Source organism: Crinia signifera, chromosome 7 (genome assembly GCF_055691185.1).
Source record: "Crinia signifera chromosome 7, ASM5569118v1, whole genome shotgun sequence".
Taxonomy (NCBI): domain Eukaryota; kingdom Metazoa; phylum Chordata; class Amphibia; order Anura; family Myobatrachidae; genus Crinia; species Crinia signifera.
The window spans coordinates 1675692-1747780 of NC_139223.1; the positions used below are offsets into that span (position 1 = coordinate 1675692).

The 72089-nt window shown below is 53.5% G+C and overlaps 2 protein-coding genes across 2 annotated transcripts in view; both read left to right on the forward strand.

Annotated features, from left to right (window-relative positions):
* Positions 1-8332: 8332 nt before the first annotated feature.
* On the forward strand, positions 8333-36965 carry TMEM265 (transmembrane protein 265). The gene is made up of 3 exons (XM_083155126.1): positions 8333-8548; positions 27474-27713; positions 36521-36965. Exons 1-3 carry the CDS (start codon positions 8525-8527, stop codon positions 36671-36673), a joined length of 417 nt encoding a protein of 138 aa, XP_083011252.1. The 5' UTR covers positions 8333-8524; the 3' UTR covers positions 36674-36965.
* A 27737-nt stretch (positions 36966-64702) lies between these two features.
* PHKG2 (phosphorylase kinase catalytic subunit gamma 2) overlaps positions 64703-72089 on the forward strand; it is an 18618-nt gene continuing 11231 nt past the window's right edge. Inside the window, 4 exon segments of the mRNA XM_083153702.1 lie at positions 64703-65032; positions 67307-67482; positions 68349-68403; positions 70586-70690. Coding sequence (XP_083009828.1) covers positions 64938-65032; positions 67307-67482; positions 68349-68403; positions 70586-70690 — 431 coding nt within the window. The 5' untranslated portion in view covers positions 64703-64937.

Sequence of the window (72089 nt, forward strand, 5' to 3'; positions counted from 1 at the left end):
AGGTCCTCTCTGTCTATCGACGCGTTTCACCCGCAGCGCGGGCTTCGTCAGGATGTGCAGAGTAGGTTGGTCTGTCCCCTGTTTCTTCTTTTATTCAGGTACGGCGGTACGTCATATCCACCCGTCTCATTTCCTCCCGGGTGACCGATAGTCAGTATGGGCTGTTGTGGCGGTTCATCATATCCGCCTGCGTCACTTCCGCCCAGCCTGATCGGCGTTGTATGTATGTTATTGCACCCTTACTTCAGTCGGCGCGTCACTTCCGCCCATAGTCTTACGGCGTGGGTACATTTTCTCAATCATGGTTTTGGACTTCCGCCCACACTCAAATTGGCATCATTATTGTCTCTATGCCCATAAGTAGTTGAGTTTACAGTAAAATACGTCAGAAGAACGTGCATGTGTCTGTTGGCATTCCTTTCCGAGTTCTCTTTAAACTCCTCACCACCACCTACAAGGCTCTCTCCTCCTCCACCGCTCCTTACCTCTCTTCACTGATCTCTATCCACACTCCCTCCCGTCCTCTTCGCTCCATCGCTGACCGCCGACTGACCTCTCACCTCCTCCCACTCCCGTGTCCAAGACTTCTCTCGCGCTGCCCCCCTGTACTGGAACAACCTCCCGCCACCCATCAGGCTTTCTGATTCCCTTACCTCCTTCAAGCGCTCCCTCAAAACCCACTTCTTCCCATTAGCCTATCTCTCCTCCTAACCTCTTTTGATCCTCCTATCCTGCCTCCGTTCCCCTCCGTTCCTACTTATCCTATTGTATTTCGTTCGTCCACCCACCTATTTTTAGTATGTTAACTCTTATGAGCAGGGCCCTCCTTCCTCACGTACTCACCCTACCTCTTTACCTCACCTGTGCTCCTGTCCTGTTCTTCCCTTCCTCTACTTCATCTTCAGTCTCCTCGACAATTTTGACACCTACTTCTGAACTGATGCTGATTTTAGTTCTACCAGCTATACCCCTATTCATACTGTATTTTATCAACACACCCTGTACGTTACCCTGTCATTTGTTTTTTGTTTGCTATGTACGGCGCTGCGGACACTTTGCGGCGCCTTATAAATAAACGTACTACTACTATTTAAAGATTTCTGAATATAAGACATATAACGCACAACATAAAAGACATGTGACTATAACGCTATGGGAATGGATCTATATATAATAAAAATAGAGGGTGTAGAGTGGATTGATAAAAAATGTATCAATAGTAAAAAGGGGATAAATGGGATTAGCTCATGCTATAAAGTACGGGGTGTCTTTACACATATTGAGCAAATGCACCTATGCACATAAAGACATATGTAAAAAAAATATATATAAAAAGAATATATAAATTCATACGTATAAAAAGTACATATATATATAAAAAGGGGGTATATATATATATATATATATACGTATCACTGGTGAAGTCACAGAGTATGAGTCTGCCCAACCACAGAGAGGACCAGCACTCCCAGCAAATAGTCAATCAAGCACTCTCGTGCATAGTTTATTCAGCATGTTAGAAGATAAAGGCTATACTCATCGTTGAGGGAGTACAGCGGGGCAATTGTGGATTATTGTACCCACCGCTGTCTTCAGCCCCGCTGTACTCCCTCAACGATGAGTATAGCCTTTATCTTCTAACATGCTGAATAAACTATGCACGAGAGTGCTTGATTGACTATTTGCTGGGAGTGCTGGTCCTCTCTGTGGTTGGGCAGGCTCATACTCTGTGACTTCACCAGTGATACGTATAATTATTGCTGACCTTGCACCCATCTAACTCATTGAAGAGTGTGCGTTCCCCACTGATCTATATACATATATATATATATATATATATATATGAATACAGAATACAAATGTACACATTGGCAGGTCGGTATGGAGAAGACCAGGGTTTTTATTCATGCAGGAACGGTGTAATCTCAAAGTCAATATTAAGGCCTTTGGGGGAAAGAGTACCCATTTTGTATATCGTCTTGGTCTCTTCTTTGGTCAGCAATGTGTCGAAGTCTCCTCCTCTCCAGGACGTCTGGACTTTTTTTAGACCTATAAATGTTAGATCTCTTGGGTTACTGGCATGTTTCTGTGTAAAATGTATGGGCACACTGTGATTTTCTTTATTGTTACTGATGTTGCATAAATGTTCTTGAATCCTTGAATCCTTCCTCTTCGTCTTACCGATCTACTGGAGTCCGCAAGTGCATTGTAGTAGGTACACTACCCCGCATGAGTTGCAGCTAATACTTTCCTTGATCTTGTATGTAAGTTTATGTGCAGTTGATATGACTTTTTTGATAATCTTGGTGTTTCCATAGTTTGTTTTCCTGCAGGCTGTGCACATACCACATCTTGAGAAACCTGTTGTTCGATTAGTGTCTATCTCTTTCTTTTTGTTTTTAGCGTAGCAGCTCTCCTGTAGACCACTCTGGGTTTCGTAGGTAAAATGTTTTTCAGTCCATCGTCTGTGTGTAGTATGTGCCAGTATTGTCTCAAGCTTTTTTCTAATTGTCTGCTTTGGGTGGAGAAATCGGTCAGGAATATCATTTCTTTCCCAATGTTCCCTTCTCTCTCTTTCTGGGGGTATAGTAGCATGTCTATCTAGTCCTTCCACCTTCTCCCTTTCTTCTTCTAAGAACGTGCTGTTATAGTTCTTCTCGACAAAGTTATTCATCATTTCTCTTGATTGTGTCTGGTAATCGGACAGTTTCGAGCAGTTGCGTCGTACTCTCCTGAATTGCCCGCCTGGTATATTTTTTATCCATGTTCTATGGTGGTTACTCTTAGAGTCTAGATAGCTGTTGCAGTCTGTGGGTTTTGAGAATGTTCTTGTTTCAATCCCTTCTCCTTCGGTAAAGACGTTCAGGTCTAGGAAATTGATGGTGCTTTTGTTGATGTCGCTGGTAAATTCTAGATTCAGGTCATTGTCATTGATGTATGCAATGAATTTGATAAGATCTTCCTGTGTGCTCTCGGATATGATCTGTCAGCCGGACGAGGGTTTCCTCATTTCGATTTGTGCATGGGTCAGAGGCTATCTGTATAGACCACACCCCGATGGCCTTGTTGACCCAGCACCCTACCTGTGCAGGACGCTGGATAACCCCTGCAGCCACTTATATGGACTTCAGTGTACTTTCTAACTTCCTGTCCGAGTGGTCCCTGACAGAAGAATCACGCGGGACCGGTAGTACCGTCTTTTTTGAAAGACGTGACACTGAAGAATCCACTGTAGGAGGAGTGCCGTAGTAGATAAAAAATACCTAGAAATCTGAAATTTTTTATCAGGATGACACCAAGCTGTTTGTAAGTGGTCATCTAATTCCTCAGACTGCATGTTTTTGGCACTTCCCATACATAGAGGGCCGAGAAGGAGCGGCATCGCCGTCCTCCACTTTGAGAGCCTGGTGAACCATAATAATAAGGTCTTCCAAACCCTGTTTTCTATTTTGTTGTTGGTTACAGCGCTCTAGTTAGGTGTGCGGCGGGAGCTGCTTAACTGAGTTGGTCAGACTCAAAGTAGATTGGTTTAGGATTGTAGTTAAGCGCTAACCTTGTACCTATGGTGTGTGTGTCGCATGTGTAAAGAAAGTGACACACTGCTGATATATGTACCATATATATATATATATGTAACATGTTTATTGAATCATAAACAATATACAATTTACAAGATATGAGCGATGCTGTAGTGGGGGTACAATAAACAATAATGGTGTTGGGGGTGTGGAGGTAACTGGAGTGGGCCCCGTGGGGGATCAGGATGCCAACAGGCCCCTTTATACCATAGGCCTGTGAGGGCCTATGTCCCATGCAGGTGTGGATGTGGGGGACAGCGTACCTCAATGTGGGCTGGGGGGTATGGGGGTGTGAGCAGACTCCTGGCACCCAACACCCGTTGGAGATGGTTGTGTCCCCGGGGGGGGGGGGGGGTTGTTGAAAGCCGTGCTCCAGGGGAGGGTGAGGGGTTAAAGTTCCGTTGCTGCTGTTGGTGGGAAAAGTCAATTGATGCTGTGGGTGGAAAAGGATGAGTAGCGGCGTCCCGCTGACTCACCTCTTAACCTGTTGCGTCGTGCAGCAGCTGGCGAAGCAGTGTTGTGATCCAAGGCGTCCGGTCCGTGTGCGGTGTAGGACGTGGGTTGGGAGCCCGGATGGGTGATGTTGATGTGCCGCTCCGTGTCTGTGGACGCCGGCTCCCACAGTGCCTTGTTCCCGGAAGTCGCTTCCGGGTTGCGGGGTGATGTCATCGGGGGGGTCTGTGTGCTCGTCTCTCAGTGAGGAGACTGGTAGCCGGAAAGTCTGTGGTGGTGAGCTGGGGTGGGTGTTCCAATGCGTTTCAGCCCTTCAGGGCCTTTGTCAAGGATGGGAACAAGGCACTGTGGGAGCCGGCGTCCACAGACACGGAGCTTCAGAGTCATTGCTTTACCGTAGAAAGATGTTTAATGGATTATGCTCATTAAGGCCGAATGGGGCCACAGTATTTAGTCGGTGGATCCATTTGGACTCACATTTTTTTAGGATGTGGGCTCTGTCACCGCCCCGGGGTGGGGGTGGGACCCAGTCGATGATCCTGCATTTGATTGATGCTACCTGATGTTTATGTAGCAAACAATGTTGTGCAACTGGTTTATCGGAGCTACCCTTGGTGAGTGCCTTGTTGATGGCACTCCTGTGGTTCGCCATCCTTTCGCGAAAGGAGCAGGTGGTAAGACCCACATAGGTCAGTCCGCATGGACAGTGGAGCAAATAGATGATATGATCCATTAAGCAGTGTAATTTATATTGGATCTTTATGGGAATCCCGCTGTGTTGGTGTGGGAAGCTGGCTCCTGGGATCATAGAGTTACACGTAGTGCACCCGGCACACTTGAAACATCCCGGTTTGCGGGTGTGTAACCAGGTTGTGTCGCCGGTGCTGGTTTGTCCCTTGTGTTTAAGTAACTGGTTTAGATTTCTGCCCCTGCGATATGCCACAGTAGGTCTGTCGGGTATTGCCTTATGTAAGATCGGATCGGTGGCTACAACTGGCCAGTGTTGACGGATGGCTCTAGAAATGGTTGTAGATTTGTTATCGAATCATTCGGCCTTAATGAGCATAATCCATTAAACATCTTTCTACGGTAAAGCAATGACTCTGAAGCTTGTTTCCATCTGATATCTAGTTTACAAGATCCAGCGACATGATTGGACATTGGCTACAGCAATATCAATAATAATTTTTTTTTTTGTGAACTATACCCAAGTCACTTATTTAGTGACCTCGACTATAGCATCTGTTTTTTCAGCTTTTTTCACATTTTTTGATTAAACATGTCCCATATGGTGGTGCTCTGGACTGTACAGTTCACTTTAAACCTCTTTTTTTCCTTTTTCATTTTTATTTATATTTTTTTCTTTTTAAGCGTACATTGGTATGCATATTCAGATATGCCTTTTTTGGCATGACCTAATTGTATATAGCGATTTATTTGTGTTTTATGTATTGTCCATATTTTGTCTGTGCATTTATGTCCCCCTGTGTTGCTGTCAACACAGCGCTTATATCATCAGTTCTATCACACCTTGTACTACTGATCACTAGGAACCCAGTTTCAATGTGCTTGTTTCCACCCGGACCGCATTATGTACATTAAGGTCCCAGGTCTGTCATACAATGACGTCCCTTCCGCTTCCGGTTTTTACTGAGCGCTATCCATAGACGCATTTGCTTGGCATCTGCCGTTTGCTCACGCATCTAGCACCATACTGTGGGCCGACGTTACTTCAATACAGCTATGCACATATTCCTTTTATGCCTATTTCTGCCCATTTTTCGTATAGTTACTAAACTGGAAGTGACGTCATATGCGGTTCACCGCGACACGCGGAAGTAACCCTCCTATGTTTTCTGATTGAATTTTTGGCGCCCTTTTGACACACACAGGGGGTATATAAATCACAGGACCAACAGTGGCTCCTTGCTGTAGGAACCTGCTGTGTGGTCCACGCTGTGCTTCACCCTAAATGGATGCCCTTGATGTCTAACTCCTGAAGACGGTCCTGATTGGACTGAAACGCTAACGTTGAATACCCAATTTATATTGCTGCTTATGTGAATACAAATACACAGCTTTTTTATTTGCATGAAAATTGTCTGGAGAGTGAGTCTTTCTTTTCTATATATATATATATATATATATCTATCTATCTATATATATATATATATATATATATATATCTATCTATCTATCTATATATATATCTATCTATCTATCTATCTATCTATCTATCTATCTATCTATCTATCTATCTATCTATCTATCTATCTATCTATCTATCTATCTATCTATCTATCTATCTATCTATCTATCTATCTATCTATCTATCTATCTATCTATCTATCTATCTATCTATCTATATATATATATATATATATATATATATATATATATATCTTACCCCCCTTCCTTTGCAGGTGAGGATGGAACCGGCACACGAATTTGAAGGTGAAGAAATAAGTAGTTTAATGTACAGTACAAGCATAATTTGCACAGACAGTCAGCTGTAACCTAACAGCTGTTTCAACCACTTCCTAGTGGTTTTCATCAGAGGTGAAGTGACATTACATGGAGCCGTTTAAATAACAAAGAATTGCGCCCAAATTTGCACCAGAGAGAGGCCAGTCAGACCTCCTATGACGTCTACAGGCGTCACTTACAGTGAGTGACAGCGGGGCTGGATGCTGGGGGTGCGGCTCAGTGGTGAGTCACCAGGGTTCTCCCGGCACGTCAGCGCTAGGCTGGCTCCGGGATTTCCCTGTGTAATGTGTTTTACTTCGCGGCAGAAGACTGCGGGGCTACAGCTGCGATGCTGTTACAGTCTGGCGCCAGTATCAGGGATCTATGCAAGTAGGCGGTCAGTTACGTGGCTAGAGTGTAGGAGAAGGAGGTGATGGGCATAGGGAGCTGGGTGATTGGTCCTAACTTCAAGATGCAGTGTCAGGGGGGTTACGTGGTGCATATTAGGAGGTCTGAATGCCCATACATAAACAAAATGACAGATACAGAAATTGTGTCGTTAATCAAATCAACCTGTTGGGATGTCAACATTGAAAATGGTTGCACTGGCCGGGTAAATCACAGCAGCATGTATCATAAATGACACAAGCATAGTCAATAAATCAACATGCGGAGCCCAGTCGACACATATACGTGTCGATCCCAAGCCATTCTGTATCTGTCATTTTGTTTATGTATGGGCATCGCAGCTGTACCCCCGCAGTCTTCTGCCGCGAAGTAAAACACATTACACAGGGAAGCCTAGCGCTGACGTGCCGGGAGAACCCTGGTGACTCACCACTGAGCCGCACCCCCAGCATCCAGCCCCGCTGTCACTCACTGTAAGTGACGCCTGTAGACGTCACAGGAGGTCTGACTGGCCTCTCTCTGGTGCAAATTTGGGCACAATTCTTTGTTATTTAAACGGCTCCATGTAATGTCACTTCACCTCTGATGAAAACCACTAGGAAGTGGTTGAAACAGCTGTTAGGTTACAGCTGACTGTCTGTGCAAATTATGCTTGTACATTAAACTACTTATTTCTTCACCTTCAAATTCGTGTGCCGGTTCCATCCTCACCTGCAAAGGAAGGGGGTAAGTGCTCTCTATTGCCTATTTAAGTTCCTGGCACCGAAGACTTGTTACATTCATGCTGAGTGCCATCCTGTTAAACAACTTTAATATATATATATATATATATATATATATATATATATATATATATATATATATATATATATATATATATATATATAGCGTGGTGTAAGCGGCGGCACTCCCAGACTGGGAAATAAAGTACAACAAATGCCCAGCTTTAGATCAACGTTTCAGGGTCCGTGCACTTTTATCAAGATCAGCAGAATGAATGAATCTTGATAAAAGTGCACGGACACTGAAACGTTGATCTAAAGCTGGGCATTTGTTGTACTTTATTTCCCAGTCTGGGATTGCCGCCGCTTACACCACGCTATATACTCCCCACCTCACCAGAGGGGAAATTTCGGAAGGCACCGGGCAAGCAACCTATGACAGCAACTAGTGTGCCGGCCAGTACCAACAATGTATGTATATATATATACACACACACACACACACACACACACACACAATGTGATATATGGACGCGTCCTCCCCGTAAGTCTCCTCGTGGCGCAGTCCCCTGGTTACATGATCTCCGCCATCATGCGCAGGGAAGTTTCCCACACTCTGCCATCATTCACCAAGTGCCTGGGTAATAATAACACGCTAATGGACACGTGACATTCCACAGCACACATACTAAGTGTCTGCTCCTGGCCAGAGGGATGGGCCAGGCCTGGAATTCAGCTTCATTCCAATCCCAGCAAGTCAGAGGGAAAGCACACCCTGCTGCGGGTATGTCATACCTGGCTGAGTCACTGAGTCTGCCCCCTCCACACCTACACTGATACCTGAGTGTCTGCACCCGCAGCTCATACACTGCAGGATGTCCGCAGCCCAGAGACACCATGCCTGAGACACAGGAGCTACAGGTGAGCCGGGGAGTACAGGTGATGGTGGCATTAGATCAGTACAGGTGATGTGGGCAGGTAGAGGATAAGGTGGTGCTTGGTCAGTACAGGTGATGTGGGCAGGGGGAGGATAGGGTGCTGGAGGGTCAGGAAAGGTGATGGCGGGCAGGGGAAGCTGGCGCTGGCAATGCTGATATGTTAGGGGGGGATTACAGGCACTGCTGGTATAATGTTAGGGAAACAGTCACTGCCAGTATAATTTTAGGGGGGGGGGGGGGGGTGCACAGACACTGCCGGTATAAAGGTAGGGGGGTACAGGCACTGCTGGAATAACGTTTGGGGGAAACAGACACTGGCAATTTAATGTTAGTGGGTTACACAGGAACTTCCTGTTTAATGTTAGTAAGGGACACAGGCATGCCAGTATAATGTTACAGGGGTACAGACACTGTGGGTGTAATGTTAGAACGATACCAATATTGTCGGTATATTAGGGATGGACATACGCATTGCTAGTATAATGTTGGGGGGCAGACACACAGGCAGTGCTGGTATAATATTAGTGTGATACAGGCAGTGCTGGTATAATGTTATGGGGGGTACAGGCACTGGTGGTATAATGTTAGGGGGTACAGGAACTGCCGGTATAATGTTAGGGGGTACAGGAACTGAAGGTATAATGTTAGGGGGTACAGGAACTGCCGGTATAATGTTTAGGGGGGAACAGGAACTGCCGGTATAATGTTAGGGGTGTACAGGAACTGACGGTATAATGTTAGGGGGTACAGGAACTGACGGTATAATGTTTGGGGGTACAGGAACTGCTTGTATAATGTTAGTGTGGTACAGACACTGCTGATATAATGGGGGGGGTACAGGCACTGGCGGTATAATGTTAGGGGGTACAGGAAATGACGGTATAATGTTAGGGGTGACAGGCAGTGTCAGTATAATGTTAGGGGGGTAAAGCAACTGTCTGTATAATGTTAGGGGTGACACTGGGAGTGCCTGTATAATGTTAGGGAGGTACCGATGCAGAGGCCAGTGGGGACCAGCCAACGGCAGTCGGGGAAGGGGGGTGTGTCAGCATGGTGTCGATGCATACACCTCAGCAGGTAGTACTCATGTGCCGGCGCTGGACCTGCGCAGGTATCCGTGTTTCCAGACACCACTGTATAATTAAAGGGGGTACAGGCACTGCTGGTGTAATGTTAGGGGGGTACAGCAGTGCCGGTGTAATGTAAGGGGGTACAAGAACTGCCGGTGTAATGTTAGGACTGTACAGGCATTACCCGGATAATTATAGGGGGGTACTGGCACTGGTGGTATAATTTCAGGGGGGTACAGGCACTGGATGGTATAATGTTAGGAGGGTACAGGCAGTGCCGGTATAATGTTAGGGGGGGACAGGCAGTGCCGGTATAATGTTAGGGGGGGACAGGCAGTGCCGGTATAATGTTAGGGGGGGTACAGGAACTGCCGGTATAATGTTAGGGGGGGTACAGGAACTGCCGGTATAATGTTAGGGGGGTACAGGAACTGCCGGTATAATGTTAGGGGGGGTACAGGAACTGCCGGTATAATGTTAGGGAGGGTACAGGAACTGCCGGTATAATGTTAGGGGGGGGTACAGGAACTGCCGGTATAATGTTAGGGGGGGGAACAGGCAGTGCCGGTATAATGTTAGGGGTGCCACAGGCAGTGCCGGTATAAATTTAAGGGGGTACAGGAGCTGCCGGTATAATGTTAGGGGGGGGGGGGGGGACAGGCAGTGCCGGTATAATGTTAGGGGGGGACAGGCAGTGCCGGTATAATGTTAGGGGGGAGGGACAGGCAGTGCCGGTATAATGTTAGGGAGGGTACAGGAACTGCCGGTATAATGTTAGGGGGGAGACAGGCAGTGCCGGTATAATGTTAGGGGGGAGGGACAGGCAGTGCCGGTATAATGTTAGGGAGGGTACAGGAACTGCCGGTATAATGTTAGGGTGGAGACAGGCAGTGCCGGTATAATGTTAGGGAGGGTACAGGCAGTGCCGGTATAATGTTAGGATGGAGACAGGCAGTGCCAGTATAATGTTAGGGGGGGACAGGCAGTGCCGGTATAATGTTAGGGAGGGTACAGGCAGTGCCGGTATAATGTTAGGATGGAGACAGGCAGTGCCGGTATAATGTTAGGGAGGGTACAGGCAGTGCCGGTATAATGTTAGGGAGGGTACAGGCAGTGCCGGTATAATGTTAGGATGGAGACAGGCAGTGCCAGTATAATGTTAGGGGGGGACAGACAGTGCCGGTATAATGTTAGGGGGGGACAGGCAGTGCCGGTATAATGTTAGGGGGGAGGGACAGGCAGTGCCGGTATAATGTTAGGGAGGGTACAGGAACTGCCGGTATAATGTTAGGATGGAGACAGGCAGTGCCGGTATAATGTTAGGATGGAGACAGGCAGTGCCAGTATCATGTTAGGGGTGACATAGGCAGTGCTGGTATAAATTTAAGGGGGTACAGGAGCTGCCGGTATAATGTTAGGGGGGGGGGGGAGGATAGGCAGTGCGGTATAATGTTAGGGGGGACAGGCAGTGCCGGTATAATGTTAGGGAGGGTACAGGAACTGCCGGTATAATGTTAGGGAGGGTACAGGAACTGCCGGTATAATGTTAGGGGGGAGGGACAGGCAGTGCCGGTATCATGTTAGGGGGGAGGGACAGGCAGTGCCGGTATAATGTTAGGGAGGGTACAGGAACTGCCGGTATAATGTTAGGGGGGAGGGACAGGCAGTGCCGGTATCATGTTAGGATGGAGACAGGCAGTGCCGGTATAATGTTAGGATGGAGACAGGCAGTGCCAGTATCATGTTAGGGGTGACACAGGCAGTGCTGGTATAATTGTGAGATGGGCTGGTAGCACTGGGTCAGTCACTGGGGGAGGGACCTCCATACTGTGTCACACACATGACACCCAATGAATATAGTATCTGTAATGTGCTTCCAGAAATATTTGGACAATGTGCCTAACTCAGCATGGGTTGCGGCGACTACCAATGACCACAAATGTGTACTGTACGCATCGCACATGCACTGACAATGTGTTTGGGTCGTAAACATAATGTAGCCGCACTTTGAATGGACCCGGCGTTTGGGGGTGGTACTAGGATGTTTTCTGGGAGTGGCTAGAGAAACGCAGGCTTGCCCAGGCATTTAGGAGGAGGGTCTGTGATGTCAGCGATGATTGCGCGCACCCTGTCTCAGCCTCGGACCTACTGTTAATTGCACAGATGGTTTGGGAATTGCACATGGAGTGGATCCATAGGCTATTCTCATGGCGCCCTTTGTACACGTTCGCACTGGGTGGTAGCGTTCTGCACGCAATCCACTGCAAATTCTCTGATTCGCAATCCATGCTGAATAAGGCCCAATGTCAGAATACATTCATAGACCATAAGGTGACAGGCAATAACAAAACCCCAACAGAATCCAGAGAGAAGGACAGCTACATACTATAGTCTACACGCTATGTACACGCTATGTACACGGACAGCTACATACTATAGTCTACACGCTATGTACACGCTATGTACACGGACAGCTACATACTATAGTCTACATGCTATGTACACGCTATGTACACGGACAGCTACATACTATAGTCTACATGCTATGTACACGCTATGTACACGGACAGCTACATACTATAGTCTACACGCTATGTACACGGACAGCTACATACTATAGTCTACATGCTATGCACACGCTATGTACACGGACAGCTACATACTATAGTCTACATGCTATGTACACGCTATGTACACGGACAGCTACATACTATAGTCTACACGCTATGTACACGGACAGCTACATACTATAGTCTACATGCTATGTACACGGACAGCTACATACTATAGTCTACATGCTATGTACACGGACAGCTACATACTATAGTCTACATGCTATGTGCACAGACACAGGGCCGGTGCAAGACACCGGAGTGCCCCAGGCGAGTCGGGGTGGGAGCGCCCCGGTGTTGGAGGGGGGGGGGGGGGGTGGTACCTGTGGAAAAAACTTGCGTCCCTGCAGTGCTGCTGGAGCGGTCAGGGGTGTCCGTGCCGTCATGTGTATAAAGCTGGCTGCGGCCGGCGGGGTCCCTGAAGTGAATAGAAAATAACTAGCGCTTCCCGCGCCGCCGCGCGCATAGCGCTAGTTATTTTCTATTCACTACAGGGACCCCGCCGGCCGCAGCCAGCTTTATACACATGACGGCGCCGCAGGTTCCCCTGCGGCACGGACACCCCTGACCGTTCCAGCAGCACTGCAGGGACGCAAGTTTTTTACACAGTTCGCTGGGGGTGAGGGGCAAACTGCCGCCCTCCAGCTGCCTAGTGGTGGCGCCGGCCCTGCACAGACAGCTATATACTATAGTCTACATGCTATGTACACGCTATGTACACGGACAGCTACATACTATAGTCTACACGCTATGTACACGGACAGCTACATACTATGGTCTACACGCTCTGTACACGGACAGCTATATACTATGGTCTACACGCTATGTACACGAACAGCTACATACTATACTCTACACGCCATGTACATGGACAGCTATATACTATGGTCTACACGCTCTGTACATGGACAGCTATATACTATGGTCTACACTCTCTGTACACGGACAGCTATATACTCTGGTCTACACGCTCTGTACACGCTATGTACACGGACAGCTACATACTATAGTCTACACGCTCTGTACACGGACAGATATATACTATCATCTATGCGCTCTGTACACGGACGGCTATATACTATGGTCTACACTCTCTGTACACGGACAGCTACATACTATAGTCTACATGCTCTGTACACGGACAGATATATACTATGGTCTACACGCTCTGTACACGGACAACTATATACTATGGTCTACACGCTCTGTACACGGACAGCTACATACTATAGTCTACACGCTCTGAACACGGACAGATATATACTATGGTCTACACGCTCTGTACACGGACAACTATATACTATGGTCTACACGCTCTGTACACGGACAGCTACATACTATAGTCTACACGCTCTGAACACGGACAGCTACATACTATAGTCTACACGCTCTGTACACGGACAGCTACATACTATAGTCTACACGCTCTGTACATGGACAGCTACATACTATAGTCTACACGCTCTGAACACGGACAGCTACATACTATAGTCTACACGCTCTGTACACGGACAGCTACATACTATAGTCTACACGCTCTGTACATGGACAGCTACATACTATAGTCTACACGTTCTGTACATGAACAGCTACACACTATGGTCTACACGCTCTGTACACGGACAGCTATATACTATGTTCTACACTCTCTGTACACGGACAGCTGCATACTATAGTCTACATGCTCTGTACACGGACAGCTATATACTATGGTCTACACGCTCTGTACATGGACAGCTACATACTATAGTCTACATGCTCTGTACACGGACAGATATATACTATGGTCTACACGCTCTGTACACGGACAGCTATATACTATGGTCTACACGCTTTATACACGGACAGCTATATACTATAGTCTACACGCTCTGTACACGGACAGCTACATACTATAGTCTACACGCTCTGTACACGGACAGCTACATACTATAGTCTACACGCTCTGTACACGGACAGCTATATACTATGGTCTACACACTATGCACACGGACAGCTACATACTATGGTCTACACGCTCTGTACACGGACAGCTATATACTATGTTCTACACTCTCTGTACACGGACAGCTGCATACTATAGTCTACATGCTCTGTACACGGACAGCTATATACTATGGTCTACACGCTCTGTACATGGACAGCTACATACTATAGTCTACACGCTCTGTACACGGACAGATATATACTATGGTCTACACGCTCTGTACACGGACAGCTATATACTATGGTCTACACGCTTTATACACGGACAGCTATATACTATAGTCTACACGCTCTGTACACGGACAGCTACATACTATAGTCTACACGCTCTGTACACGGACAGCTACATACTATAGTCTACACGCTCTGTACACGGACAGCTATATACTATGGTCTACACACTATGCACACGGACAGCTACATACTATGGTCTACACGCTCTGTACAAGGACAGATATATACTATGGTCTACACGCTTTATACATGGACAGCTACATACAATAGTCTACACGCTATGTACATGGACAGCTACATACTATAGTCTACACGCTCTGAACACGGACAGCTACATACTATAGTCTACATGCTCTGTACACGGACAGCTACATACTATAGTCTACACGCTCTGTACACGGACAGCTACATACTATAGTCTACACGCTCTGTACATGAACAGCTATATACTATGGTCTACACGCTCTGTACACGGACAGCTACATACTATGGTCTACACGCTATGTACATGGACAGCTATATACTATAGTCTACACGCTCTGTACACGGACAGCTACATACTATAGTTTACACGCTCTGTACATGGACAGCTATATACTATGGTTTATGTGCTCTGTACACCGGCGGCTATATACTATGGTCTACACGCTCTGTACACGGACAGCTATATACTATGGTCTACGTGCTCTGTACACGGACGGCTATATACTCTGGTCTACACGCTCAGTACACGGACGGCTATATATCATGGTCTACACGCTATGTACACGGACAGCTATATACTATGGTCTACACGCTATGTACACGGACAGCTATATACTATAGTCTACACGCTCTGTACACAGACAGCTACATACTATAGTTTACACGCTCTGTACATGGACAGCTATATACTATGGTCTACACGCTCAGTACACGGACGGCTATATACTATGGTCTACACGCTCAGTACACGGACAGCTATATACTATAGTCTACACGCTATGTACACGGACAGCTATATACTATGGTCTATGCTCTCTGTACACGGACAGCTATATACTATGGTCTACGCGCGCTGTACACGGAAGGCTATATACTATGGTCTACACGCTCTGTACGCGGACAGCTATATACTATGGTCTACACGCTCTGTACATGGACAGCTATATACTATGGTCTACACGCTCTGTACATGGACAGCTATATACTATAGTCTACACGCTCTGTACACGGACAGCTACATACTATAGTTTACACGCTCTGTACATGGACAGCTATATACTATGGTTTATGTGCTCTGTACACCAGCGGCTATATACTATGGTCTACACGCTCTGTACACGGACAGCTATATACTATGGTCTACACGCTATGTACACGGACGGCTATATACTCTGGTCTACACGCTCAGTACACGGACGGCTATATATCATGGTCTACACGCTATGTACACGGACAGCTACATACTATAGTTTACACGCTCTGTACATGGACAGCTATATACTATGGTCTACACGCTTTGTACACGGACAGCTACATACTATAGTTTACACGCTCTGTACATGGACAGCTATATACTATGGTCTACACGTTCAGTACACGGACGGCTATATACTATGGTCTACACGCTCAGTACACGGACAGCTATATACTATAGTCTACACGCTATGTACACGGACAGCTATATACTATGGTCTATGCGCTCTGTACACGGACAGCTATATACTATGGTCTACACGCTCTGTACACGGACAGCTATATACTATGGTCTACACGCTCTGTACACGGACAGCTATATACTATGGTCTACACGCTCTGTACATGGACAGCTATATACTATGGTCTACACGCTCTGTACATGGACAGCTATATACTATAGTCTACACGCTCTGTACACGGACAGCTACATACTAAAGTTTACACGCTCTGTACATGGACAGCTATATACTATGGTTTACGTGCTCTGTACACCGGCGGCTATATACTATGGTCTACACGCTCAGTACACGGACGGCTATATACTATGGTCTACACGCTCAGTACACGGACAGCTATATACTATAGTCTACACGCTATGTACACGGACAGCTATATACTATGGTCTATGCGCTCTGTACACGGACAGCTATATACTATAGTCTACACGCTATGTACACGGACAGCTATATACTATGGTCTATGCTCTCTGTACATGGACAGCTATATACTATGGTCTATACACTCTCTGTACACGGACAGCTATATACTCTGGTCTACACGCTCTGTACACGGACAGCTATATACTATAGTTTACACACTCTGTACACGGACAGCTACATACTATAGTCTACATGCTCTGTACACAGACAGCTATATACTATGGTCTACACGCTTTGTACACGGACAGCTATATACTATGGTCTACACGCTCTGTACACGGACAGCTATATACTATAGTTTACACACTCTGTACACGGACAGCTATATACTATGGTTTACATGCTCTGTACACGGACAGCTATATACTATGGTCTACACGCTCTGTACACGGACAGCTATATACTATGGTCTACACGCTCTGTACACAGACAGCTATATACTATGGTCTACACGCTTTGTACACGGACAGCTATATACTATGGTCTACACGCTATGTACACGGACAGCTATATACTATAGTCTACACGCTCTGTACACGGACAGCTATATACTATGGTCTACACGCTCTGTACATGGACAGCTATATACTATGGTCTACACGCTATGTACACGGACAGCTATATACTATGGTCTACACGCTATGTACACGGACAGCTATATACTATGGTCTACACGCTATGTACACGGACAGCTGTATACTATGGTCTACACGCTCTGTACACGGACAACTACATACTATAGTCTACATGCTCTGTACACGGACAGCTATATACTATGGTCTACACCAGGGGCTGACTGGCAAATTTTAGCCTGGGGGGCAAGTCCAGAGCACTGGCCCATAAGTAGCGCATAAGTAGCCCATAAGTAGCGCATTGGTCTGGACACCACAGGCTGATCTCCTGCATAAACAAAAAACAGGACACCACAGGCTGTTCTCCTGCATAAATAAAGAACAGGACACCGCAGGCTGCTCTCCTGCATAAATAAAGAACAGGACACCACAGGCTGCTCTCCTGCATAAATAAAGATCAGGGCACCACAGGCTGCTCTCCTGCATAAATAAAGAACAGGACACCACAGGCTGCTCTCCTGCATAAAGAACACAGCACCACAGGCTGCACCCTTGCGTAAAAGACAGGACACCACAGGCTGCTCCCCCTGTATAATAATCATGCCGTGACATTACAGGCCGCTCTCCTTGTATAATATAAAAGTAATGCAATGACACCACAGGCTGCTCCCTCTGTATAATAATAATGCCATGACACCACAGGCTGCTCTCCCTGTATAATATAATAATAGTAATGCCATGACACCAAAGGCTGCTCCCTCTGTATAATAATTTGTGTCATGGCATTACTATTATTATATTATACAGGGGGAGCAGCCTGTGGTGTCATGGCATTATTATTATACAGAGGGAGCAGCCTGTGGTGTTATGGCATTATTATTATACAGGGGGAGCAGCCTGTGGTGTCATGGCATTATTATTATACAGGGGTAGCAGCCTGTGGTGTCATGGCATTATTATTATACAGGGGGAGCAGCCTGTGGTGTCATGGCATTATTATTATACAGGGGGAGCAGCCTGTGGTGTCATGGCATTATTATTATACAGGGGTAGCAGCCTGTGGTGTCATGGCATTATTATTATACAGGGGGAGCAGCCTGTGGTGTCATGGCATTATTATTATACAGGGGGAGCAGCCTGTGGTGTCATGGCATTATTATTATACAGGGGGAGCAGCCTGTGGTGTCATGGCATTATTATTATTATTAATAATGCCATGACACCACAGGCTGCTCCCCCTGTATAATAATAATGCCATGACACCACAGGCTGCTCCCCCTGTATAATAATAATAATGCCATGACACCACAGGCTGCTCCCTCTGTATGATAAAAGTAATGCCATGACACCACAGGCTGCTCCCCCTGTATAATAATAATGCCATGACACTACAGGCTGCTCCCCCTGTATAATATAATAAAAGTAATGCCATAACACCACAGGCTGCTACCCCTGTATAATATAATAAAAGTAATGCCATGACACATACATTATTATACAGGAGGAGCAGCCTGTAGTGTCATGGCATTATTATTATTATACAGGGGCGGGGGACACCTCAGAAAACAGAAGAAATATTATTTTTATTTGTAAGTTTGATAGTCACTTACTGAGGTCTTCCAGGTTTTGTACAATGCTTGCTTCTGCCAAACAGTGCCCGTCTGCCCGATGCCCCGTCCAGCCTGCCTGCTCCAGCGCCTCCTCCTAGGCTCCTACACTACAGTACTACTACTTCCGTTCTCTTCAGACGCATGGGCGGGCGGCGTCATCGTCATGACGTCCACCCACCCAGCGTCTGTCACTGCAGTGCCGGGCAACACATGGAACAGACGGCCGGGCCCTCCTCCACATAGCAGTGGAGGCCGGCGGCCATGTTCCTGTAGCCGCAGGCATATTTTAAAAGCCTACAGGAACATGGCCGCCGACAGTGGAGAAATACTGTACGCAAGGCGGACGCAGACAAGGCCCGCAGCACTCATGTTAGAGCGGCCTAGGGGGCACATGGCACCCTGCCCCCCGGCCCAGCCCGCCTCTGGTCTACACGCTCTGTACATGGACAGCTATATACTATGGTCTACCCGCTCTGTACACGGACAGCTATATACTATGGTCTACATGCTCTGTACACGGACAGCTATATACTATGGTCTACACACTCTGTACATGGACAGCTACATACTATGGTCTACACGCTCTGTACACGGACAGCTACATACTATGGTCTACCCGCTCTGTACACGGACAGCTATATACTATAGTCTACCCGCTCTGTACACGGACAGCTATACACTATGGTCTACACGCTCTGTACACGGACAGCTATATACTATGGTCTACCCGCTCTGTACACGGACAGCTATATACTATGGTCTACACGCTCTGTACACGGACAGCTATATACTATGGTCTACCCGCTCTGTACACGGACAGCTACATACTATGGTCTACACGCTCTGTACACGGACAGCTATATACTATGGTCTACATGCTCTGTACACGGACAGCTATATACTATGGTCTACATACTCTGTACACGGACAGCTATATACTATGGTCTACACGCTCTGTACACGGACAGCTATATACTATAGTCTACCCGCTCTGTACACGGACAGCTATACACTATGGTCTACCCGCTCTGTACACGGACAGCTATATACTATAGTCTACCCGCTCTGTACACGGACAGCTATACACTATGGTCTACCCGCTCTGTACACGGACAGCTATATACTATGGTCTACACGCTCTGTACACGGACAGCTATATACTATGGTCTACCCGCTCTGTACACGGACAGCTATATACTATGGTCTACACGCTCTGTACACGGACAGCTATATACTATGGTCTACCCGCTCTGTACACGGACAGCTACATACTATGGTCTACACGCTCTGTACACGGACAGCTATATACTATGGTCTACATGCTCTGTACACGGACAGCTATATACTATGGTCTACACGCTCTGTACACGGACAGCTATATACTATGGTCTACACGCTCTGTACACGGACAGCTATATACTATGGTCTACACGCTCTGTACACGGACAGCTATATACTATGGTCTACACGCTCTGTACACGGACAGCTATACACTATGGTCTACATGCTCTGTACATGGAAGAAAGAAGAAGGAACGACTCTCTTTTTTGTTGGGGCACTCTTAGTAAATAGTTTAATCTAGTAGCCTCTACAATTGGGGTTACTAGGCTGTGTGGGTTGAAAGTATGAATGGGGTTGAAGGTACTAGCTCAAAGATGGGGAATGTGTAAATGAGTACTAGTTGTACACAATACTGTAGGGTAGGCTGTTCCACCCCTCGGTGAGTTCTGGGCCTTTTTATTAAAAATTAACTTTTATTAGATATAGAATAAAATAATTTCTAGACAGACATACACAAACATTTAACACAAAATGTTGAGACAAAGATGAGGTAACCACCTCGAAATCTGAGCCCTTAGGGCACTGGATCCTCCTGTGAGACCTCCACTGAGGTCGAATTGAAACAGGTCTGAGGTAGAGTTGGAAACCCCTTTCTGATATGGGTAACGTAATGGGGTGTCTATTGGTTGCCAACGTTGGCTGAATCTCTCTTGGAGAGGTCCCTCGTTTCCCGGGGGGACTAGATAATGGTGGCGGGGTCACGGATTATATGGGTGCATTCAAATAGCTAAACAAAGATTTTAAGCAAAAGTCTATGAACATGCTTTATGTCAGAAGAATGAGATCACAGATTGCCAACATGTGCCATGAATTTTAAGTCTCCCCGTTTTGCTCAAAAAACCACCCTATTTAGTTTACCCTGGGAGAGAGATACAGTGCATATATTGTACCAAGTTAGGTCACAGTGTTATGTTTCTTTTACTTAATAGCAACAGATAATAATACAACTGTTCTAAACGAAATTTGACCTCTGTGCAGGAATTATCCACAATGTATGCATTTATTTACTGTTTGCTAATTGCAACAATATAAGACAGAGAGAATTTCTGTTGACTCTATACGTCAGACAAATGCTTTGGATAAGTTACGTTACTTATACTAGGGGATAAGAAATTACTGGCCTACTGTGGCCTGGTTACCTACATATCCAATAACATATCCTTTGAAGGGTGAATATTAGGTTATTTAGTCTCCCCAGCCGATACACAGTTAATCTCACTAACTCACGTGAGACCCACACAGAGAGTAGACTCAAAAGGTAACAGTTGAATGAGTCTACATGTGAACTATATACAAGAATTAAGTACTTTCAAGTTTGGAGGACAACATGTCTAAATGGCATGAAAAAGGTAGCAGTATAAATTACTTTGATAATTCTCCCGCACAGAGAAAGGAATGGGGTGATAAGAAGGGGAAGAGGGGGTAGATACTGAGAAAGAAGCAGCAGGGATGAGAGTGGGGTAAGAAATATAGTAAGAGTCCCGTTGGCCCAACAGATATGGGTGGTCCCACCGACTTTATATACCCATAACAGAAGGGAGAGTCTGGTTCAGTGTGGGAAAGTCTCCTTTTCCCCTCTAGCAGGTGATCTGCTCCAACTGTCAGCTGCCACTTGGTTAAAGTGGGCTTTTTTGGGTATTGTGGGGGATATTGCCACCCTCGTGGGGTATCGGGTCAAGGGTGATAAATGAAAGGTGCTCCAGGTGATCCTCTTTCGTAAGCGGCTGCTGCCCGGCCTCATTTACCTATGGGCCCGGAGTGGAATACTGTGCCGTGGGAGAGGTCCCCCTTCTCTCACAGAACCTTCATACGCCCCGGGCCGGTTGCCGTCAGTTTATCGGCGGACCTCAGAGGTATGGCGGGTGAGCGGGCTTACTATAGGCGCAACAGGAGGAGTATATCACCAGAGCAGTCGAAATGGGGAGACTGCTGTCCGGGCTGACCCCCAGATTCCCCTGCCTGGATAGTTTCCAATGCAGGGTGAGTCGTGGGTACTATGCCTGAATGAGTTTTTCCCACGAGAGGTAGTTTTAAGTCAAGTGAGCAGCAAGTTAGTAATAGTGGAGGGAAGGAAGGAAAGAGGGGAGAATGAACAGGGGCACAGAGAGGGGTAATGCAGATGGGTGGTGGTTAAACGGGTAATGCGGGAGAGAATGGTACCTGCCTGTGTACAGCGTACACACTAGTGATACTAGGGTTGTCCTCTATGCGAGTTGGAGGCTGCGTGAGGTAGCGTCCTGTGTCCTCACTTGTACAGTGAGGTAGCTGTGCGGGCTGCGTTCGTGGGAGGCTGGAGGGTACCGGGGAGCCCCTCGTGAGCGTGACTTTAGACTGTTCTCTACCCGGTGCTGCCAGATATTCTAGTAGGCTTGGGTGGCTGCTGCGGGGGACAAGCGGTATCAGTGCCGCTTCCCCAAGCTGTCAGGCGGTCAAATCCACGGGCGGTGTAGCCAGCGTCAGTGCGGCTGCTGCTGCGGGGGACACGATATCAGTGCCGCTTCCCCAAGCTGTCAGGCGGTCAAGTCCACGGGCGGTGTGGCCAGCGTCAGTGCGGCTGCTGCTGCGGGGGACACGGTATCAGTGCCGCTTACCCAAGGTGTCAGGTGGTCAAATCCACAGGCGGTGTTGTCAGCGTCAGTGCGGCTGCTGCTGCGGGGGACACGGTATCAGTGCCGCTTACCCAAGGTGTCAGGTGGTCAAATCCACAGGCGGTGTTGTCAGCGTCAGTGCGGCTGCTGCTGCGGGGGACACGCGGTATCAGTGCCGCTTCCCCAAGGCTGTCAGGCGGTCAGGTCCCCGGGCGGTATCGCGTGGCCAGCGTCAGTGCGGCTGCTGTGGGAAGCGCTGTGTGTGAGCGTCTATCCCTCTCTCACTCGCGTCGATGCGGCTGCTAGGGGAGGCGCTTGGTAGTAGCGTCACTCCCTCAGATCTACCAACGATCGTTTCACCAGTAGGCTTCGCCTACTGGTGAAACGATCGTTGGTAGATCTGAGGGAGTGACGCTACTACCAAGCGCCTCCCCTAGCAGCCGCATCGACGCGAGTGAGAGAGGGATAGACGCTCACACACAGCGCTTCCCACAGCAGCCGCACTGACGCTGGCCACGCGATACCGCCCGGGGACCTGACCGCCTGACAGCCTTGGGGAAGCGGCACTGATACCGCGTGTCCCCCGCAGCAGCAGCCGCACTGACGCTGACAACACCGCCTGTGGATTTGACCACCTGACACCTTGGGTAAGCGGCACTGATACCGTGTCCCCCGCAGCAGCAGCCGCACTGACGCTGACAACACCGCCTGTGGATTTGACCACCTGACACCTTGGGTAAGCGGCACTGATACCGTGTCCCCCGCAGCAGCAGCCGCACTGACGCTGGCCACACCGCCCGTGGACTTGACCGCCTGACAGCTTGGGGAAGCGGCACTGATATCGTGTCCCCCGCAGCAGCAGCCGCACTGACGCTGGCTACACCGCCCGTGGATTTGACCGCCTGACAGCTTGGGGAAGCGGCACTGATACCGCTTGTCCCCCGCAGCAGCCACCCAAGCCTACTAGAATATCTGGCAGCACCGGGTAGAGAACAGTCTAAAGTCACGCTCACGAGGGGCTCCCCGGTACCCTCCAGCCTCCCACGAACGCAGCCCGCACAGCTACCTCACTGTACAAGTGAGGACACAGGACGCTACCTCACGCAGCCTCCAACTCGCATAGAGGACAACCCTAGTATCACTAGTGTGTACGCTGTACACAGGCAGGTACCATTCTCTCCCGCATTACCCGTTTAACCACCACCCATCTGCATTACCCCTCTCTGTGCCCCTGTTCATTCTCCCCTCTTTCCTTCCTTCCCTCCACTATTACTAACTTGCTGCTCACTTGACTTAAAACTACCTCTCGTGGGAAAAACTCATTCAGGCATAGTACCCACGACTCACCCTGCATTGGAAACTATCCAGGCAGGGGAATCTGGGGGTCAGCCCGGACAGCAGTCTCCCCATTTCGACTGCTCTGGTGATATACTCCTCCTGTTGCGCCTATAGTAAGCCCGCTCACCCGCCATACCTCTGAGGTCCGCCGATAAACTGACGGCAACCGGCCCGGGGCGTATGAAGGTTCTGTGAGAGAAGGGGGACCTCTCCCACGGCACAGTATTCCACTCCGGGCCCATAGGTAAATGAGGCCGGGCAGCAGCCGCTTACGAAAGAGGATCACCTGGAGCACCTTTCATTTATCACCCTTGACCCGATACCCCACGAGGGTGGCAATATCCCCCACAATACCCAAAAAAGCCCACTTTAACCAAGTGGCAGCTGACAGTTGGAGCAGATCACCTGCTAGAGGGGAAAAGGAGACTTTCCTACACTGAACCAGACTCTCCCTTCTGTTATGGGTATATAAAGTCGGTGGGACCACCCATATCTGTTGGGCCAACGGGACTCTTACTATATTTCTTACCCCACTCTCATCCCTGCTGCTTCTTTCTCAGTATCTACCCCCTCTTCCCCTTCTTATCACCCCATTCCTTTCTCTGTGCGGGAGAATTATCAAAGTAATTTATACTGCTACCTTTTTCATGCCATTTAGACATGTTGTCCTCCAAACTTGAAAGTACTTAATTCTTGTATATAGTTCACATGTAGACTCATTCAACTGTTACCTTTTGAGTCTACTCTCTGTGTGGGTCTCACGTGAGTTAGTGAGATTAACTGTGTATCGGCTGGGGAGACTAAATAACCTAATATTCACCCTTCAAAGGATATGTTATTGGATATGTAGGTAACCAGGCCACAGTAGGCCAGTAATTTCTTATCCCCTAGTATAAGTAACGTAACTTATCCAAAGCATTTGTCTGACGTATAGAGTCAACAGAAATTCTCTCTGTCTTATATTGTTGCAATTAGCAAACAGTAAATAAATGCATACATTGTGGATAATTCCTGCACAGAGGTCAAATTTCGTTTAGAACAGTTGTATTATTATCTGTTGCTATTAAGTAAAAGAAACATAACACTGTGACCTAACTTGGTACAATATATGCACTGTATCTCTCTCCCAGGGTAAACTAAATAGGGTGGTTTTTTGAGCAAAACGGGGAGACTTAAAATTCATGGCACATGTTGGCAATCTGTGATCTCATTCTTCTGACATAAAGCATGTTCATAGACTTTTGCTTAAAATCTTTGTTTAGCTATTTGAATGCACCCATATAATCCGTGACCCCGCCACCATTATCTAGTCCCCCCGGGAAACGAGGGACCTCTCCAAGAGAGATTCAGCCAACGTTGGCAACCAATAGACACCCCATTACGTTACCCATATCAGAAAGGGGTTTCCAACTCTACCTCAGACCTGTTTCAATTCGACCTCAGTGGAGGTCTCACAGGAGGATCCAGTGCCCTAAGGGCTCAGATTTCGAGGTGGTTACCTCATCTTTGTCTCAACATTTTGTGTTAAATGTTTGTGTATGTCTGTCTAGAAATTATTTTATTCTATATCTAATAAAAGTTAATTTTTAATAAAAAGGCCCAGAACTCACCGAGGGGTGGAACAGCCTACCCTACAGTATTGTGTACAACTAGTACTCATTTACACATTCCCCATCTTTGAGCTAGTACCTTCAACCCCATTCATACTTTCAACCCACACAGCCTAGTAACCCCAATTGTAGAGGCTACTAGATTAAACTATTTACTAAGAGTGCCCCAACAAAAAAGAGAGTCGTTCCTTCTTCTTTCTTCCATTTACTTTTACTCTCTAGGGTGCACCTCCACACTTGCGATTTTCTGGGGAACCTCCTGTTCTCTGAACTTATTTGTATTGTGGATAGCTAGAATTATTTGCTTACATATCGATTCATTATTTCTTAACTTGTGCACTGGTCCATCTCCCTCTCCCCCTTTCCCCCAAACTTCACTGATGCTCTGTACATGGACAGCTATATACTATGGTCTACCCGCTCTGTCCACAGACAGCTATATGCTATGGTCTACACGCTCTGTACACGGACAGCTATATACTATGGTCTACACGCTCTGTACACGGACAGCTATATACTATGGTCTACACGCTCTGTACACGGACAGCTATATACTATGGTCTACACGCTCTGTACACGGACAGCTATATACTATGGTCTACACGCTCTGTACACGGACAGCTATATACTATGGTCTACATCAGGGGTGGCCAACCCGAGGCTCTTGAGCCGCATGCGGCTCTCCCCCTGTTAAAGTGTGGCTCCTGCTCCCACTCAGCTGCCTGCCACCCACCGTCCATCCCAGTCCCCCATCCCTCCATTACCCGCTGCTGGTTCCCTTCTCCCTCTGAGGGGAGGAAAGCGAGCATTGCTTATCTCTCCTACCCCACACTGTGCATCCTTGTGACTGGGCCGTCCGCCAATCAGAGCTCGCGGGCCGGCAGCCAATCAGGAGCCAGCCTGCGAGCTTTGATTGGCGGACGGCCCTGTCACAGGGAAGTGAGGGGGGAAGGAGACCTGCGGTGTGCTGTGCTCTCCTCCCCTCAGCGACATTATAGGACTGCAGGGAGATGCCAGACTGTCCTCTCCCCGCCCGGCGGCAGCAGCAACAACAACAACGGTGAGTGCTGCTGGGAAATTAGCACTGTGGGGGCATAGCAGTTTGTGAAACTGTGGGGGCATAGCAGTTTGTGGCACTGTGGGCGCATAGCAGTTTGTGGCACTGTGGGCACATAGCAGTTTGTGGCACTGTGGGCGCATAGCAGTTTGTGGCACTGTGGGCGCATAGCAGTTTGTGGCACTGTGGGCGCATAGCAGTTTGTGGCACTGTGGGCGCATAGCAGTTTGTGGCACTGTGGGCGCATAGCAGTTTGTGGCACTGTGGGCGCATAGTAGTTTGTGGCACTGTGGGGGCATAGTAGTTTGTGGCACTGTGGGGGCATACCAGCTTTTTGGCACTGTGGGGGCATACCAGCTTTCTGGCATCGTGGGAGCATATGTGTATCTGGCACTATTGGGGGCATATGTATATATGGCACTGCACTATTGGAGGATATGTGTATCACACCAACCCAAGGGGTCCAAATAGACCATGCCCCTTTTTTTGGCATGCGTGCCTTCACCGCGCGCATGTTGTTGGCTCTTTAGCTTGACTACAGATATTTTTTGGCTCTTTACCTCTGACCGGTTGGCCACCCCTGGTCTACATGCTCTGTACACGGACAGCTATATACTATGGTCTACATGCTCTGTACACGGACAGCTATATACTATGGTCTACATGCTCTGTACACGGACAGCTATATACTATGGTCTACATGCTCTGTACACGGACAGCGCTCTTCTCTACTTCTGCTCCTAAACTACCCCGTCCCGTCTTCTATCTAGGTACTGCCAGCTGGCGGGGAGCAGACACTTCTGAATGGATCAGTAGCGGAGACCTTGGTGTTAATGGACAAACATGATTCCTCCCAGCAGCCTTTAGGACTTCATCCGCAAAGTCCATCAACCTCAAGAGAGAAACATTGTCGGCATTATCCCTCCTGCAGCCTCCGCAAACTGGCTATAATGAGTATTGTGTGTGGATGCTCGTGTATCGGGATTAAAGCATTAATTCTTGCTATGCGAGTAAGTACCACTCGGTCATCCTGGTGCCCTCAGCTGGCATAACCATCTGCCCTATCTGTCTCTTGGGTATAGGACACAACTGTCTGCCCTCACACCTGTGATCCTCATCAAACACCCTACCCTCTGTTCCCACCATCTCCCTGACCTACATCTCTCCCCAATTTCCTCATCTGCCCCAACCCTAACCTCTTTTCTCACCATCTCCCTGACCCACATCTCTCCCTCATTCCCTGACCTGCCCCAACCCTACCCTCTGCTCTCACCATCTCCCTGACCCACATATCTCCCCAATTCCCTCATCTGCCCCAACCCTACCCTCTGTTCTCACCATCTCCCTGACCCACATATCTCCCCAATTCCCTCATCTGCCCCAACCCTACCCTCTGCTCTCACCATCTCCCTGACCCACATATCTCCCCAATTCCCTCATCTGCCCCAACCCTACCCTCTGCTCTCACCATCTCCCTGACCCACATCTCTCCCCAATTCCCTGACCTGCCCCAACCCTACCCTCTGCTCTCACCATCTCCCTGACCCACATCTCTCCCCAATTCCCTCATCTGCCCCAACCATACCCTCTGTTCTCACCATCTCCCTGACCCACATATCTCCCCAATTCCCTCATCTGCCCCAACCCTACCCTCTGTTCTCACCATCTCCATGACCCACATCTCTCCCCAATTCCCTCATCTGCCCCAACCCTACCCTCTGTTCTCACCCTCTCCATGACCCACATATCTCCCCAATTCCCTCATCTGCCCCAACCCTACCCTCTGCTCTCACCATCTCCCTGACCCACATCTCTCCCTCATTCCCTGACCTGCCCCAAACCTACCCTTTGCTCTCACCATCTCCCTGACCCACATCTCTCCCCAATTCCCTCATCTGCCCCAACCCTACCCTCTGCTCTCACCATCTCCCTGACCCACATATCTCCCCAATTCCCTCATCTGCCCCAACCCTACCCTCTGTTCTCACCATCTCCCTGACCCACATATCTCCCCAATTCCCTCATCTGCCCCAACCCTACCCTCTGCTCTCACCATCTCCCTGACCCACATCTCTCCCCAATTCCCTCATCTGCCCCAACCCTACCCTCTGTTCTCACAATCTCCCTGACCCACATCTCTCCCCAATTCCCTCATCTGCCCCAACCCTACCCTCTGCTCTCACCATCTCCCTGACCCACATCTCTCCCCAATTCCCTCATCTGCCCCAACCCTACCCTCTGCTCTCACCATCTCCCTGACCCACATATCTCCCCAATTCCCTCATCTGCCCCAACCCTACCCTCTGCTCTCACCATCTCCCTGACCCACATCTCTCCCCAATTCCCTGACCTGCCCCAACCCTACCCTCTGCTCTCACCATCTCCCTGACCCACATCTCTCCCCAATTCCCTCATCTGCCCCAACCATACCCTCTGTTCTCACCATCTCCCTGACCCACATATCTCCCCAATTCCCTCATCTGCCCCAACCCTACCCTCTGTTCTCACCATCTCCCTGACCCACATCTCTCCCCAATTCCCTCATCTGCCCCAACCCTACCCTCTGTTCTCACCCTCTCCATGACCCACATATCTCCCCAATTCCCTCATCTGCCCCAACCCTACCCTCTGCTCTCACCATCTCCCTGACCCACATCTCTCCCTCATTCCCTGACCTGCCCCAAACCTACCCTTTGCTCTCACCATCTCCCTGACCCACATCTCTCCCCAATTCCCTCATCTGCCCCAACCCTACCCTCTGCTCTCACCATCTCCCTGACCCACATATCTCCCCAATTCCCTCATCTGCCCCAACCCTACCCTCTGTTCTCACCATCTCCCTGACCCACATATCTCCCCAATTCCCTCATCTGCCCCAACCCTACCCTCTGCTCTCACCATCTCCCTGACCCACATCTCTCCCCAATTCCCTCATCTGCCCCAACCCTACCCTCTGTTCTCACAATCTCCCTGACCCACATCTCTCCCCAATTCCCTCATCTGCCCCAACCATACCCTCTGTTCTCACCATCTCCCTGACCCACATATCTCCCCAATTCCCTCATCTGCCCCAACCCTACCCTCTGTTCTCACCATCTCCATGACCCACATCTCTCCCCAATTCCCTCATCTGCCCCAACCCTACCCTCTGTTCTCACCATCTCCATGACCCACATCTCTCCCCAATTCCCTCATCTGCCCCAACCCTACCCTCTGCTCTCACCATCTCCCTGACCCACATATCTCCCCAATTCCCTCATCTGCCCCAACCCTACCCTCTGCTCTCACCATCTCCCTGACCCACATCTCTCCCTCATTCCCTGACCTGCCCCAAACCTACCCTTTGCTCTCACCATCTCCCTGACCCACATCTCTCCCCAATTCCCTCATCTGCCCCAACCCTACCCTCTGCTCTCACCATCTCCCTGACCTACATATCTCCCCAATTCCCTCATCTGCCCCAACCCTACCCTCTGTTCTCACCATCTCCCTGACCCACATATCTCCCCAATTCCCTCATCTGCCCCAACCCTACCCTCTGCTCTCACCATCTCCCTGACCCACATCTCTCCCCAATTCCCTCATCTGCCCCAACCCTACCCTCTGCTCTCATCATCTCCCTGACCCACATCTCTCCCAAATTCCCTCATCTGCCCCAACCATACCCTCTGTTCTCACCATCTCCCTGACCCACATATCTCCCCAATTCCCTCATCTGCCCCAACCCTACCCTCTGTTCTCACCATCTCCATGACCCACATCTCTCCCCAATTCCCTCATCTGCCCCAAACCTACCCTCTGTTCTCACCATCTCCATGACCCACATCTCTCCCCAATTCCCTCATCTGCCCCAACCCTACCCTCTGCTCTCACCATCTCCCTGACCCACATATCTCCCCAATTCCCTCATCTGCCCCAACCCTACCCTCTGCTCTCACCATCTCCCTGACCCACATCTCTCCCTCATTCCCTGACCTGCCCCAAACCTACCCTTTGCTCTCACCATCTCCCTGACCCACATCTCTCCCCAATTCCCTCATCTGCCCCAACCCTACCCTCTGCTCTCACCATCTCCCTGACCCACATATCTCCCCAATTCCCTCATCTGCCCCAACCCTACCCTCTGTTCTCACCATCTCCCTGACCCACATATCTCCCCAATTCCCTCATCTGCCCCAACCCTACCCTCTGCTCTCACCATCTCCCTGACCCACATCTCTCCCCAATTCCCTCATCTGCCCCAACCCTACCCTCTGTTCTCACAATCTCCCTGACCCACATCTCTCCCCAATTCCCTCATCTGCCCCAACCATACCCTCTGTTCTCACCATCTCCCTGACCCACATATCTCCCCAATTCCCTCATCTGCCCCAACCCTACCCTCTGCTCTCACCATCTCCCTGACCCACATCTCTCCCCAATTCCCTCATCTGCCCCAACCCTACCCTCTGCTCTCACCATCTCCCTGACCCACATCTCTCCCCAATTCCCTCATCTGCCCCAACCCTACCCTCTGCTCTCATCATCTCCCTGACCCACATCTCTCCCAAATTCCCTCATCTGCCCCAACCATACCCTCTGTTCTCACCATCTCCCTGACCCACATATCTCCCCAATTCCCTCATCTGCCCCAACCCTACCCTCTGTTCTCACCATCTCCATGACCCACATCTCTCCCCAATTCCCTCATCTGCCCCAAACCTACCCTCTGTTCTCACCATCTCCATGACCCACATCTCTCCCCAATTCCCTCATCTGCCCCAACCCTACCCTCTGCTCTCACCATCTCCCTGACCCACATCTCTCCCCAATTCCCTCATCTGCCCCAACCCTACCCTCTGCTCTCACCATCTCCCTGACCCACATATCTCCCCAATTCCCTCATCTGCCCCAACCCTACCCTCTGTTCTCACCATCTCCCTGACCCACATATCTCCCCAATTCCCTCATCTGCCCCAACCCTACCCTCTGCTCTCACCATCTCCCTGACCCACATCTCTCCCCAATTCCCTCATCTGCCCCAACCCTACCCTCTGTTCTCACAATCTCCCTGACCCACATCTCTCCCCAATTCCCTCATCTGCCCCAACCATACCCTCTGTTCTCACCATCTCCCTGACCCACATATCTCCCCAATTCCCTCATCTGCCCCAACCCTACCCTCTGTTCTCACCATCTCCATGACCCACATCTCTCCCCAATTCCCTCATCTGCCCCAACCCTACCCTCTGTTCTCACCATCTCCATGACCCACATCTCTCCCCAATTCCCTCATCTGCCCCAACCCTACCCTCTGCTCTCACCATCTCCCTGACCCACATATCTCCCCAATTCCCTCATCTGCCCCAACCCTACCCTCTGCTCTCACCATCTCCCTGACCCACATCTCTCCCTCATTCCCTGACCTGCCCCAAACCTACCCTTTGCTCTCACCATCTCCCTGACCCACATCTCTCCCCAATTCCCTCATCTGCCCCAACCCTACCCTCTGCTCTCACCATCTCCCTGACCCACATATCTCCCCAATTCCCTCATCTGCCCCAACCCTACCCTCTGTTCTCACCATCTCCCTGACCCACATATCTCCCCAATTCCCTCATCTGCCCCAACCCTACCCTCTGCTCTCACCATCTCCCTGACCCACATCTCTCCCCAATTCCCTCATCTGCCCCAACCCTACCCTCTGCTCTCATCATCTCCCTGACCCACATCTCTCCCAAATTCCCTCATCTGCCCCAACCATACCCTCTGTTCTCACCATCTCCCTGACCCACATATCTCCCCAATTCCCTCATCTGCCCCAACCCTACCCTCTGTTCTCACCATCTCCATGACCCACATCTCTCCCCAATTCCCTCATCTGCCCCAAACCTACCCTCTGTTCTCACCATCTCCATGACCCACATCTCTCCCCAATTCCCTCATCTGCCCCAACCCTACCCTCTGCTCTCACCATCTCCCTGACCCACATATCTCCCCAATTCCCTCATCTGCCCCAACCCTACCCTCTGCTCTCACCATCTCCCTGACCCACATCTCTCCCTCATTCCCTGACCTGCCCCAAACCTACCCTTTGCTCTCACCATCTCCCTGACCCACATCTCTCCCCAATTCCCTCATCTGCCCCAACCCTACCCTCTGCTCTCACCATCTCCCTGACCCACATATCTCCCCAATTCCCTCATCTGCCCCAACCCTACCCTCTGTTCTCACCATCTCCCTGACCCACATATCTCCCCAATTCCCTCATCTGCCCCAACCCTACCCTCTGCTCTCACCATCTCCCTGACCCACATCTCTCCCCAATTCCCTCATCTGCCCCAACCCTACCCTCTGTTCTCACAATCTCCCTGACCCACATCTCTCCCCAATTCCCTCATCTGCCCCAACCATACCCTCTGTTCTCACCATCTCCCTGACCCACATATCTCCCCAATTCCCTCATCTGCCCCAACCCTACCCTCTGTTCTCACCATCTCCCTGACCCACATCTCTCCCCAATTCCCTCATCTGCCCCAACCCTACCCTCTGTTCTCACCATCTCCCTGACCCACATATCTCCCCAATTCCCTCATCTGCCCCAACCCTACCCTCTGCTCTCACCATCTCCCTGACCCATATCTCTCCCCAATTCCCTCATCTGCCCCAACCCTACCCTCTGCTCTCACCATCTCCCTGACCCACATCTCTCCCCAATTCCCTCATCTGCCCCAACCCTACCCTCTGTTCTCACCATCTCCCTGACCCACATATCTCCCCAATTCCCTCATCTGCCCCAACCCTACCCTCTGCTCTCACCATCTCCCTGACCCACATCTCTCCCCAATTCCCTCATCTGCCCCAACCCTACCCTCTGCTCTCATCATCTCCCTGACCCACATCTCTCCCAAATTCCCTCATCTGCCCCAACCATACCCTCTGTTCTCACCATCTCCCTGACCCACATATCTCCCCAATTCCCTCATCTGCCCCAACCCTACCCTCTGTTCTCACCATCTCCATGACCCACATCTCTCCCCAATTCCCTCATCTGCCCCAAACCTACCCTCTGTTCTCACCATCTCCATGACCCACATCTCTCCCCAATTCCCTCATCTGCCCCAACCCTACCCTCTGCTCTCACCATCTCCCTGACCCACATATCTCCCCAATTCCCTCATCTGCCCCAACCCTACCCTCTGCTCTCACCATCTCCCTGACCCACATCTCTCCCTCATTCCCTGACCTGCCCCAAACCTACCCTTTGCTCTCACCATCTCCCTGACCCACATCTCTCCCCAATTCCCTCATCTGCCCCAACCCTACCCTCTGCTCTCACCATCTCCCTGACCCACATATCTCCCCAATTCCCTCATCTGCCCCAACCCTACCCTCTGTTCTCACCATCTCCCTGACCCACATATCTCCCCAATTCCCTCATCTGCCCCAACCCTACCCTCTGCTCTCACCATCTCCCTGACCCACATCTCTCCCCAATTCCCTCATCTGCCCCAACCCTACCCTCTGTTCTCACAATCTCCCTGACCCACATCTCTCCCCAATTCCCTCATCTGCCCCAACCATACCCTCTGTTCTCACCATCTCCCTGACCCACATATCTCCCCAATTCCCTCATCTGCCCCAACCCTACCCTCTGTTCTCACCATCTCCCTGACCCACATCTCTCCCCAATTCCCTCATCTGCCCCAACCCTACCCTCTGTTCTCACCATCTCCCTGACCCACATATCTCCCCAATTCCCTCATCTGCCCCAACCCTACCCTCTGCTCTCACCATCTCCCTGACCCATATCTCTCCCCAATTCCCTCATCTGCCCCAACCCTACCCTCTGCTCTCACCATCTCCCTGACCCACATCTCTCCCCAATTCCCTCATCTGCCCCAACCCTACCCTCTGTTCTCACCATCTCCCTGACCCACATATCTCCCCAATTCCCTCATCTGCCCCAACCCTACCCTCTGCTCTCACCATCTCCCTGACCCACATCTCTCCCCAATTCCCTCATCTGCCCCAACCATACCCTCTGTTCTCACCCTCTCCCTGACCCACATCTCTCCCTCATTCCCTGACCTGCCCCAACCCTACCCTCTGTTCTCACCATCTCCATGACCCACATCTCTCCCCAATTCCCTCATCTGCCCCAACCCTACCCTCTGTTCTCACCATCTCCATGACCCACATCTCTCCCCAATTCCCTCATCTGCCCCAACCCTACCCTCTGTTCTCACCATCTCCCTGACCCACATCTCTCCCTCATTCCCTGACCTGCCCCAAACCTACCCTCTGCTCTCACCATCTCCCTGACCCACATCTCTCCCCAATTCCCTCATCTGCCCCAACCCTACCCTCTGCTCTCACCATCTCCCTGACCCACATATCTCCCCAATTCCCTCATCTGCCCCAACCCTACACTCTGTTCTCACCATCTCCCTGACCCACATCTCTCCCTCATTCCCTGACCTGCCCCAAACCTACCCTTTGCTCTCACCATCTCCCTGACCTTTCTCGCTCCCTCATTCCCTGATCTGCCCCAACCCTACCCTCTGTTCTCACCATATCACTCACCCTCCCCAATTCCCTGATCTGCCCCAACCCTACCCTCTGCTCTCCCTGACCCTTCCTCATTCCCTGATCTGCCCCAACACCTAACGCTACCCTGTGATCTCACCACTTCCCTCACCCTCCCCCATTCCTGGACCTTCCCCAACCCTACCCTCTGCTCTCACCTGGCAGGGCAGTGTGGGGGAGATAGGGTGACTGGCAGGGCAGTGTGGGGGAGCTGGGGCGACTGGCAGGGCAGTGTGGGGGGAGCTAGGGTGACTGGCAGGGCAGTTTGGGGGAGCTAGGGTGACTGGCAGGGCAGTGTGGGGGAGCAAGGGTGACTGGCAGGGCAGTGTGGGGGAGCAAGGGTGACTGGCAGGGCAGTGTGGGGGAGCAAGGGCGACTGGCAGGCCAGTGTGGGGGAGCAAGGGCGACTGGCAGGCCGGTGTGGGGGAGCAAGGGCGATTGGCAGGGCAGTGTGGGGGAGCTAGGGTGACTGGCAGGGCAGTGTGGGGGAGCTGGGGCGACTGGCAGGGCAGTGTGGGGGGAGCTAGGGTGACTGGCAGGGCAGTGTGGAGGAGCTAGGGTGACTGGCAGGGCAGTGTGGGGGAGCAAGGGTGACTGGCAGGGCAGTGTGGGGGAGCTAGGGTGACTGGCAGGGCAGTGTGGGGGAGCTGGGGCGACTGGCAGGGCAGTGTGGGGGGAGCTAGGTGGACTGGCAGGGCAGTGTGGGGGAGCTAGGGTGACTGGCAGGGCAGTGTGGGGGAGCAAGGGCAATTGACAGGGCAGTGTGGGGGAGCTAGGGTGACTGGCAGGGCAGTGTGGGGGATCTAGGGTGACTGGCAGGCCAGTGTGGGGGAGCAAGGGCGACTGGCAGGGCAGTGTGGGGGAGCAAGGGCGATTGGCAGGGCAGTGTGGGGGAGCAAGGGCGACTGGCAGGGCAGTGTGGGGGAGCTAGGGTGACTGGCAGGCCAGTGTGGGGGAGCTAGGGTGACTGGCAGGGCAGTGTGGGGGAGCTAGGGTGACTGGCAGGGCAGTGTGGGGGATCTGGACGACTGGCAGGGCAGTGTGGGGGATCTGGACGACTGGCAGGGCAGTGTGGGGGAGCTGGGCCGACTGGCAGGGCAGTGTGGGGGATCTAGGGTGACTGGCAGGCCAGTGTGGGGGAGCAAGGGCGACTGGCACGGCAGTGTGGGGGAGCTGGGCCGACTGGCAGGGCAGTGACTGGTATTCTTAGGTTTCTGTGACTTACATATCTGTTTATTACCTCTCACAGGCAGAGCAGGAACATGACCAGCCGAAGCACGAGCTGCTCTCCAGGCGATCTCGGAAGTTCTCGGTGCTGAGTATTGTTGTGTTTCTCGGTGTTATATTATGTGTACCCCTCCTGATGGTCCTCATGTCCTACATCATGACACTTATTGAGTGATATCTGGAATTCTGAGCTGTTACAAGTAATGTACGATATTCACCACGAGAGGCATGCACCCGTGGGGTGGGTGGTGTTCCTGTCATGTGGACTTAGTAATCTGTGGTTCCACAGAGCTGATCATTGGAGCTAAACCGATGGGTCATCACCACGGGAACCTGAGCTCCACATTTACCTTCAGAACTTTAATATGTCTTCTGACATGAAGGACTGCGGAGAGTAATGGATATTCCTAATGGTATCTGTTGGATGTTTATTATATACTGTATATTTCATATATATGTTCTAAGAACCTAATGTGTACATAAAATAATAAAATGTAACTATTTGCTGTAAGACGCTGAAGGCTGCAGGTTACCACTTCCACGTGTCCACATGCACACAAGCATAGCAATGTCATCTAAGGAAGGGAGGCGCATAACTACCCACTGAGCGCTCCCATACACCTCATACTGCACCACCATGGCCCGAGGAGAGGAGCGGAGGGATCACTACCCAGCGTGCTCTCCCATTCACCTCATACCGCACCACCATGGCCCGAGGAGAGGAGTGGGGGGATCACTACCCAGCGTGCTCTCCCATGCACCTCATACTGCACCACCATGGCCCGAGGAGAGGAGCGGAGGGATCACTACCCACTGAGCGCTCCCATGCACCTCATACTGCACCACCATGGCCCGAGGAGAGGAGCGGGGGGGATTACTACCCAGCGTGCTCTCCCATACACCTCATACTGCACCACCATGGCCCGAGGAGAGGAGCGGAGGGATCACTACCCAGCGTGCTCTCCCATACACCTCATACTGCACCACCATGGCCCGAGGAGAGGAGCGGAGGGATCACTACCCAGCGTGCTCTCCCATGCACCTCATACTGCACCACCATGGCCCGAGGAGAGGAGCGGAGGGATCACTACCCACTGAGCGCTTCCATGCACCTCATACTGCACCACCATGGCCCGAGGAGAGGAGCGGGGGGATCACTACCCAGCGAGCGCTCCCATACACCTCATACTGCACCAACATGGCCCAAGGAGAGGAGCGGGGGGAGGGGAGATCACTACCCAGCGAGAGCTCCCATACACCTCATACTGCACCACCATGGCCCGAGGAGAGGAGCGGAGGGATCACTACCCAGCGTGCTCTCCCATACACCTCATACCGCACCACCATGGCCCGAGGAGAGGAGCGGGGGGATCACTACCCAGCGAGTGCTCTCCCATACACCTCATACCGCACCACCATGGCCCGAGGAGAGGAGAGGAGGGATCATTACCCAGCGTGCTCTCCCATACACCTCATACCGCACCACCATGGCCCGAGGAGAGGAGAGGAGGGATCACTACCCAGCGAGTGCTCCCATGCACCTCATACTGCACCACCATGGCCCGAGGAGAGGAGCGGAGGGATCACTACCCAGCGTGCTCTCCCATACACCTCATACTGCACCACCATGGCCCGAGGAGAGGAGTGGGGGGATCACTACCCAGCGAGGGCTCCTATACACCTCATACTGCACCACCATGGCCCGAGGAGAGGAGCGGAGGGATCACTACCCAGCGTGCTCTCCCATACACCTCATACCGCACCACCATGGCCCGAGGAGAGGAGCGGGGGGATCACTACCCAGCGAGCTCTCCCATACACCTCATACTGCACCACCATGGTCCGAGGAGAGGAGCGGGGAGATCATTACCCAGCGTGCTCTCCCATACACCTCATACTACACTAACATGCCCCGAGGAGAGGAGCGGAGGGATCACTACCCAGCGAGCGCTCCTATACACCTCATACCGCACCACCATGGCCCGAGGAGAGGAGCGGAGGGATCACTACCCAGCGTGCTCTCCCATACACCTCATACCGCACCACCATGGCCCGAGGAGAGGAGTGGGGGGATCACTACCCAGCGAGCACTCCTATACACCTCATACTGCACCAACATGGCCCGAGGAGAGGAGCGGAGGGATCACTACCCAGCGTGCTCTCCCATACACCTCATACCGCACCAACATGGCCCGAGGAGAGGAGCGGGGAGATCACTACCCAGCGAGTGCTCCCATACACCTCATACTACACCAACATGCCCCGAGGAGAGGAGCGGGGGGGAACACTACCCAGCGTGCTCTCCCATACACCTCATACTACACCAACATGGCCCGAGGAGAGGAGCGGGGAGATCACTACCCAGCGAGTGCTCCCATACACCTCATACTACACCAACATGCCCCGAGGAGAGGAGCAGGGGGGATCACTACCCAGCGTGCTCTCCCATACACCTCATACTGCACCACCATGGCCCGAGGAGAGGAGTGGGGGGATCACTACCCAGCGAGCTCTCCCATACACCTCATACTGCACCACCATGGCCCGAGGAGAGGAGCGGAGGGATCACTACCCAGCGTGCTCTCCCATACACCTCATACCGCACCACCATGGCCCGAGGAGAGGAGTGGGGGGATCACTACCCAGCGAGCTCTCCCATACACCTCATACTGCACCACCATGGCCCGAGGAGAGGAGCGGAGGGATCACTACCCACCGTGCTCTCCCATACACCTCATACTGCACCAACATGGCCCAAGGAGAGGATCGGAGGTGTCACTACCCAGCGAGTGCTCCCATACACCTCACACTGCACCAACATGGCCCGAGGAGAGAAGGGATCACTACCCAGCAAGCGCAACCTCACACCTCATACTACACCAACATGGCCCAAGGAGAGGAGACGGGGGATCACTACCCAGCGTGCTCTCCCATACACCTCATACTACACTAACATGGCCCAAGGAGAGGATCGGAGGTGTCACTACCCAGCAAGCGCTCCCATACACCGCATACTGCACCAACATGGCCCTCAGTGGAATCACTACCCACTGAGCGTTCCCACACACCTCATACTGCACCAACATGGCCCGAGGAGAGGAGCGGAGGGATCACTACCCAGCGTGCTCTCCCATACACCTCATACCGCACCACCATGGCCCGAGGAGAGGAGTGGGGGGATCACTACCCAGCGAGCACTCCTATACACCTCATACTGCACCAACATGGCCCGAGGAGAGGAGCGGAGGGATCACTACCCAGCGTGCTCTCCCATACACCTCATACCGCACCAACATGGCCCGAGGAGAGGAGCGGGGAGATCACTACCCAGCGAGTGCTCCCATACACCTCATACTACACCAACATGCCCCGAGGAGAGGAGCGGGGGGGAACACTACCCAGTGTGCTCTCCCATACACCTCATACTACACCAACATGGCCCGAGGAGAGGAGCGGGGAGATCACTACCCAGCGAGTGCTCCCATACACCTCATACTACACCAACATGCCCCGAGGAGAGGAGCAGGGGGGATCACTACCCAGCGTGCTCTCCCATACACCTCATACTGCACCACCATGGCCCGAGGAGAGGAGTGGGGGGATCACTACCCAGCGAGCTCTCCCATACACCTCATACTGCACCACCATGGCCCGAGGAGAGGAGCGGAGGGATCACTACCCAGCGTGCTCTCCCATACACCTCATACCGCACCACCATGGCCCGAGGAGAGGAGTGGGGGGATCACTACCCAGCGAGCTCTCCCATACACCTCATACTGCACCACCATGGCCCGAGGAGAGGAGCGGAGGGATCACTACCCAGCGTGCTCTCCCATACACCTCATACTGCACCAACATGGCCCAAGGAGAGGATCGGAGGTGTCACTACCCAGCGAGTGCTCCCATACACCTCACACTGCACCAACATGGCCCGAGGAGAGAAGGGATCACTACCCAGCAAGCGCAACCTCACACCTCATACTACACCAACATGGCCCAAGGAGAGGAGACGGGGGATCACTACCCAGCGTGCTCTCCCATACACCTCATACTACACTAACATGGCCCAAGGAGAGGATCGGAGGTGTCACTACCCAGCAAGCGCTCCCATACACCGCATACTGCACCAACATGGCCCTCAGTGGAATCACTACCCACTGAGCGTTCCCACACACCTCATACTGCACCAACATGGCCCGAGGAGAGGAGTGGGGGGGATCACTACCTAGCGAGTGCTCCCATACACCTCATACTGCACCAACATAGCCCGAGGAGAGGAGTGGGGGGATCACTACCTAGCGAGCGCTCCCATACACCTCATACTGCAACAACATGGCCCGAGGAGAGGAGCGGGGGGGATCACTACCCAGCAAGCGCTCCCTTACACCGCATACTGCACCAACATGGCCCGAGGAGAGGAGGGATCACAATCGACCGAGCGTGCTCTCCCATACACCTCATACTACACCAACATGGCCCGAGGTGAGGAGTGGAGGGATCACTACCCAGCTAGCGCTCCCATACACCTCATACTGCACCAACATGGCCCGAGGAGAGGAGCGGAGGGATCAATACCCACGAGCACTCCCATACACCTCATACTACACCAACATGGCCTGAGGAGAGGAATGGGGGGGATCACTACCTAGCGAGTGCTCCCATACACCTCATACTGCACCAACATAGCCCGAGGAGAGGAGTGGGGGGATCACTACCCAACGAGCGCTCCTATACACCTCATACTGCACCAACATAGCCCAAGGAGAGGAGCGGAAGGATCACTACCCAGCGAGCGCTCCCATAAACCTCATACTACACCAACATGGCCCCAGGAGAGGAGGGATCACTACCCAGCGAGCGCTCCCATACACCTCATACTGCACCAACATGGCCCCAGGAGAGGAGCGGGCGGGATCACTACCCAGCGAGTGCTCCCATACACCTCATACTGCACTAACATGGCCTGAGGAGAGGAGCGGGCGGGATCACTACCCAGCGAGCGCTCCCATACACCTCATACTGCAACAACATGGCCCGAGGAGAGGAGCGGGGGGGATCACTACCCAGCGAGCGCTCCCTTACACCGCATACTGCACCAACATGGCCCGAGGAGAGGAGGGATCACAATCGACCGAGCATGCTCTCCCATACACCTCATACTACACCAACATGGCCCGAGGTGAGGAGCGGAGGGATCACTACCCAGCCAGCGCTCCCATACACCTCATACTGCACCAACATGGCCCGAGGAGAGGAGCGGAGGGATCAATACCCACGAGCACTCCCACACACCTCATACTGCACCAACATGGCCCGCAGAGAGGAGGGATCACTACCCACTGAGCGTTCCCACACACCTCATACTGCACCAACATGGCCCGAGGAGAGGAGGGATCACTACCCAGAGAGTGCTCCCATACACCTCATACTACACCAACATGGCCTGAGGAGAGGATCGGAGGTGTCACTACCCAGCAAGCGCTCCCATACACCGCATACTGCACCAACATGGCCCTCAGTGGAATCACTACCCACTGAGCGTTCCCACACACCTCATACTGCACCAACATGGCCCGAGGAGAGGAGTGGGGGGATCACTACCTAGCGAGTGCTCCCATACACCTCATACTGCACCAACATAGCCCGAGGAGAGGAGTGGGGGGATCACTACCCAGCGAGCGCTCCCATACACCTCATACTGCAACAACATGGCCCGAGGAGAGGAGCGGGGGGGATCACTACCCAGCGAGCGCTCCCTTACACCGCATACTGCACCAACATGGCCCGCAGAGAGGAGGGATCACTACCCACTGAGCGTTCCCACACACCTCATACTGCACCAACATGGCCCGAGGAGAGGAGGGATCACTACCCAGAGAGTGCTCCCATACACCTCATACTACACCAACATGGCCTGAGGAGAGGAATGGGGGGGATCACTACCTAGCGAGTGCTCCCATACACCTCATACTGCACCAACATAGCCCGAGGAGAGGAGTGGGGGGATCACTACCCAACGAGCGCTCCTATACACCTCATACTGCACCAACATAGCCCAAGGAGAGGAGCGGAAGGATCACTACCCAGCGAGCGCTCCCATACACCTCATACTACACCAACATGGCCCCAGGAGAGGAGGGATCACTACCCAGCGAGCGCTCCCATACACCTCATACTGCACCAACATGGCCCCAGGAGAGGAGCGGGTGGGATCACTACCCAGCGAGTGCTCCCATACACCTCATACTGCACCAACATGGCCCGAAGAGAGGAGCGGGTGGGATCACTACCCAGCGAGCGCTCCCATACACCTCATACTGCACCAACACGACCCGGGGAAAGGAGCTGGGAGATCATTACCCACCGAGCGCTACCATATACCTCATATTGCACCAACATGGCCCGAGGAGAGGAGGGATCACTACCCACCGAGTGCTCCCATACACCTCATACTGCACCAACATGGCCCGAGGAGAGGAGGGATCACTACCCACCGAGTGCTCCCATACACCTCATACTGCACCAACATGGCCCGAGGAGAGGAGCGGAGGGATCAATACCCAACGAGCACTCCCACACACCTCATACTGCACCAACATGGCCCGCGGAGAGGAGGGATCACTACCCACTGAGCGTTCCCACACACCTCATACTGCACAAACATGGCCCGAGGAGAGGAGGGATCACTACCCACTGAGCGTTCCCACACACCTCATACTGCACAAACATGGCCCGAGGAGAGGAGGGATCACTACCCAGCGAGTGCTCCCATACACCTCATACTACAGTACACCAACATGGCCCGAGGTGAGGGGGGGGTCACAACCCAGCAAGCGTTCCCATACACCTCATACTACACCAACATGGCCCGAGGAGAGGAATGGGGGGGATCACTACCCAGCGAGCGCTCCCATACACCTCATACTACAACAACATGGCCCGAGGAGAGGAGGGATCACTACCCAGCGAGCGCTTCCATACACCTCATACTGCACCAACATAGCCCGAGGAGAGGAGTGGGGGGATCACTACCCAGCGAGCGCTCCTATACACCTCATACTGCACCAACATAGCCCAAGGAGAGGAGCGGAAGGATCACTACCCAGCGAGCGCTCCCATACACCTCATACTACACCAACATGGCCCTAGGAGAGGAGCGGAAGGATCACTACCCAGCGAGCGCTCCCATACACCTCATACTACACCAACATGGCCCGAGGTGAGGAGCGGAGGGATCACTACCCAGCCAGCGCTCCCATACACCTCATACTGCACCAACATGGCCCGAGGAGAGGAGCGGAGGGATCAATACCCACGAGCACTCCCACACACCTCATACTGCACTAACATGGCCCGCAGAGAGGAGGGATCACTACCCACTGAGCGTTCCCACACACCTCATACTGCACCAACATGGCCCGAGGAGAGGAGGGATCACTACCCAGAGAGTGCTCCCATACACCTCATACTACACCAACATGGCCTGAGGAGAGGAATGGGGGGGATCACTACCTAGCGAGTGCTCCCATACACCTCATACTGCACCAACATAGCCCGAGGAGAGGAGTGGGGGGATCACTAACCAACGAGCGCTCCTATACACCTCATACTGCACCAACATAGCCCAAGGAGAGGAGCGGAAGGATCACTACCCAGCGAGCGCTCCCATACACCTCATACTACACCAACATGGCCCCAGGAGAGGAGGGATCACTACCCAGCGAGCGCTCCCATACACCTCATACTGCACCAACATGGCCCCAGGAGAGGAGCGGGTGGGATCACTACCCAGCGAGTGCTCCCATACACCTCATACTGCACCAACATGGCCCCAGGAGAGGAGCGGGTGGGATCACTACCCAGCGAGCGCTCCCATACACCTCATACTGCACCAACACGACCCGGGGAAAGGAGCTGGGAGATCATTACCCACCGAGCGCTACCATATACCTCATACTGCACCAACATGGCCCGAGGAGAGGAGGGATCACTACCCACCGAGTGCTCCCATACACCTCATACTACACCAACATGGCCCGAGGAGAGGAGGGATCACTACCCACCGAGTGCTCCCATACACCTCATACTGCACCAACATGGCCCGAGGAGAGGAGCGGAGGGATCAATACCCAACGAGCACTCCCACACACCTCATACTGCACCAACATGGCCCGCGGAGAGGAGGGATCACTACCCACTGAGCGTTCCCACACACCTCATACTGCACAAACATGGCCCGAGGAGAGGAGGGATCACTACCCACTGAGCGTTCCCACACACCTCATACTGCACAAACATGGCCCGAGGAGAGGAGGCATCACTACCCAGCGAGTGCTCCCATACACCTCATACTACAGTACACCAACATGGCCCGAGGTGAGGGGGGGGTCACAACCCAGCAAGCGTTCCCATACACCTCATACTACACCAACATGGCCCGAGGAGAGGAATGGGGGGGATCACTACCCAGCGAGCGCTCCCATACACCTCATACTGCACCAACATAGCCCGAGGAGAGGAGTGGGGGGATCACTACCCAGCGAGCGCTCCTATACACCTCATACTGCACCAACATAGCCCAAGGAGAGGAGCGGAAGGATCACTACCCAGCGAGCGCTCCCATACACCTCATACCGCACCAACATGGCCCTAGGAGAGAAGCGGAAGGATCACTACCCAGCGAGCGCTCCCATACACCTCATACTACACCAACATGGCCCGAGGAGAGGAGGGATCACTACCCAGCGAGGGCTCCCATACACCTCATACTGCACCAACATGGCCCCAAGAGAGGAGCGGGCGGGATCACTACCCAGCGAGCGCTCCCATACACCTCATACTGCACCAACATGGCCTGAGGAGAGGAGCGGGGGGATCACTACCCAGCGAGCGCTCCCATACACCTCATACTGCACCAACATGGCCCGAGGAGAGGAGCAGAGGGATCACTACCCAGCGAGCGCTACCATACACCTCACACTGCACTAACATGGCCCGAGGAGAGGAGCGGGGGGATCACTACCCAGCGAGCACTCCCATACACCTCATACTACACCAACATGGCCCGAGGAGAGGAGCAGAGGGATCACTACCCAGCGAGCACTTCCATACACCTCATACTACACCAACATGGCCCGAGGAGAGGAGGGATCACTACCCAGCGAGCGCTCCCATACACCTCATACCGCACCAACATGGCCCGAGGAGAGGAGCGGAGGGATCACTACCCAGCGAGCGCTACCATACACCTCACACTGCACTAACATGGCCCGAGGAGAGGAGGGATCACTACCCAGCGAGCGCTCCCATACACCTCATACCGCACCAACATGGCCCGAGGAGAGGAGTGGGGGGATCACTACCCAGCGAGCGCTCCTATACACCTCATACTGCACCAACATAGCCCAAGGAGAGGAGCGGAAGGATCACTACCCAGCGAGCGCTCCCATACACCTCATACTACACCAACATGGCCCCAGGAGAGGAGCGGAGGGATCACTACCCAGCGAGCGCTCCCATACACCTCATACTACACCAACATGGCCCGAGGAGAGGAGGGATCACTACCCAGCGAGCGCTCCCATACACCTCATACTGCACCAACATGGCCCCAAGAGAGGAGCGGGCGGGATCACTACCCAGCGAGCGCTCCCATACACCTCATACTGCACCAACATGGCCTGAGGAGAGGAGCGGGGGGATCACTACCCAGCGAGCGCTCCCATACACCTCATACTGCACCAACATGGCCCGAGGAGAGGAGCAGAGGGATCACTACCCAGCGAGCGCTACCATACACCTCACACTGCACTAACATGGCTCGAGGAGAGGAGGGATCACTACCCAGCGAGCGCTCCCATACACCTCATACCGCACCAACATGGCCCGAGGAGAGGAGCGGAGGGATCACTACCCAGCGAGCGCTCCTATACACCTCATACTGCACCAACATGGCCAGAGGAGAGGAGGGATCACTACCCAGTGAGCTCTCCCATACACCTCATACTGCACCAACATGGCCCGAGGAGAGGAGGGATCACTACCCAGCGAGCGCTCCCATACACCTCATACCGCACCAACATGGCCAGAGGAGAGGAGGGATCACTACCCAGTGAGCTCTCCCATACACCTCATACTGCACCAACATGGCCAGAGGAGAGGAGGGATCACTACCCAGTGAGCTCTCCCATACACCTCATACTGCACCAACATGGCCCGAGGAGAGGAGGGATCACTACCCAGCGAGCGCTCCCATACACCTCATACCGCACCAACATGGCCCGAGGAGAGGAGCGGAGGGATCACTACCCAGCGAGCGCTCCTATACACCTCATACTACAACAACATGGCCAGAGGAGAGGAGGAGGGATCACTACCCACGAGTGCTCCCATACACCGCATACTACACCAACATGGCCCGAGGAGAGCAGCGATCACTACTCTCAGGACGCGTGTAATACAGACAGTCCCGGCGTCCCCTCACTCTCAGGACGCGTGTAATACAGGCAGTCCAGGCGTCCCCTCACTCTCAGGACGCATGTAATACAGACAGTCTTGGCGTCCCCTCACTCTCAGGACGCGTGTAATACAGACCAGGGCCGTTTCTAGACAATTTAGCTACCAGGGCGAAGAAATCAAGATGCGCCCCCCCCGCCCCCCCCAAAAAAAAAAAAAAAAACATGGTATCATAGAAATTGTGCGCGCCGGTAGCGCGCCGAAATAGGGGGTGTGGCTTAATTTTAAAAGGGGTGTGGCTTAATATAAGGCTTGGTCTAGCAGGAAAACAATTACCTTATATCACACTTTTGCAACCTGCATGACCAGACATTGGTTACTGCAGGAATTGTTATTGTCCTCCCGCACTTAAGTTGGCGGGCTGAGGGCCACACAGTGACCTAGTACGCCTCACAGATCAAGGCCAAACAATGACAGGCTACTTAAATCATTATACACTATTTATCCGTGATGACAATTACCCATTACGCCGTACACTGATATGACGATTACATATTACGCCGCACACCGTGATGACAATTACACATTATGTCGCACACCGTGATGACAATTATACATTACGCCGCACACCATGATGCCCATTAGACCCCACAATGTGATGGCAATTACACAATACTCCCCACATCGTAATGCCCATTACACATTATGCCCCATGTGCCGCTGCCGCACAACTGATAGCGTTTACTAATATGCCCCCACAGTGCCAGCTATGCCCCCACAGTGCCACAAATATATGCCCCCACAGTGCCACAAATATATGCCCCCACAGTGCCACAAATAAATGCCCCCACAGTGCCACAAATAAATGCCCCCACAGTGCCACAAACAAATGCCCCCACAGCGCCACAAATAAATGCCCCCACAGTGCCACAAATAAATGCCCCCACAGTGCCACAAATATATGCCCCCACAGTGCCACAAATATATGCCCCCAGTGCCACACATATGCCCCCACAGTGCCACAAATATATGCCCCCACAGTGCCAGATGTGCCCCCACAGCGCCACACATATGCCCCCAGTGACACAAATATATGCCCCCACAGTGCCAGATGTGCCCCCACAGCGCCACACATATGCCCCCACAGTGACACAAATATATGCCCGCACAGTGACACAAATAAATGCCCCCACAGTGCCACAAATAAATGCCCCCACAGTGCCACAAATAAATGCCCCCACAGTGCCACAAATAAATGCCCCCACAGTGCCACAAATAAATGCCCCCACAGTGCCACAAATAAATGCCCCCACAGTGCCACAAATAAATGCCCCCACAGTGCCACAAATAAATGCCCCCACAGTGCCACAAATAAATGCCCCCACAGTGCCACAAATATTTGCCCCCACAGTGACACAAATGTATGCCCCCACAGTGCCACACATATGCCCCCACAGTGCCACAAATATATGCCCCCACAGTGCCAGATGTGCCCCCACAGCGCCACACATATGCCCCCACAGTGACACAAATATATGCCCCCACAGTGCCAGATGTGCCCCCACAGTGCCAGATGTGCCCCCACAGCGCCACACATATGCCCCCACAGTGACACAAATATATGCCCCCACAATGCCAAACTCACTTTTTCTCTCCCTCTGCTGCCTCTGCTGCCGCTGCTTCCGCTGCTTCCGAGGGGAGGGGAGCGCATCGTGCCTCTTTCCTTCCCCTTCAGTGTGTGTACCTGAGCTGAGCCGTCAGCCATTCATACCTCGCGCCCGAGCTCTGATTGGCTGACAGCGGCAGCCCAGTGACGTGAGCGAGGGGAAGGTGAGACGCACAATGCGTTCCCCTCCCCTTTCCAGGGAAATCTCAGCCTCCGCTTATGCACTGTCGTGCGTGGAGTCGGACCGGCCGTGGACACAGAGCGGCGGAGGAGGAGGCGGCGGCTACAGCGGCGTTAGCGGCATTGGGGGAGACTGCAAGGCGCCCTGGCTGTTTCAGAGGCGGACAAGCCGTGCGGCGCCCCGGGCTGCTGCACGGCTTGTCCGCCTCTAGAAACGGCCCTGATACAGACAGTCCCGGCGTCCCCTCACTCTCAGGACGTGTGTAATACAGACAGTCCCGGCGTCCCCTCACTCTGAGGACACGTGTGATACAGACAGTCCCGGCGTCCCCTCACTCTCAGGACACGTGTAATACAGACAGTCCCGGCGTCCCCTCACTCTCAGGACACGTGTGATACAGACAGTCCCGGCGTCCCCTCACTCTCAGGACGCGTGTAATACAGACAGTCCCGGCGTCCCCTCACTCTCAGGACGTGTGTAATACAGACAGTCCCGGCGTCCCCTCACTCTCAGGACGTGTGTAATACAGACAGTCCCGGCGTCCCCTCACTCTGAGGACACGTGTGATACAGACAGTCCCGGCGTCCCCTCACTCTCAGGACACGTGTAATACAGACAGTCCCGGCGTCCCCTCACTCTCAGGACACGTGTGATACAGACAGTCCCGGCGTCCCCTCACTCTCCAGACACATGTAATACAGACAGTCCCGGCATCCCCTCACTCTAAGGACACATGTAATACAGACAGTCCCGGCGTCCCCTCACTCTCAGGACACGTGTAATACAGACAGTCCCGGCATCCCCTCACTCTGAGGACACGTGTCGTACCGACAGTTCCCTACACTCAGGACGCGTGTAATACAGACAGTCCCGGCGTCCCCTCACTCTCAGGACGCGTGTAATACAGGCATTCCCGGCGTCCCCTCACTCTCAGGACGCGTGTAATACAGACAGTCCCGGCGTCCCCTCACTCTCAGGACACGTGTAATACAGACAGTCCCGGCGTCCCCTCACTCTCAGTACACGTGTAATACAGACAGTCCCAGCGTCCCCTCACTCTCAGGACGCGTGTAATACAGACAGTCCCGGCGTCCCCTCACTCTCAGGACACGTGTAATACAGACAGTCCCGGCGTCCCCTCACTCTCAGTACACGTGTAATACAGACAGTCCCAGCGTCCCCTCACTCTCAGTACACGTGTAATACAGACAGTCCCGGCGTCCCCTCACTCTCAGGACGCATGTAATACAGACAGTCCGGCGTCCCCTCACTCTCAGGACGCGTGTAATACAGACAGTCCCGGCGTCCCCTCACTCTCAGGACGCGTGTAATACAGACAGTCCCGGCGTCCCCTCACTCTCAGGACGCATGTAATACAGACAGTCCGGCGTCCCCTCACTCTCAGGACGCGTGTAATACAGACAGTCCCGGCGTCCCCTCACTCTCAGGACGCGTGTAATACAGACAGTCCCGGCGTCCCCTCACTCTCAGGACGCGTGTAATACAGACAGTCCCGGCGTCCCCTTACTCTCAGGACGCGTGTAATACAGACTGTCCCGGCGTCCCCTCACTCTCAGGACGCGTGTAATACAGACAGTCCCGGCGTCCCCTCACTCTCAGGACGCGTGTAATACAGACAGTCCCGGCGTCCCCTCACTCTGAGGACACGTGTGATACAGACAGTCCCGGCGTCCCCTCACTCTCAGGACACGTGTAATACAGACAGTCCCGGCGTCCCCTCACTCTCAGGACACGTGTGATACAGACAGTCCCGGCGTCCCCTCACTCTCCGGACACATGTAATACAGACAGTCCCGGCATCCCCTCACTCTAAGGACACATGTAATACAGACAGTCCCGGCGTCCCCTCACTCTCAGGACACGTGTAATACAGACAGTCCCGGCATCCCCTCACTCTGAGGACACGTGTCGTACCGACAGTCCCCTACACTCAGGAGGCGTGTAATACAGACAGTCCCGGCGTCCCCTCACTCTCAGGACGCGTGTAATACAGGCATTCCCGGCGTCCCCTCACTCTCAGGACGCGTGTAATACAGACAGTCCCGGCGTCCCCTCACTCTCAGGACGCGTGTAATACAGACAGTCCCGGCGTCCCCTCACTCTCAGTACACGTGTAATACAGACAGTCCCGGCGTCCCCTCACTCTCAGGACGCGTGTAATACAGACAGTCCCGGCGTCCCCTCACTCTCAGGACGCGTGTAATACAGACAGTCCCGGCGTCCCCTCACTCTCAGGACGCGTGTAATACAGACAGTCCCGGCGTCCCCTTACTCTCAGGACGCGTGTAATACAGACAGTCCTGGCGTCCCCTCACTCTCAGTACGCGTGTAATACAGACAGTTCCGGCGTCCCCCACTCTCAGGACTCATGTAATACAGACAGTCCGGCGTCCCCTCACTCTCAGGACGCGTGTAATACAGACAGTCCCGGCGTCCCCTCACTCTCAGGACGCGTGTAATACAGACAGTCCCGGCGTCCCCTCACTCTCAGGATGCGTGTAATACAGACAGTCCCGGCGTCCCCTTACTCTCAGGACGCGTGTAATACAGACAGTCCCGGCGTCCCCTCACTCTCAGGACGCGTGTAATACAGACAGTCCCGGCATCCCCTCACTCTCCGGACGCGTGTAATACAGACAGTCCCGGCGTCCCCTCACTCTCAGGACACGTGTAATACAGACAGTCCTGGTGTCCCCTTACTCTCAGGACACGTGTAATACAGACTGTCCCGGCGTCCCCTCACTCTCAGGACTGTAGTGTCTAGTTCACATGCAGTTTTGGTAATTTTCCCACCATGCACTGGTTCCACGTATACCTGAAGGGGGAATATTAATCGTACCGACAGTCCCCTACTCTCAGGACGCGTGTAATACAGACAGTCCCGGCGTCCCCTCACTCTCAGGATGCGTGTCATACAGGCATTCCCGGCGTCCCCTCACTCTCAGGACGCGTGTAATACAGACAGTCCCGGCGTCTTCTCACTCTCAGGACGCGTGTAATACAGACAGTCCCGCCGTCCCCTCACTCTCAGTACGCGTGTAATACAGACAGTCCTGGCGTCCCCTCACTCTCAGGAAACGTGTAATACAGACAGTCCCGGCGTCCCCTCACTCTCAGCACGTGTGTAATACAGACAGTCCCGGCGTCCCCTCACTCTCAGGATGCGTGTAATACAGACAGTCCCGGCGTCCCCTCACTCTCAGGACGCGTGTAATACAGACAGTCCCGGCGTCCCCTCACTCTGAGGACACGTGATACAGACTGTCCCGGCGTCCCCTTACTCTCAGGACACGTGTGATACAGACAGTCCCGGCGTCTCCTCACTCTCAGGACACGTGTGTTACAAACAGTCCCGGCATCCCCTCACTCTCCAGACACATGTAATACAGACAGTCCCAGCGTCCCCTCACTCTCAGGACACGTATAATACAGACAGTCCCGGTGTCCCCTCACTCTCAGGACACGTATAATACAGACAGTCCCGGCGTCCCCTCACTCTCAGGACACGTGTAATACAGACAGTCCCGGCGTCCCCTCACTCTCAGGACATGTGTAATACAGACAGTCCCGGCGTCCCCTCACTCTCAGGACACGTGAAATACAGACAGTCCCGGCGTCCCCTCACTCTCAGGACACGTGTAATACAGACAGTCCCCTACTCTCAGGACGCGTGTAATACAGACAGTCCCGGCGTCCCCTCACTCTCAGGACGCGTGTAATACAGGCATTCCCGGCGTCCCCTCACTCTCAGGACGCGTGTAATACAGACAGTCCCGGCGTCCCCTCACTCTCAGGACGCGTGTAATACAGACAGTCCCGGCGTCCCCTCACTCTCAGTACACGTGTAATACAGACAGTCCCGGCGTCCCCTCACTCTCAGGACGCATGTAATACAGACAGTCCGGCGTCCCCTCACTCTCAGGACGTGTGTAATACAGACAGTCCCGGCGTCCCCTCACTCTCAGGACGCGTGTAATACAGACAGTCCCGGCGTCCCCTTACTCTCAGGACGCGTGTAATACAGACAGTCCCGGCGTCTCCTCACTCTCAGTACGCGTGTAATACAGACAGTTCCGGCGTCCCCCACTCTCAGGACGCATGTAATACAGACAGTCCGGCGTCCCCTCACTCTCAGGAGGCGTGTAATACAGACAGTCCCGGCGTCCCCTCATTCTCAGGACACGTGTAATACAGACAGTCCCGGCGTCCCCTCACTCTCAGGATGCGTGTAATACAGACAGTCCCGGCGTCCCCTTACTCTCAGGACGCGTGTAATACAGACAGTCCCGGCGTCCCCTCACTCTCAGGACGCGTGTAATACAGACAGTCCCAGCGTCCCCTCACTCTCCGGACGCGTGTAATACAGACAGTCCCGGCGTCCCCTCACTCTCAGGACACGTGTAATACAGACAGTCCCGGTGTCCCCTCACTCTCAGGACACGTGTAATACAGACTGTCCCGGCGTCCCCTCACTCTCAGGACGGTAGTGTCTAGTTCACATGCAGTTTTGGTAATTTTCCCACCATGCACTGGTTCCACGTATACCTGAAGGGGGAATATAAATCGTACCGACAGTCCCCTACTCTCAGGAAGCATGTAATACAGACAGTCCCGGCGTCCCCTCACTCTCAGGACGCGTGTAATACAGGCATTCCAGGAGTCCCCTCACTCTCAGGACGCGTGTAATACAGACAGTCCCGGCGTCCCCTCACTCTCAGGATGCGTGTAATACAGGCATTCCCGGCGTCCCCTCACTCTCAGGACGCGTGTAATACAGACAGTCCCGGCGTCCCCTCACTCTCAGGACGCGTGTAATACAGACAGTCCCGCCGTCCCCTCACTCTCAGGACATGTGTAATACAGACAGTCCCGGTGTCCCCTCACTCTCAGGACGCGTGTAATACAGACAGTCCCGGCGTCCCCTCACTCTCAGTACACGTGTAATACAGACAGTCCCGGCGTCCCCTCACTCTCAGGACGCATGTAATACAGACAGTCCGGCGTCCCCTCACTCTCAGGACGCGTGTAATACAGACAGTCCCGGCATCCCCTCACTCTCAGGACGCGTGTAATACAGACAGTCCCGGCGTCCCCTCACTCTCAGGACGCGTGTAATACAGACAGTCCCGGCGTCCCATTACTCTCAGGACGCGTGTAATACAGACAGTCCCGGCGTCCCCTCACTCTCCGGACGCGTGTAATACAGACAGTCCCGGCGTCCCCTCACTCTCAGGACACGTGTAATACAGACAGTCCTGGTGTCCACTCACTCTCAGGACACGTGTAATACAGACTGTCCCGGCGTCCCCTCACTCTCAGGACGGTAGTGTCTAGTTCACATGCAGTTTTGGTAATTTTCCCACCATGCACTGGTTCCACGTATACCTGAAGGGGGAATATAAATCGTACCGACAGTCCCCTACTCTCAGGACGCGTGTAATACAGACAGTCCCGGCGTCCCCTCACTCTCAGGACGCGTGTAATACAGGCATTCCCGGCGTCCCCTCACTCTCAGGACGCGTGTAATAAAGACAGTCCCGGCGTCCCCTCACTCTCAGGACGCGTGTAATACAGACAGTCCCGCCGTCCCCTCACTCTCAGGGCACGTGTAATACAGACAGTCCCGGCATCCCCTCACTCTCAGGACGCGTGTAATACAGACAGTCCCGCCGTCCCCTTACTCTCAGGACGCGTGTAATACAGGCATTCCCGGCGTCCCCTCACTCTCAGAACACGTGTAATACAGACAGTCCCGGCGTCCCCTCACTCTCAGGACACGTGTAATACAGACAGTCCCAGGGTCCCCTCACTCCAAGGACACATGTAATACAGACAGTCCCGGTGTCCTCTCACACTCCGGACACGTGTAATACAGACAGTCCCGGCGTCCCCTCACTCTCAGTAAACGTGTAATACAGACAGTCCCGGTGTCAGCTCACTCTCAGAACACGTGTAATACAGACAGTCCCGGTGTCCCCTCACTCTCAGGACACGTGTAATACAGACAGTCCCAGGGTCCCCTCACTCCAAGGACACATGTAATACAGACAGTCCCGGTGTCCTCTCACACTCCGGACACGTGTAATACAGACAGTCCCGGCGTCCCCTCACTCTCTCTAGACACGTGTAATACAGACAGTCCCGGCATCCCCTCACTCTGAGGACACGTGTCGTACCGACAGTCCCCTACCCTCAGGACGCGTGTAATACAGACAGTCCCGGCGTCCCCTCACTCTCAGGACGCGTGTAATACAAACAGTCCCGGCGTCCCCTCACTCTGAGGACACATGTAATACAGAAAGTCCCGGCGTCCACTCACTCTCAGGACATAGGTAATACAGACAGTCCCGGTGTCCTCTCACACTCCGAACACGTGTATTACAGACAGTCCCGGCGTCCCCTCACTCTCAGGACACGTGTAATACAGACAGTCCCGGCGTCCCCTCACTCTCAGGACACGTGTGATACAGACAGTCCCGGCGTCCCCTCACTCTCTCTAGACACGTGTAATACAGACAGTCCCGGCATCCCCTCACTCTGAGGACACGTGTCGTACCGACAGTCCCCTACTCTCAGGACGTGTGTAATACAGACAGTCCCGGCGTCCCCTCACTCTCAGGACGCGTGTAATACAGGCAGTCCAGGCGTCCCCTCACTCTCAGGACGCATGTAATACAGACAGTCCCGGCGTCCCCTCACTCTCAGGACGCGTGTAATACAGACAGTCCCGGCGTCCCCTCTCTCTCAGGACGTGTGTAATACAGACAGTCCCGGCGTCCCCTCACTCTCAGGACGCGTGTAATACAGACAGTCCCGGCGTCCCCTCACTCTGAGGACACGTGTGATACAGACAGTCCCGGCGTCCCCTCACTCTCAGGACACGTGTAATACAGACAGTCCCGGCGTCCCCTCACTCTCAGGACACGTGTGATACAGACAGTCCCGGCGTCCCCTCACTCTCCGGACACATGTAATACAGACAGTCCCGGCATCCCCTCACTCTAAGGACACATGTTATACAGACAGTCCCGGCGTCCCCTCACTCTCAGGACACAGGTAATACAGACAGTCCCGGTGTCCTCTCACACTCCGAACACGTGTAATACAGACAGTCCCAGCGTCCCCTCACTCTCTCTAGACACGTGTAATACAGACAGTACCGGCATCCCCTCATTTTGAGGACACGTGTCGTACCGACAGTCCCCTACTCTCAGGACGCGTGTAATACAGGCAGCCCCCTCACTCTCAGGACGCGTGTAATACAGACAGTCCCGGCGTCCCCTCACTCTCAGGACGCGTGTAATACAGACAGTCCCGGCGTCCCGTCACTCTCAGTACGCCTGTAATACAGACAGTCCCGGTGTCCCCTCACTATCAGGACGCGTGTAATACAGACAGTCCGGCGTCCCCTCACTCTCAGGACACGTGTAATACAGACAGTCCCGGCGTCCCCTCACTCTCAGCACGTGTGTAATACAGACAGTCCCGGCATCCCCTCACTCTCAGGATGCGTGTAATACAGACAGTCCCGGCGTCCCCTCACTCTCAGGACGCGTGTAATACAGACAGTCCCGGCGTCCCCTCACTCTCAGGACGCGTGTAATACAGACAGTCCCGGCGTCCCCTCACTCTCAGGACGCGTGTAATACAGACAGTCCCGGCGTCCCCTTACTCTCAGGACGCGTGTAATACAGACAGTCCCGGCGTCCCCTCACTCTCCGGACGCGTGTAATACAGACAGTCCCGGCGTCCCCTCACTCTCAGGACACGTGTAATACAGACAGTCCTGGTGTCCCCTCACTCTCAGGACACGTGTAATACAGACTGTCCCGGCGTCCCCTCACTCTCAGGACGGTAGTGTCTAGTTCACATGCAGTTTTGGTAATTTTCCCACCATGCACTGGTTCCACGTATACCTGAAGGGGGAATATAAATCGTACCGACAGTCCCCTACTCTCAGGACGCATGTAATACAGACAGTCCTGGCGTCCCCTCACTCTCAGGACGCGTGTAATACAGGCATTCCCGGCGTCCCCTCACTCTCAGGACACGTGTAATACAGACAGTCCCGGCGTCCCCTCACTCTCAGGACGCGTGTAATACAGACAGTCCCGCCGTCCCCTCACTCTCAGGGCACGTGTAATACAGACAGTCCCGGCGTCCCCTCACTCTCAGGACGCGTGTAATACAGACAGTCCCGCCGTCCCCTCACTCTCAGGACGCGTGTAATACAGGCATTCCCGGCGTCCCCTCACTCTCAGAACACGTGTAATACAGACAGTCCCGGTGTCCCCTCACTCTCAGGACACGTGTAATACAGACAGTCCCAGGGTCCCCTCACTCCAAGGACACATGTAATACAGACAGTCCCGGCGTCCCCTCACTCTCTCTAGACACGTGTAATACAGACAGTCCCGGCATCCCCTTACTCTGAGGACACGTGTCGTACCGACAGTCCCCTACCCTCAGGACGCGTGTAATACAGACAGTCCCGGCGTCCCCTCACTCTCAGGACGCGTGTAATACAAACAGTCCCGGCGTCCCCTCACTCTGAGGACACATGTAATACAGAAAGTCCCGGCGTCCCCTCACTCTCAGGACATAGGTAATACAGACAGTCCCGGTGTCCTCTCACACTCCGAACACGTGTATTACAGACAGTCCCGGCGTCCCCTCACTCTCTCTAGACACGTGTAATACAGACAGTCCCGGCATCCCCTCACTCTGAGGACACGTGTCGTACCGACAGTCCCCTACCCTCAGGACGCGTGTAATACAGACAGTCCCGGCGTCCCCTCACTCTCAGGACGCGTGTAATACAAACAGTCCCGGCGTCCCCTCACTCTGAGGACACATGTAATACAGAAAGTCCCGGCGTCCACTCACTCTCAGGACATAGGTAATACAGACAGTCCCGGTGTCCTCTCACACTCCGAACACGTGTATTACAGACAGTCCCGGCGTCCCCTCACTCTCAGGACACGTGTAATACAGACAGTCCCGGCGTCCCCTCACTCTCAGGACACGTGTGATACAGACAGTCCCGGCGTCCCCTCACTCTCTCTAGACACGTGTAATACAGACAGTCCCGGCATCCCCTCACTCTGAGGACACGTGTCGTACCGACAGTCCCCTACTCTCAGGACGTGTGTAATACAGACAGTCCCGGCGTCCCCTCACTCTCAGGACGCGTGTAATACAGGCAGTCCAGGCGTCCCCTCACTCTCAGGACGCATGTAATACAGACAGTCCCGGCGTCCCCTCACTCTCAGGACGCGTGTAATACAGACAGTCCCGGCGTCCCCTCTCTCTCAGGACGTGTGTAATACAGACAGTCCCGGCGTCCCCTCACTCTCAGGACGCGTGTAATACAGACAGTCCCGGCGTCCCCTCACTCTGAGGACACGTGTGATACAGACAGTCCCGGCGTCCCCTCACTCTCAGGACACGTGTAATACAGACAGTCCCGGCGTCCCCTCACTCTCAGGACACGTGTGATACAGACAGTCCCGGCGTCCCCTCACTCTCCGGACACATGTAATACAGACAGTCCCGGCATCCCCTCACTCTAAGGACACATGTTATACAGACAGTCCCGGCGTCCCCTCACTCTCAGGACACAGGTAATACAGACAGTCCCGGTGTCCTCTCACACTCCGAACACGTGTAATACAGACAGTCCCAGCGTCCCCTCACTCTCTCTAGACACGTGTAATACAGACAGTACCGGCATCCCCTCATTTTGAGGACACGTGTCGTACCGACAGTCCCCTACTCTCAGGACGCGTGTAATACAGGCAGCCCCCTCACTCTCAGGACGCGTGTAATACAGACAGTCCCGGCGTCCCCTCACTCTCAGGACGCGTGTAATACAGACAGTCCCGGCGTCCCGTCACTCTCAGTACGCCTGTAATACAGACAGTCCCGGTGTCCCCTCACTATCAGGACGCGTGTAATACAGACAGTCCGGCGTCCCCTCACTCTCAGGACACGTGTAATACAGACAGTCCCGGCGTCCCCTCACTCTCAGCACGTGTGTAATACAGACAGTCCCGGCATCCCCTCACTCTCAGGATGCGTGTAATACAGACAGTCCCGGCGTCCCCTCACTCTCAGGACGCGTGTAATACAGACAGTCCCGGCGTCCCCTCACTCTCAGGACGCGTGTAATACAGACAGTCCCGGCGTCCCCTCACTCTCAGGACGCGTGTAATACAGACAGTCCCGGCGTCCCCTTACTCTCAGGACGCGTGTAATACAGACAGTCCCGGCGTCCCCTCACTCTCCGGACGCGTGTAATACAGACAGTCCCGGCGTCCCCTCACTCTCAGGACACGTGTAATACAGACAGTCCTGGTGTCCCCTCACTCTCAGGACACGTGTAATACAGACTGTCCCGGCGTCCCCTCACTCTCAGGACGGTAGTGTCTAGTTCACATGCAGTTTTGGTAATTTTCCCACCATGCACTGGTTCCACGTATACCTGAAGGGGGAATATAAATCGTACCGACAGTCCCCTACTCTCAGGACGCATGTAATACAGACAGTCCTGGCGTCCCCTCACTCTCAGGACGCGTGTAATACAGGCATTCCCGGCGTCCCCTCACTCTCAGGACACGTGTAATACAGACAGTCCCGGCGTCCCCTCACTCTCAGGACGCGTGTAATACAGACAGTCCCGCCGTCCCCTCACTCTCAGGGCACGTGTAATACAGACAGTCCCGGCGTCCCCTCACTCTCAGGACGCGTGTAATACAGACAGTCCCGCCGTCCCCTCACTCTCAGGACGCGTGTAATACAGGCATTCCCGGCGTCCCCTCACTCTCAGAACACGTGTAATACAGACAGTCCCGGTGTCCCCTCACTCTCAGGACACGTGTAATACAGACAGTCCCAGGGTCCCCTCACTCCAAGGACACATGTAATACAGACAGTCCCGGCGTCCCCTCACTCTCTCTAGACACGTGTAATACAGACAGTCCCGGCATCCCCTTACTCTGAGGACACGTGTCGTACCGACAGTCCCCTACCCTCAGGACGCGTGTAATACAGACAGTCCCGGCGTCCCCTCACTCTCAGGACGCGTGTAATACAAACAGTCCCGGCGTCCCCTCACTCTGAGGACACATGTAATACAGAAAGTCCCGGCGTCCCCTCACTCTCAGGACATAGGTAATACAGACAGTCCCGGTGTCCTCTCACACTCCGAACACGTGTATTACAGACAGTCCCGGCGTCCCCTCACTCTCTCTAGACACGTGTAATACAGACAGTCCCGGCATCCCCTCACTCTGAGGACACGTGTCGTACCGACAGTCCCCTACTCTCAGGACGTGTGTAATACAGACAGTCCCGGCGTCCCCTCACTCTCAGGACGCGTGTAATACAGGCAGTCCAGGCGTCCCCTCACTCTCAGGACGCATGTAATACAGACAGTCCCGGCGTCCCCTCACTCTCAGGACGCGTGTAATACAGACAGTCCCGGCGTCCCCTCACTCTGAGGACACGTGTGATACAGACAGTCCCGGCGTCCCCTCACTCTCAGGACACGTGTAATACAGACAGTCCCGGCGTCCCCTCACTCTCAGGACACGTGTGATACAGACAGTCCCGGCGTCCCCTCACTCTCCGGACACATGTAATACAGACAGTCCCGGCGTCCCCTCACTCTCAGGACGCGTGTAATACAGGCATTTCCGGCGTCCCCTCACTCTCAGGACGCGTGTAATACAGACAGTCCCAGCGTCCCCTCACTCTCAGGACGCGTGTAATACAGACAGTCCCGCCGTCCCCTCACTCTCAGTACGCGTGTAATACAGACAGTCCCGGCGTCCCCTCACTCTCAGGACGCATGTAATACAGACAGTCCGGCGTCCCCTCACTCTCAGGACGCGTGTAATACAGACAGTCCCGGCGTCCCCTCACTCTCAGGACGCGTGTAATACAGACAGTCCCGGCGTCCCCTCACTCTCAGGAGGCGTGTAATACAGACAGTCCCAGCGTCCCCTTGCTCTCAGGACACGTGTAATACAGACAGTCCCGGCGTCCCCTCACTCTCAGGACGCTTGTAATACAGGCATTCCCGGCGTCCCCTCACTCTCAGGACGCGTGTAATACAGACAGTCCCGGCGTCCCCTCACTCTCAGGACACGTGTAATACAGACAGTCCCAGGGTCCCCTCACTCCAAGGACACATGTAATACAGACAGTCCCGGCGTCCCCTCACTCTCTCTAGACACGTGTAATACAGACAGTCCCGGCATCCCCTTACTCTGAGGACACGTGTCGTACCGACAGTCCCCTACCCTCAGGACGCGTGTAATACAGACAGTCCCGGCGTCCCCTCACTCTCAGGACGCGTGTAATACAAACAGTCCCGGCGTCCCCTCACTCTGAGGACACATGTAATACAGAAAGTCCCGGCGTCCCCTCACTCTCAGGACATAGGTAATACAGACAGTCCCGGTGTCCTCTCACACTCCGAACACGTGTATTACAGACAGTCCCGGCGTCCCCTCACTCTCTCTAGACACGTGTAATACAGACAGTCCCGGCATCCCCTCACTCTGAGGACACGTGTCGTACCGACAGTCCCCTACTCTCAGGACGTGTGTAATACAGACAGTCCCGGCGTCCCCTCACTCTCAGGACGCGTGTAATACAGGCAGTCCAGGCGTCCCCTCACTCTCAGGACGCATGTAATACAGACAGTCCCGGCGTCCCCTCACTCTCAGGACGCGTGTAATACAGACAGTCCCGGCGTCCCCTCACTCTGAGGACACGTGTGATACAGACAGTCCCGGCGTCCCCTCACTCTCAGGACACGTGTAATACAGACAGTCCCGGCGTCCCCTCACTCTCAGGACACGTGTGATACAGACAGTCCCGGCGTCCCCTCACTCTCCGGACACATGTAATACAGACAGTCCCGGCGTCCCCTCACTCTCAGGACGCGTGTAATACAGGCATTTCCGGCGTCCCCTCACTCTCAGGACGCGTGTAATACAGACAGTCCCAGCGTCCCCTCACTCTCAGGACGCGTGTAATACAGACAGTCCCGCCGTCCCCTCACTCTCAGTACGCGTGTAATACAGACAGTCCCGGCGTCCCCTCACTCTCAGGACGCATGTAATACAGACAGTCCGGCGTCCCCTCACTCTCAGGACGCGTGTAATACAGACAGTCCCGGCGTCCCCTCACTCTCAGGACGCGTGTAATACAGACAGTCCCGGCGTCCCCTCACTCTCAGGAGGCGTGTAATACAGACAGTCCCAGCGTCCCCTTGCTCTCAGGACACGTGTAATACAGACAGTCCCGGCGTCCCCTCACTCTCAGGACGCTTGTAATACAGGCATTCCCGGCGTCCCCTCACTCTCAGGACGCGTGTAATACAGACAGTCCCGGCGTCCCCTCACTCTCAGGACGCGTGTAATACAGACAGTCCCGCCGTCCCCTCACTCTCAGTACGCGTGTAATACAGACAGTCCCGGCGTCCCCTCACTCTCAGGACGCATGTAATACAGACAGTCCGGCGTCCCCTCACTCTCAGGACGCGTGTAATACAGACAGTCCCGGCGTCCCCTCACTCTCAGGACGCGTGTAATACAGACAGTCCCGGCGTCCCCTCACTCTCAGGAGGCGTGTAATACAGACAGTCCCGGCGTCCCCTTGCTCTCAGGACGCGTGTAATACAGACAGTCCCGGCGTCCTCTCACTCTCAGGATACGTGTAATACAGACAGTCCCGGCGTCCCCTCACTCTCAGGATACGTGTTATACAGACAGTCCCGGTGTCCCCTCACTCTCAGGACACGTATAATACAGACAGTCCCGGTGTCCTCTCACACTCCGAACACGTGTAATACAGACAGTCCCGGCGTCCCCTCACTCTCAGGACACATGTTATATAGACAGTCCCGGCGTCCCCTCACTCTCAGGACACATGTTATATAGACAGTCCCGGCATCCCCTCACTCTCAGGACACATGTTATACAGACAGTCCCGGTGTCCAGTGGCGTAGCTATAGCTCCGCAGCCCCGTGGTGGCGGGGAGGCGCAGAGAACCTGTGGGCGCCGGGGGTCTGCGGGGCTATAGCTACCACTTACCCGCTGCTGTCCGGCCGCATCTGCCTGTCACGGTCCCGTATCTCCCGGCGCTGGCTCCTGCTACTATAATGAAAACGGACTCTTAGAAAATGGCTGCCCCCATAGTATGGGGGCAGCCATTTTCTAAGAGTCCGTTGTCATTACGGCAGCAGGAGCCGGCGCCGGGAGAGACGGGACCGTGACAGGCAGATGGGGCCGGGCAGGTAAGTCGAGGGGAGGGAGGGGGCCGAGGGGAGGGGGGCGCCGAAAAATATGCGGCGGGGGGGGGGACGGACGGACGGACGGACAATAAGGTAGTTATGCCACTGCCGGTGTCCCCTCCCTCTCAGGTGTACAGGGCTACTCGCTCGCCCCCAGTAGCACTGGGTATGCGACATAGGAACACACACCACAGAGCGCGTAATGATAGGGATTGCCTTCCCTACTTAATGATGCTGGAAACTCGGAAATAAAATCTCGAGTAGGTCTAAAGCAGGGTTGCCTACCCTACCGGAATGGCCGAAAATCGGGTCCCCCTCCCGTAGGGTGACCAACTCATCCCTTTAATCCGGGACACATATTAATTACACAGGTTCTGTGGCTGGCTTTTACCTGGTTTTAAACTGCCACACCTCAAGACTCCATTTCACCTGGTTTTAAACTGCCACAGAACCTGTGTAATTAATATGTGTCCCGGATTAAAGGGATGAGTTGGTCACCCTACCCTCCCGGTCCCCCGGAAAGGTGGGCAAACCTCCCGGTTTCTGGGGGACACCCGCTCTTTCCCCCCCCCCCCCCCGATCGTGGCTAAAACAGGGTTGCCGACCCTCACGGAATTTGCGGGAGTGTCCCGAAAATCGGGTCCTTCCTCCCGGCCCCTAGGAGGGTGGGCAACCCTCCCGGAACCAGGGGGACCCCCACTGAGCCCCCCGATCGCGGCATTTATATGCCGCAATCCGCGGGTCTCAGGGGAGGGGGCGGAGCTAAAACGGCACAATCGTGACGTTTTAGCCCCGCCCCCTCCATGGATAACTGTTATTTCGGCTACTTGTTGTAATGTGGGCGGGGCTTAATGACGGCACAGTTAAGCCCTGCCCCCAAAACGCGTACTGCAAGATTCCTCTCCGGGCTTCTCCGGAGAGGATTTTTTGAAAGTCGGCAACCCTGGGCTAAAACTCCCCCGCCACACTATTTAAATAACCTGATATGCTTATCTCCGATGAGGGGGCGGGGGCTAAAGTGTCATAATCCCGCAATTTTAGCCCCGCCTCCTCCACGGAGATGTGCAAAACTGATTATTTTCAAGCATGGGGCGGGACTTAATGACGGCATGTTCAAGCCCGCCCCCCACGAACTCCCGCTGAATGTCTCCTCTCCGGGCTTCTCCCGGAGAGGAGATTTAAAAAGTCGGCAACCCTGGTCTAAAGGTGGCCATACACATGCAGATTTATCTGCAGATCTGGCTGGTTGGAGGCAGACGCATGGTTATGGATGAGAGCAAATGACAGTTGACCATTTACTTGGAAATACTGGAAACCTGACAAACTGTCACTCATCCATAACCATGTTTTTGTTCCAACCAGCCAGATCTGAAGATAAATCTTACTAGTGTATGGGCACCTTAAATTCAAGTGGGCTAAGGGAACTAGTGACGTCAGAGGGGAGGAGAGGGGGCGGAGAGAGGAGGAGCGGTACAGGGGGACCCAAACGGTAGTTCGCGACTCGCTCGCTCTGCTCGCCACCTGGTTACCTGGCAACCTTGCTCCGCCTCGCCCCGCCCCCAGGGCGTGGTAGTTCATTAGCTCTACAATTTAGCAACTACCATAAAATCTGAGTGTTTATCAGGCTCCGCCCCCTACGTTGCGTGCGGCGTCACGTGCTGTCAGCGCGCCTGATGTTTGTGTCTGATTGGAAGCCGGAAGTGCGCCCTGGATAAGGGCGGGGTCAGTGGGTGACGTCGGCTCGGGACAGCGGGTACCGGGGGCAGATGGTGGACGGGTGAGCGCGCTGTGTAGCTCAGGAGCCGGACAGCATGACACGTGACCTGGAGGCACGTGATGAGCTCCCGGACTGGGCCGGAGCCAAAGAGTTCTACCAGAAGTATGACCCGAAGGAGATCATCGGCAGGTACTTGGGGCGGGGCACCGACAACTATTGTCTCAGTGTGAGTAACTTTGTGTCAGGGATGCGTTCCTGACACCTGGGAGGCAGTCGTGTTACCAGGGCGTGTCCTGTGTGTGGTAAGGGGGCGTGTCCCTGATGCCTGACAGGCGGTCATGTGTTACCAGGGGCGTGTCCTGTGTGTGTGTATAGGGGGCGTGTACCTGATGCCTGACAGGCGGTCATCTGTTACCAGGGGCGTGTCCTGTGTGTGTATAGGGAGCGAGTCCCTGATGCCTGACAGGCGGTCATGTGTTACCAGGGGCGTGTCCTGTGTGTGTGTGTATAGGGGGCGTGTCCCTGATGCCTGACAGGCGGTCATGTGTTACCAGGGGCGTGTCCTGTGTGTGTATAGGGGGCGTGTTCCTGACACCTGTGAGGCAGTCGTGTTACCAGGGGCGTGTCCTGTGTGTGGTAAGGGGGCGTGTCCCTGATGCCTGACAGGCGGTCATGTGTTACCAGGGCGTGTCCTGTGTGTGTATAGGGGGCGTGTCCCTGATGCCTGACAGGCGGTCATATGTTACCAGGGGCGTGTCCTATGTGTGTATAGGGGGCGTGTACCTGATGCCTGACAGGCGGTCATGTGTTACCAGGGGCGTGTCCTGTGTGTGTATAGGGAGCGAGTCCCTGATGCCTGACAGGCGGTCATGTGTTACCAGGGGCGTGTCCTGTGTGTGTGTGTGTATAGGGGGCGAGTCCCTGATGCCTGACAGGCGGTCATGTGTTACCAGGGGCGTGTCCTGTGTGTGTGTGTGTGTGTATAGGGGGCGTGTCCCTGATGCCTGACAGGCGGTCATGTGTTACCAGGGGCGTGTCCTATGTGTGTATAGGGAGCGAGTCCCTGATGCCTGACAGGCGGTCATGTGTTACCAGGGGCGTGTCCTATGTGTGTATAGGGAGCGAGTCCCTGATGCCTGACAGGCGGTCATGTGTTACCAGGGGCGTGTCCTGTGTGTGTATAGGGAGCGAGTCCCTGATGCCTGACAGGCGGTCATGTGTTACCAGGGGCGTGTCCTGTGTGTGTGTGTGTGTATAGGGGGCGTGTCCCTGATGCCTGACAGGCGGTCATGTGTTACCAGGGGCGTGTCCTGTGTGTGTGTATAGGGGGCGTGTCCCTGATGCCTGACAGGCGGTCATGTGTTACCAGGGGCGTGTCCTGTGTGTGTATAGGGGGCGAGTCCCTGATGCCTGACAGGCGGTCATGTGTTTACCAGGGGCGTGTCCTGTGTGTATAGGGGCGTGTCCCTGATGCCTGACAGGCGGTCGTGTGTTATGTGTGGGGGCACGTAGCCGGTGCCGTGTACATACCGCCCAACATGACCCTCTCCATGCTCCTGCACTTCCCTTTTAATGTATGATTATCACCTGTGGTTAAGAACCTTTCTTATTAATTAAGCTGCTCAACACAGGTGATGTAATCATGCAATAAGAGGGAAAGTGCAGGAGCAGAGCAATGTGTCCTCCTGGAGAGGTCATGTTGGGAGGCATGCGTGTACACTATGGGTAATGCGGGGCACGCAGCTGGTGTGGTGTAAACTATGGGTAATGCAGAGCGTGGGGCGCGCAGCCGGTGCCGTATACACTATGGGTAATGCGGGGCACGCAGCTGGTGTGGTGTAAACTATGGGTAATGCAGAGCGTGGGGCGCGCAGCCGGTGCCGTATACACTATGGGTAATGCAGAGCGTGGGGCACGCAGCTGGTGTGGTGTAAACTATGGGTAATGCAGAGCGTGGGGCGCGCAGCCGGTGCCGTGTACACTATGGGTAATGCAGAGCGTGGGCCACGCAGCCGGTGCTGTGTACACTATGGGTAATGCAGAGCGTGGGCCACGCAGCCGGTGCCGTATACACTATGGGTAATGCAGAGCGTGGGGCGCGCAGCCGGTGCCGTGTACACTATGGGTAATGCAGAGCGTGGGCCACGCAGCCGGTGCCGTATACACTATGGGTAATGCAGAGCGTGGGCCACGCAGCCGGTGCCGTATACACTATGGGTAATGCAGAGCGTGGGCCACGCAGCCGGTGCCGTATACACTATGGGTAATGCAGAGCGTGGGCCACGCAGCCGGTGCCGTATACACTATGGGAAATGCGGGGCACGCAGCCGGTGCCGTGTACACTATGGGTAATGCGGGGCACGCAGCCGGTGTGGTGTACACTATGGGTAATACACTGTACACTGACTGACATCGGATGTAGATATGTTGGACGTTTATAATTTTTTGTTTGGTTGGTCCCAGGGGCGTCTCGAGCACAGTCCGGCGCTGTATACATCGGGAGACCGGCCGGCAGTATGCAGTGAAGATCATAGAGGTCACCCCAGAGAGAATGAGTCCAGAGCAGCTACAGGAGGTTCGAATGTCCACAGCTAAGGAGCTGGAGATCCTTCACCAGGTGTCCCATCACCCCTCAATCAGTGAGTACAGCTATCTGTACCCCCCATCACCCCTCAATCAGTGAGTACGTACGGCTATCTGTACCCCGCTTCCCAGTACCCCCCATCACCCCTCAATCAGTGAGTACAGCTATCTGTACCCCCGCTTCCCAGTACCCCCCATCACCCCTCAATCAGTGAGTACAGCTATCTGTCCCCCGCATACCCAGTACCCCTCAATCAGTGAGTACAGTTATCTGTACCCCGCATACCCAGTACCCCTCAATCAGTGAGTACAGTTATCTGTACCCCGCATACCCAGTACCCCTCAATCAGTGAGTACCTGTATGTTCCCCACTTTTCAGTACCCCCCCCCCCCCCATCACCCCTCAATCAGTGAGTACAGCTATCTGTCCCCCGCTTCCCGGTACCCCCTATCACCCCTCAATCAGTGAGTACCTGTATGTCCCCCACTTTTCAATACCCTCCATCACCCCTCAATCGGTGAGAACCTCTGTATCTGTCCCCGCTTCCCAGTACTTCCCATCACCCCTAAATTAGTGAGTACCTGTATCTGTCCTCCTCTTCACAGTTCCCCCCATCTCCTACAATCAGTGAGTATCTCCTACAATCAGTGAGTACCTCTATATCTTGTGCTTCCCTGTACCCCCCCCCCCCATCACCCCTCAATCAGTGACAACCTCTGTCCTGTCCTCCGCTTCCCAGTGCCACCACCCCCCATCACCCCTCAGTCAGCGAGTACCTCTATATCTGTATTGTGCTTCCCAGTACCCCCATCACCTCTCAATCCATGAGTCCCCACCCATCACCTCTCATGTCCCAGTACCCTCCCGTTCTCCTCTCTGTCCTGGACTGATCATCTCCTGTGTTTTCTGTTCTTCTTGCAGTAACTCTGATTGATTCCTATGAGTCTTCTGCATTTATATTCCTGGTGTTTGATCTGTGAGTATAATGCAAGGCTGTAGTATGATGATAATGATCCGATGCCTGGTGCTGATCAGTGTGATGGTAGTGTGTGTGTGTGTGTGTGTGTGTGTGTGTGTGTGTGTGTGTGTGTGTGTGTGTGTGTGTGTGTGTGTGTGTGTGTGTGTGTGTGTGTGTGTGTGTGTGTGTGTGGAGGGCGCATGACATCGTGCTGTAGTATGACTATAATGGTCCGGTGCTGACCTTAAACTTAGTTTCAAACCACAAAGTAATTGAACATCTAGGGAACAGTGATCACAATATGGTTTGACTTATGGAAATTAACTATTAAATACATTCCTAAAGTAAATAAGGGTAAGTTCAATAAAAAAAAAGCCACCATGGTTGGACAAAAAAGTTTGGTCAACAATAAAACCAGAGCATTTAAATTCTATAAAAATAACTTAAATGAGGAGGCGTTCACCAAATACAAAGTATCAAAGTAGCTAAAAGGGATTATGAAGAGCACATAGCCACTGAAAGCAAAACTTAAGGTGCCCATAGACGGTCCATTTAACGGATCCGTTCGGCACTTAATTAGCACACATCGCATTGGATTGCATGCAGTGTGCATGCAATGCCAGCCGATGCAATGTGTAGCTAGTAAAAAAAGTATGTGCAGCACATACTTTTTGTACCGTACGATGAGATGCGCGGGAGCGCGCATCGCATAGTACAGAACGGACCGTCTATGGGCACCTTAACCCCAAGAAGTTTTTTCAAATACATAAATAGTAAACGTATAATTAAGGACAACATAGGCCCACTAACCAATATCACTGGAAAAAGTTTTACGGAGGATAAGGGAAAAGCAGAACTGTTAAATGAGTTCTTCTCATCAGTGTTTACAAAGGACGAGCAGACTGTGGAACGCACACGTACAGATGGAGCCGGGCTCTTCTATGCAGGGGATGGCGATGGCGACGCCATCCCCCGCCATCTGTATTTGGGAGAGGGGACGCGCGCATGAGATGCGTGCGTGTCCCCTTTCGCACGGTTCCCCCGGGTCCCTGCCGGTTTGTCGCCGGTCACCCGGGGTCCCCACCGCCTCCCCGCACCCTCCCCCCTAACCCTGTCCGTCTCCCTGAAGCGGAGACGGACAGGGTTCCTGTCGCCCCACCGTCCGGAAATTGAGACGCGGATCGTCAGCGGTGACGTTCTGGCGATTTGCCAGCAAGAGGGAGCCGGCTCCATCTGTACCACAAATGGGATGAACAAGCCGGACCTCAATATTGAATTCTCTACCGAGGAATAATATTGAGGCTCAGCAAAATCAAAACAAATAAATCACATGGGCCAGATGGGATTCATCCTAGGGTACTAATGGAATTAAGGGAGGAATTAGCTTCCCCTCTACATTATATGTTTGATAATTCACTATCATCAGGAAAGGTACCAAAAGACTGGAGAATAGCAGAGGTAGTGCCATTATTCAAAAAAAGGACATGGCGTTGTAGTGTGACGGTAATGGTCCGGTGCTGATCAGTGTGTGTGTGTGTGTGTGTGGATGACGTGGTGCTGTAGTATTACGGTAATGGTCCGATGCTGATCAGTGTGTGTGTGTGTGTGTGTGGATGACGTGGTGCTGTAGTATTACGGTAATGGTCCGGTGCTGATCAGTGTGTGTGTGTGTGTGTGGATGACGTGGTGCTGTAGTATTACGGTAATGGTCCGGTGCTGATCAGTGTGTGTGTGTGTGGATGACGTGGTGCTGTAGTATTACGGTAATGGTCCGATGCTGATCAGTGTGTGTGTGTGTGTGTGTGGATGACGTGGTGCTGTAGTATTACGGTAATGGCCCGGTGCTGATCAGTGTGTGTGTGTGTGTGTGTGTGTGTGTGTGTGGATGACGTGGTGCTGTAGTATTACGGTAATGGCCCGGTGCTGATCAGTGTGTGTGTGTGTGTGTGTGTGTGTGTGTTGTGTGCGGATGACGTGGTGCTGTAGTATTACGGTAATGGTCCGGTGCTGATCAGTGTGTGTGTGTGTGTGTGGATGACGTGGCGCTGTAGTATGACGGTAATGGTCCGGTGTGTGTGTGTGTGTGTAGGACGTGGCGCTGTAGTATTACGGTAATGGTCCGGTGCTGATCAGTGTGTGTGTGGATGACGTGGCGCTGTAGTATTACGGTAATTACCTAGTGTGGGCATTTCTCTGACAGGATGAAGAGGGGAGAACTGTTTGATTACCTGACAGAGAAGGTGACCCTGAGTGAGAAGGAGACGAGGTGAGCTGCTGTCCGTGCTCCTGGTCCATATTGGTCCTTGTGTGTATTGTTATAGAATGATATATGGAAGCGGCTCCCCTGCTTACTGTGCCGGGCCCCTGACGCATACTGCCCCCCCCCCCCCCCTTGCTGTGCCAGCTCCCCTGCTTACTGTACCGGGCCCCTGACGCATACTGCCCCCCCACCTTGCTGTGCCAGCTCCCCTACTTACTGTGCCGGCCCCCTGACGCATATTGCCCCCTCCCCCCCACCTTGCTGTGCCAGCTCCCCTGCTTACTGTGCCGGCCCTCTGACGCATACTACCCCCCCCCCCCCCCCACCTTGCTGTGCCAGCTCCCCTACTTACTGTGCCGGCCCTCTGACGCATACTGCCCCCCCCTTGCTGTGCCAGCTCCCCTACTTACTGTGCCGGCCCTCTGACGCATACTGCCCCCCCCCACCTTGCTGTGCCAGCTCCCCTGCATTACTGTGTCGGGCCCCTGACACATACTGTCCCCTGCTTACTGTGCCGGGCCCCTGACGCATATTGCCCTCCCCCCACCTTGCGGTGCCAGCTCCCCTGCATTACTGTGCCGGGCCCCTGACACATACTGCCCCCCCCCACTTTGCTGTGCCAGCTCCCCAACTTACTGTGCCGGGCCCTGATGCATACTGCCCCCCCCCCCCCCCCCCCACCTTGCTGTGCCAGCTCCCCTGCATTACTGTGCCGGGCCCCTGACTCATATTGCCCCCCCCCCCCCCCCCCAACCTTGCTGTGCCAGCTCCCCCTCTTACTGTGCCGGGCCCCTGACGCATATTGCCCTCCCCCCACCTTGCTGTGCCAGCTCCCTGCATTACTGTGCCGGGCCTCTGATGCATACTGCCCCCCCCCCCCTTGCTGTGCCAGCTCCCCTGCTTACTGTGCCGGCCCCCTGACGCATACTGCCCCCCCCCCCCACCTTTCTGTGCCAGCTCCCCTGCATTACTGTGCCGGGCCCCTGACGCATATTGCCCCCCCCACCTTGCTGTGCCAGCTCCCCAACTTACTGTGCCGGGCCCCTGATGCATACTGCCCCCCCCCCCCCCCCCCACCTTGCTGTGCCAGCTCCCCTGCATTACTGTGCCGGGCCCCTGACTCATATTGCCCCCCCCCCCCCAACCTTGCTGTGCCAGCTCCCCTTCTTACTGTGCCGGGCCTCTGATGCATACTGCCCCCCCCCCCCCCCCTTGCTGTGCCAGCTCCCCTGCTTACTGTGCCGGCCCCCTGACGCATACTGCCCCCCCCCCCCACCTTTCTGTGCCAGCTCCCCTGCATTACTGTTCCAGGCCCCTGACGCATATTGCCCTCCCCCCACCTTGCGGTGCCAGCTCCCCTGCATTACTGTGCCGGGCCCCTGACACATACTGCCCCCCCCCCACCTTGCTGTGCCAGCTCCCCTGCATTACTGTGCCGGGCCCC

Excerpts from the sequence above, each read along its gene's own strand:
- TMEM265 (XM_083155126.1), top strand. The coding sequence starts at position 8,525 with ATGCCTGAGACACAGGAGCTACAG. Across the intron at positions 8,549-27,473 it reads CTGAGACACAGGAGCTACAG|GTACTGCCAGCTGGCGGGGA; the intron begins GTGAGCCGGGGA and ends TCTTCTATCTAG. Across the intron at positions 27,714-36,520 it reads CATTAATTCTTGCTATGCGA|GCAGAGCAGGAACATGACCA; the intron begins GTAAGTACCACT and ends TACCTCTCACAG.